Genomic DNA, 61,758 nt, shown 5'->3' with positions numbered 1-61,758 from the left:
TAATGAAAATTTTCCTTGATTCATCTCATAAGAAATTGCAGTACTTTTTGAATGTGTTCATACACACATGAAAGCCACATGTTTGTCCTGTTAGAATCAAATTAATATGATATGATAAGTGCTAAATGTAATGTGTTTTAACCTCATTCTTAATGCGTTTTTGGATGATTATCCGATGTTAATTATGAATTTTATACTCATAATCTTTTAAATTCATATTTTAATGCTTAATAGAGCACTTGTGAGCAAAATGGGCAAAAAATGAGTAAAACTTGGAGCGTCAGAGCATGCTGCGAGAGCCACATGATCTAAATCATTCCAGACAGCCATACCACATGGCCATATGACCCACATGGGCGTGTGGTAGGCCATGTTGATTTCATGAAATTACGTACTGAATTGCAAAAAAATCATGATTTTTAGGTTTTTCGGACATTCTAATATGTATATATATAAAATAAGAAGATAGGAGTGAGTCGTCAGAGAATATTCAAGAAAACAACTTAAAAAGCACCATTGAAGCCAACTTTGAAGTAGATTTCCGTCAAGATTGAAGATTCCCAGTTGATTTCTTAGGAAGTTATTATGAGTTACTTTGTTTCTTTCGGTCATATTGTATTTTGGATGTTTTTATTTTCAAGCATGAACTAATTTTCTGAATACCTAGGAAGATGAACCCTATGATGGATTCTATCATTTGATTTTTATTTTACACAATAAATACTTAGCTTATTATTCTCAATTGTGTGTGCTTAATTCTTGGTTTAATATTTCTAGAGTATTGATTTATGTTTGATGTGCTTAATTCGGTGGTTGAATAGACCTTGTTTAAGATTAGATCTTGCGTGATTGAGTGGAGTTGCATGCAATCTTAGAAATAGGACAACATAAATCTGCTGGATTAGAGTCAAATCTAATAGGGGAATTCAAAGCACGAGTTAATGCGATAATAAGGATTTTAAATATAAATAAATTTCAATTAATCAACCTAGAGTCATTTTCTCTTATGCTCAAAAGAGATTTTTGCATAATTTAGATATTTCTATAGGTTAAGTTACTAAGTAAAGAATTTGCGTAATTTAGATTGACAACGGCAGATGAAATCTAGTTGAATTCTTTCCTGGGTATTGTTTCGCTCTTTGGTTGTTAATCAATTATTTTCATGTTTTGTTCATTGTCGTGTTCGTTAGTTAATTAATTTAGTTAAATTTAATTTTTAATCAATCACTCAAATTATTTGATTAAATAATAGAAAGATGGTAATTACTAGTTCTTTTAGTCTTCGTGGGAACAATATCTTTGCTTATCATAGTTTTACTATTAATTAATAGGTACACTTACCTTAGTAAACTTTTTAGTTAATTCAGTGGACATCATGATAAAACGATTTCAAATTTATTATCTTTATGCATGTTAGACACCTCTTATTTAGTATTGTCCAAGAAATAAAAGATAATGTTGCCTCAATTGCTTTGCTTGTGTTGTTTTGCATGCCTGTATGTGCAAACAAATTGTGTTTTACTTTCCCTAATGGTATTATCCACAACCAACATGTAAAACAAAATCCCATTACACAAAACCTACATGATTGCTAATCAAACAATGCCAATTTTATAATATTGGGATAGTGGTGTATCAGCACAAATAAAAATTTGCAGGTATACATGTTAGGGACCAGTTTCATGTTTTATCACCCACCAATTTAATACACTTCATTTTAATACTATACCCAACACATCCACTAGCTTCAACTCGACCTCAGCCAAAAAAACCTCAATCTCGGCCGTCTTGAATGAGCTCAATTCTCAATCTGTATCACACAAACATACCTATAATAATGCGCAAATGATTGAGTAGCAGTTAGCTTTTCAAGTGGTCCATCTTGAACTTCTACAGTGGTAGAAACATAACTTTGGAACTAAAGTTGCAGTGATATTATAGGTTTGTTCTAATTCGTAAAAGTTTTGACATAGTAAATTTGTAGTATAATTATCCCTTCTTTACTGTCCATAAGTGTTAGTTTTATAGCTTAACTGCAATTGTCACTTGCACAATAAATTTTGAACTTTGCATTCAACTTTAGATATGGATTATATTAGTGATCTTGTAGTGCAAATGTGGGATGAAATTTATTGGTGTCGTACTAATAGCAGCAGTGGGAATTATATGGAATTGATTGTGTTAATAATTGCATTAAAGAGTTAAAATGATTGATGCAAGTGGATTTCTACAATTGAAGAGACCAACTACAGTTGACGATTTGTTTGTATTCTTGCATGTTTGTTTGGATATTTTGTGTTGAGCCCCCATATTGTCTCAGTAGTTGTAACACCCCTTACCCGAGACCATGGTCGGAGTCGAGCATGAGGCGTTACTTGACTTAACTTAAAAGTTCGGGGCATAAAAATTTACTTTCAAATTTAATTTCATCATTCATAATAAAGCTGTCCTCCTGTACAGCAGTCACTAAAATAATTATAATTCAAGCTACAAAACTCGAAATTTAGATCCGTAAATTTTCCATAAAACTAGACTCATATATCTATTCATCATAAATTTTTCATAATTTTTTATTTAGCCAATTAGTACAGTTTATTAGTTGAAGTCTCCCCTGTTTCACTAATCGACTATCCTAACCACTCATCACTAAAATTTAATTATCTCTTATTAAAGGCTTCATATGGTGATTAAACTTATTTCTACTGAAAATAGACTCATTAAGGAGTCTATACATATAAATTATAACTCAAAATTCCTTCTGTACAATTTTTAATGAATTTCTAAAGTCAGAACAGGGGACTTCAAAAACATTCTTGCCCTGTTTCACTAAAATTCAAATATATAAAAGTATATAATTCTTTTGCTTACTCCACTTCTTTTATATGAAAGTAGACTCTTTCAGCTTTAATTTCATATCTCACTCAACTTCTAATTATATTTCCACTATTTTTGGTGATTTTTAAAAGTTACATCAATGCTGCTGTCCAAGAACTGCTCCATTGCAATTTTTAAAAAAAAATTCAATATAACCCCTTTATAATTGTCTAACCTTCCCTGCAAATTTCAAATCACAACCAATTCCAGTATTTCATCTACTTCATTTAAATACTAATGAAGTTCAACCAATCAACCATTTCAAACTAAAAACATGTATATATTTCGATATCTAACGCAACCATAACATTCAAATTTACTTTTCACTTCAATTCCCTATACATGCCATATAAATCCAAAAAGTTGCTTAACATAAACTACCGGAGTATATCTGGATAGTGTGATTCTTGATGTAGATCCGATCCTCCGAATGTATAAATACGTTAATCTACAAAAACAATAAACACACACATGTAAGCTTATAGAAAAGCTTAGTAAGTTCATAGGCATAAAACATAAATCTTACCAAACACTTGTACACTTATACAATATACACCATTACTAAATTTACCTGTCAACCACAATCTTTGGTGAGTTCCTTGGTATAAACTCACTACTACTTATTCTTTTACCATAATTCCTTTGGGCCCATTTGTCACTTACCATCCTTGATCAAAATTAAGGAACGGTTACGGAAAATTGAGTACTTCACTTTCACTTTGACATATGACCTCTTATCACTTGTCCTTGATCAGATAAGTGTAGCTAGGCTACCACTTATCACTTTGCCACTTGATCAGATAAGTGTAGCTGAAGCTACCACTTATCACTTTATCACTTGATCAGATAAGTGTAGCCACTTATCACTTTGTCTCTTGATCAGATAAGTGTAACCACTTATCACTTTGTTTCTTGATCAGATAAGTGTAACCACTTATCACTTTGTTTCTTGATCAGATAAGTGTAGCCACTTATCACTTTGTTTCTTGATCAGAAGTACTCAAATCCGGTGTTCCACTTAATTTGATCATTTATTCGATTTTCACATTTTTATTTTATTCTCATTTCAACAATAAATACATTTCATCATACATTGTATAATTCATGAAATTAACATTTAATCATTAAATTTCAGCCATATGAACTTACCTGGATCGATTTGCAGAATTTGTAAAAGTTCAGGGACTAATCGGCTACTTTTTCTTTTCCTCGACTTGTTTCAGGTTCTCGATCTAAAATGCAAATTTATTCATTCATCAGCATTTAATTCAATTCTAATTCATTTCACAATTTATGCCCTTTAATTTTCGAAGTTACACTTTTACCCCAAACTTTACAGTTTTTACAATTTGATCCCTACTCAATTAACCCCTCAATTGATCTAATTTTTCTCAATTAACACCTTTTTCCAACTATTTTAGACTACTACATAGCCTTTCATACTCAAAACCGCAACACCAAACCTTAATTCCCAACTTTTTCACAATTAGGTCCCTAAAATCAATTTCTATCAAAATTACTTAATAAAATCATCATATAACAAAATTAAAGCTTCAATTTCATGTTTATTCATCATAAAAATCCAACACTAATCAATGGTAACTTTCAAAATCAGCCATGGAATCAAAAACTAATGAAATAATTAGTTGGACCTAATTGTAAAAGTATCAAAATCACAAAAATTAGAAGAAATAATCAAGAATTAAACTTACATGATTCAAAAATATGAAAAACCAGCTTATTCCAGACCTCCTATGGCGTTTTTGCTGATAAATTGTGAAGAGATCTCTAGATTTTTCACTTTTGTCTTTGTTTTAAATGTTTAATTTGTTAAGTTTCCAATTTTGCCCCTGTTTCTCCTTACATTCTGCTGATTTTTCTTACCCAACCGTCCAGCCCATATAATTTGGGTCTAATAGCCTTTTAAATCCCTCCACTTTAGTCACTTAAGCTATTTAATCACAATTTAACAAATTTTACACTATTCCCAATTTAGTCCTTTTTAGTTAATTAACTATCCAAACGTTAAAATTTTCTAACGAAACTTTAATACCAACTCAATGACACTCTATAAATATTTCTAAAAATATTTATGGCTCGGTTTAAAATCTTCGAGGTCTCGATACCTCGTTTTTTTTATTTTAATTATTTTAATATTTATTCCTAGTACACTATTCACTATTTCAAAAATTTTCCTAACTTCACATTTAACTTATACTTACTAAATTTATAATATTTTCTACTCGTTTGTCAGATTTAGTGATCTCGAATCACCATTCCGACACCACTAAAAATTCAGGCTATTACAACTCTCCCCCCCATTTTAGGAAATTTCGTCCCCGAAATTTCGTACCTGGAAATAAATTCGGATACTGAAATCTCATCAATTCCTCCGTTTCCCAGGTTGCCTCCTCAGATCCATGTCGATTCCATAACACCTTAACTAGTGGTACACGTTTATTCCTCAACTCTTTAACCTCCCGAGCTAAAATTTTCACCGGTTCCTCTGAATAAGTCATGTCAGGTTGGAGCTCTATTTCCGTATGAGGAATTACATGTGATGGATCTGATCTATACCGTCTCAACATAGACACATGAAACACATTATGAATATTTTCAAGTTCCCGGGGCAAAGCCAATCTATAAGCTACCGGACCGATTCTTTCAATGATTTCATACGGCCCGATAAATCGTGGGCTGAGTTTTCCCTTTCTGCCGAACCGCAAAACTTTCTTCCACGGTGACACTTTCAAAAATACACGATCACCCACACTAAACTCTATATCCCTTCTCTTCAAATCTGCATATGATTTTTGCTGATCGGAGGCAGCTTTTAAACAATCTCGAATAATACGAACTTTTTCTTCAGTTTCCCGAATCAAGTCCACTCCCACCAGTTTCGATTCACTTAATTCAGTCCAATATAATGGAGTTCTACACTTTTTTCCATACAGAGCTTCAAACGGTGCCATTTTAATACTAGTTTGATAACTATTATTATAAGCAAATTCGGCTAAAGGTAAATACCTTTCCCAGCTGCCGCCGAACTCAAGTATACAACACCTTAACATATCTTCTAAAATCTGAATCACTCGCTCTGACTGCCCATCTGTCTGGGGATGAAAAGCTGTGCTGAAATTTAATTTGGTGCCCAGAGCCTCCTGTAATTTACTCCAAAATCTCGAGGTAAATCTCGGATCTCGATCCGAAATAATAGATATCGGTACCCCATGTAACCTCACTATCTCAGACACATATAACTCCGCTAACTTTTCAAGCTGATAATCTGTTCTGACTGGAATAAAATGTGCCGACTTAGTTAACCGATCAACAATCACCCATATCGAATCTTTCTTCTTCGGAGTTACTGGTAATCCAGATACAAAATCCATCGTGACATGTTCCCATTTCCACTCTGGAATCATAATGGGCTGTAACAACCCTGTCGGCACTTGATGCTCAGCTTTCACCTGTTGACAAATCAAACATCTTGCTACATATTCACAGATTTCTCGTTTCATTCCAGGCCACCAATACATTTTCTTCAAATCACAATACATTTTTGTACTCCCCGGGTGAATAGAACACATACTACTGTGAGCCTCTGATAAAATATCATTTTTCAAGTCTAAATTATTTGGAACACATATTCTATTACGATAATATAACATACCATTTTCATCAATGGAGTATTCTAAGCTTAACTCATTTTGAACCATCTGTCGTTTTAGCATCAATTTTGGGTCTTCATCTTGTAATTCCCGAATCCGTTGAAAGAACACAGGTTTAGCTTTTAATTCCGCTAGTACAGAACCATCCTCATTAATAGATAAATGAGCACTCAATGCCTGTAATGCAAATAATGATGATTTCCGACTAAGTGCATCTGCTACGACATTTGCTTTCCCTGGGTGATAGTCAATGACAAGATCATAATCTTTCAGCAACTCTAACCATCGTCTCTGTCTCAAATTTAACTCTTTCTGAGTCATTAAATACTTCAAGCTTTTATGATCAGTATACACATAACATTTCTCACCATATAAGTAGTGTCTCCATATCTTCAAAGCAAACACGATCGCTGCCAATTCCAAATCATGTGTAGGATAATTCTTCTCGTGCGGTTTCAGTTGTCGGGAAGCATATGCCACCACTTTTCCTGACTGCATAAGTACACAACCCAAACCACTCAGAGACGCATCACTATATACTACAAACGGTACGCCCGATTCTGGTTGAGTCAACACTGGAGCCTCTGTCAACATCTTTTTCAACTGATCGAAACTCTGCTGACATTCGTCTGACCATATAAATTCAACATTCTTTTGTAGTAATCGAGTCAACGGTAAGGTAATCATTGAGAAATCTTTGACAAATCGGCGATAATAACCTGCCAATCCTAGAAAGCTCCGTACTTCAGTAACATTCTTTGGAACTTTCCAATTTACCACTGCCGCTATCTTACTTGGATCCACTCTTATTCCATCAGCTGATACAATATGACCCAAAAACGCAACTTCCTGAAGCCAAAATTCACATTTGCTGAATTTCGCATATAACTGTTTCTCCCGCAAAGTCTGTAATACAATCCTTAGATGTTGTGCATGTTCGGACTCTGTCTTTGAATAAATCAATATATCGTCAATGAACACAACCACAAATCTATCCAAATATGACTGAAAAATTCTATTCATCAAATCCATAAAAGCAGCAGGAGCATTGGTTAAACCAAATGGCATCACCAAAAATTCATAATGACCATATCGAGTTCGGAAGGCAGTTTTCGGCACATCACACTCTTTAACTTTCAACTGATAATACCCAGATCGAAGGTCTATCTTGGAAAATACTGCAGCACCTTTCAACTGATCAAACAGATCATCAATACGAGGCAAAGGATATTTATTCTTTACCGTTACCTTATTCAACTGCCTGTAATCTATACACAGTCTTAAAGAACCGTCCTTCTTTTTCACAAACAAGACAGGTGCACCCCAGGGCGACATACTCGGTCTGATGAACCCTTTATCTAATAACTCCTGCAACTGCGCCTTCAACTCTTTTAATTCCGCTGGAGCCATTCTGTACGGTGTCATTGATATAGGAGTTGTTCCGGGGATTACATCAATTACAAATTCAACTTCTCTATCAGGTGGTAGACCGGGTAACTCTTCAGGGAACACATCAGGAAATTCATTCACCACTGGCACTTGTTCGAGCTTTAAATCAGAACCCCGAGTATCAAGGATATAAGCCAAGAATGCTTCATTGCCTTTGCGTAATAATCTCTGAGCAGAGAGAGCTGAAATAATTCTGACTGTATCGCCCATGTTTTCTGACCCAACTGAGATTACATCTCCTGTTTGACATTTCAAACTGATTTGCTTATCACGACAATTCACCACCGCATCATGTCTCATTAACCAGTCCATCCCCAGAATAATGTCAAATTCCCGAAAGGGTAACAACATCAAATCAGCGGGGAATTCATAGCCTTTCACTTTCAGTGGACAATTACGACATATCAAATTAACCATCACACTATGACCTAATGGATTTGTAACTTGTATATCAAATTCAGTGGACTCAACAAATAAATTCTTTTCAGATGCTAACATAGTGCAAATATATGAATGAGTAGATCCAGGGTCTATCAATGCATAAACAATAACATCATAAAGATAGAAAGTACCAGCAATTACATCAGGAGCCGTAGCTTCTTCCCTTGCTCGAATGGCGTAGGTACGTGCTGGTGCTCTATTCTCTGATCGACCAACTGATTCCCTCGTACCCGAACGGGTAGTCCCTGTAGCACTGCTCTGGCCCGAACGTCTACTTCTTTGAGGAATGGTTCTCTGTATCTCTTTCTGTTCCACTTCATCTTTTTGCAGCCGGGGACAATCTCGAATAAGATGATCAGTAGCCCCACATTTATAACAAGCCCCCATCTTAGTCCTGCATTCTCCGAAATGATATCTTCCACAATATTGACACTTAGGTCGTGAAGCATTCTGAACACTGCTCACACTTGCTACAGGTCTATCGAATACCCTGAAATCAGATTGTCTTGGTCTATCTCTGCCCGATCTCCCCGACACTGATGTAGTTCGATTAATTTCTTCTCTAGATTTCTTCACTGGAAAATCTGAAAATGACTTAGAAGCACCTCTTTTGAATGGCTCTTTACTTTTTCGATCCCGCTGCATTTTTCTATTGTATACTTCTTCAAGCTTTTGAGCACGGTCTGACAGAACAACGAACTCTCGTATTTCATTACCCCCAATCATCATTCTAATTTCATCATTTAACCCTTCTTCAAACCGGATACACATTTCTTCTTCAGTAGATACAATGTCTCGGGCATATTTGCTGAGGTAGACAAATTCTCTTTCATATTCAACTACTGATTTATTTCCCTGTCGTAGGTCGAGGAATTCCCTTTTCTTTTTATCCAAATATCGTCTGCCCACATATTTCTTCTTAAATTCATTTTGGAAAAATTCCCAAGAAATTTTCTCTGCCGGAACCACAGCCTCGATCGTCTCCCACCAACTATAAGCTTCTTCTTTCAACAGAGACACAGCACATCTCAAATAGTCATCTGGTGAGCAAGCCATTTCTTTAAAAATTCTTATCAAACTCTGTAACCAATATTCAGCTTTGACGGGATCATCATCAGTCCTTCCCCGAAATTCTTCGGCTCCAAGTTTTCTAAGCCTTTCCAATGGAGAACGCTTACTAGATTCAGTCGTTGTAAAAGGTGGAGGAGCAACCGGGGGTACCATCGATGGAGCAGTAGGGGGAGGAGGTGGTTCAGCCTGATTTCTTTCTTGCCTCATTTCAGTATACCACTGATTCATAATCCCATAAATCATATTCTTTAATTCATGCTCTCGCATTTGGGAAATCGGAACATCACTGCTTGCTCTTTGTTCAGAATTCTGTGCTCTACTGTTAACTTCTTCTTGATCAGTACGTTCAGGTAAATTTGACATCTTTATAATCGGAGAGTATCTATAAAAATAACAAAGATTAGATCGGATCATACACATCACACTATCACAGATTTATATGGCATGTATTTCTAAACACTTTACACTTCACACATATTCCGAGGACCGGCTAAACCGGGCTCTGATACCACTAAAATGTAACACCCCTTACCCGAGACCATGGTCGGAGTCGAGCATGAGGCGTTACTTGACTTAACTTAAAAGTTCGGGGCATAAAAATTTACTTTCAAATTTAATTTCATCATTCATAATAAAGCTGTCCTCCTGTACAGCAGTCACTAAAATAATTATAATTCAAGCTACAAAACTCGAAATTTAGATCCGTAAATTTTCCATAAAACTAGACTCATATATCTATTCATCATAAATTTTTCAGAATTTTTTTATTTAGCCAATTAGTACAGTTTATTAGTTGAAGTCTCCCCTGTTTCACTAATCGACTATCCTAACCACTCATCACTAAAATTTAATTATCTCTTATTAAAGGCTTCATATGGTGATTAAACTTATTTCTACTGAAAATAGACTCATTAAGGAGTCTATACATATAAATTATAACTCAAAATTCCTTCTGTACAATTTTTAATGAATTTCTAAAGTCAGAACAGGGGACTTCAAAAACATTCTTGCCCTGTTTCACTAAAATTCAAATATATAAAAGTATATAATTCTTTTTCTTACTCCACTTCTTTTATATGAAAGTAGACTCTTTCAGCTTTAATTTCATATCTCACTCAACTTCTAATTATATTTCCACTATTTTTGGTGATTTTTAAAAGTTACATCAATGCTGCTGTCCAAGAACTGCTCCATTGCAATTTTTAAAAAAAATTCAATATAACCCCTTTATAATTGTCTAACCTTCCCTGCAAATTTCAAATCACAACCAATTCCAGTATTTCATCTACTTCATTTAAATACTAATGAAGTTCAACCAATCAACCATTTCAAACTAAAAACATGTATATATTTCGATATCTAACGCAACCATAACATTCAAATTTACTTTTCACTTCAATTCCCTATACATGCCATATAAATCCAAAAAGTTGCTTAACATAAACTACCGGAGTATATCTGGATAGTGTGATTCTTGATGTAGATCCGATCCTCCGAATGTATAAATATGTTAATCTACAAAAACAATAAACACACACATGTAAGCTTATAGAAAAGCTTAGTAAGTTCATAGGCATAAAACATAAATCTTACCAAACACTTGTACACTTATACAATATACACCATTACTAAATTTACCTGTCAACCACAATCTTTGGTGAGTTCCTTGGTATAAACTCACTACTACTTATTCTTTTACCATAATTCCTTTGGGCCCATTTGTCACTTACCATCCTTGATCAAAATTAAGGAACGGTTACGGAAAATTGAGTACTTCACTTTCACTTTGACATATGACCTCTTATCACTTGTCCTTGATCAGATAAGTGTAGCTAGGCTACCACTTATCACTTTGCCACTTGATCAGATAAGTGTAGCTGAAGCTACCACTTATCACTTTATCACTTGATCAGATAAGTGTAGCCACTTATCACTTTGTCTCTTGATCAGATAAGTGTAACCACTTATCACTTTGTTTCTTGATCAGATAAGTGTAACCACTTATCACTTTGTTTCTTGATCAGATAAGTGTAGCCACTTATCACTTTGTTTCTTGATCAGAAGTACTCAAATCCGGTGTTCCACTTAATTTGATCATTTATTCGATTTTCACATTTTTATTTTATTCTCATTTCAACAATAAATACATTTCATCATACATTGTATAATTCATGAAATTAACATTTAATCATTAAATTTCAGCCATATGAACTTACCTGGATCGATTTGCAGAATTTGTAAAAGTTCAGGGACTAATCGGCTACTTTTTCTTTTCCTCGACTTGTTTCAGGTTCTCGATCTAAAATGCAAATTTATTCATTCATCAGCATTTAATTCAATTCTAATTCATTTCACAATTTATGCCCTTTAATTTTCGAAGTTACACTTTTACCCCAAACTTTACAGTTTTTACAATTTGATCCCTACTCAATTAACCCCTCAATTGATCTAATTTTTCTCAATTAACACCTTTTTCCAACTATTTTAGACTACTACATAGCCTTTCATACTCAAAACCGCAACACCAAACCTTAATTCCCAACTTTTTCACAATTAGGTCCCTAAAATCAATTTCTATCAAAATTACTTAATAAAATCATCATATAACAAAATTAAAGCTTCAATTTCATGTTTATTCATCATAAAAATCCAACACTAATCAATGGTAACTTTCAAAATCAGCCATGGAATCAAAAACTAATGAAATAATTAGTTGGACCTAATTGTAAAAGTATCAAAATCACAAAAATTAGAAGAAATAATCAAGAATTAAACTTACATGATTCAAAAATATGAAAAACCAGCTTATTCCAGACCTCCTATGGCGTTTTTGCTGATAAATTGTGAAGAGATCTCTAGATTTTTCACTTTTGTCTTTGTTTTAAATGTTTAATTTGTTAAGTTTCCAATTTTGCCCCTGTTTCTCCTTACATTCTGCTGATTTTTCTTACCCAACCGTCCAGCCCATATAATTTGGGTCTAATAGCCTTTTAAATCCCTCCACTTTAGTCACTTAAGCTATTTAATCACAATTTAACAAATTTTACACTATTCCCAATTTAGTCCTTTTTAGTTAATTAACTATCCAAACGTTAAAATTTTCTAACGAAACTTTAATACCAACTCAATGACACTCTATAAATATTTCTAAAAATATTTATGGCTCGGTTTAAAATCTTCGAGGTCTCGATACCTCGTTTTTTTATTTTAATTATTTTAATATTTATTCCTAGTACACTATTCACTATTTCAAAAATTTTCCTAACTTCACATTTAACTTATACTTACTAAATTTATAATATTTTCTACTCGTTTGTCAGATTTAGTGATCTCGAATCACCATTCCGACACCACTAAAAATTCAGGCTATTACAGTAGTCCTTGCAAGTGGCTTTGTCATCTCCTGCTTGTTTAATGAGATTACATAAAACATAAGTTGCATTTTAGATAGAAAATATGATAGTTTTACATTTTAACATTTGGTTGTCCATTATGTTTTGACATTTCCCACTCGATCAACCTACTCCTCGCTTGCCATGCTCAAACTTATACCCGTTGTGGTTTTGTTGATGAATGGTTGAAGAGGAATAAGTTGGTTAAGCTTGGTAATCCTTGGTTTTAGTTTCATCCTGTTTGTCTGTAATTCTGTTGATGTGAGTGTCTTTATCTTTCTTATACACCCCCTACTATCGAATTTGAATAGCATGTATTAGCTTAAGTTTCTCTTTATTGTTGTATAAAGTTTCTCGTATTATGTGTTGAATCAAAATAATTAATTGGTAATATACACATATATATAGCGCTGAGAGAGTTAATTCTCATTGGTATAGCATTTACAGGGATATGCATTTTCCTATTTTCTCCCAAAAACTGTTGGGATTGCTAAACATGTTTTACCAAAGGATGTGTATTTTTTTCATACAGAAGTTTCGGCTTGATTCTCCATTTATTTATGATGTGTATATCATCATTCATCAGTTTGGATCCAAGACTTGTGTTAATTCTTGTTCTACATTTGACTATTTGTTTGTATTCTTGCATGCTTGTTTGGATTTTATCTGTTGATAATTTTGATATCTGGTCTGTTTCCTATCATCTAATTAAGAACTTCACCTCTACTGATCTTCCTCGGCCATTTTTTCAAAAATTTCTACATTAAATTACTTTTTGGTAATAGAAAATTATTTGATGGTAAATAACTTGAAAAGCTATTGTAACACCCTATAATCAACCTGATCGTCAGGCCTGAGAACATGATGTTACACCATTGTCTCCCTTTGTATTCATCATAAACCATCACATTATTACACATATACATCTTTTTTTCTTTTAATATAATAGCATTCACATGAAACGTAAGTCACACACACTCCAAGGAAGTTGAATCATGCTAAATAATCATTGAATAATCATAAAACAAGCACTAAACAAGCACTAGGACCATTTAGCAAAATTTCCCAAAACTGTTATGTAGGTATCGATACTGGTAGAGTTGTATCTATAAATCTTTCAAGTGGTATCAATACCGCTTGGAAAATCGATACCAAATTAGCTTACTGATTCTCATCTCAAAAACCCAACTTTCGAAAAATAATGGTACCACTGAAAAAGTATCGATAATTTTACCTCGAGGATCAATACTCGTGGAAAAATATCGATACCAACTAGCGAAACTAACTTCTTGCACTTTAAAAATTACAAAGGTATCATTTTTTTAAACCTGAATATCGATACCTCTATTCCAAACCTTAAAAACATAGCTTATATCATCACTTAGATCATTCCAAGTAGGTTCTAAACATCATGCATCAATTATCTCATAAAATAAACACTGAAATATCTCAAATAACAGTCCCAAACATCATATTTAAAGTCCATAAAGTTCATAAGCACAATAGGCATGTAAACAACTAAAAATCATAGCAAAACCAACATAACATCTACCACATTACCTTTTATTCCCAATACACAAAAAAAATAAAAGAACACCTACTAATAGCAACTAAAGTTTCTGGCTTGGATCACCCCTCGAGACCACACCACTCACACCGGCACTACTTATTTGCAATGGTTAAAAAGGAGTGAGTGAGTTTAACAAACTCAATGAATGCTCAGAATAACCACTGCACAAACAAGCCATTATGCATTGACTAAGCAGGCATGTCACATATTCATACTTTTCAACTCTAATATCATATTTCACATGTTTATTCATCTTCCATTTATATTATTATGCATTTATCACATTAACCACATGATTTTTTAAGCATATATCATAGTCATATAAACCATATTTAATCACATTTAGTCACATTATAAGATAGTTTGGCTCTTGAGGTTGTGAAACATAATGTGGAATCTATCACCATACATCGGATACACAGGTCTCCAACATACCAAAATGACTCATAGAGTCAATCATGTCCCATAAGTGAAGCATATAACTAACACTCTCCAACACACCACACACACATATCTCGGTGAATGGAGCTTATCTGACATTCCTTTATCTCTCTGAAAACTGTCATTGGGCCTAAATGCCCTAAAACCACATCATAAAGGTGAGTACTGACAATCCTATGGCATGCCAACTATATCCAACGGTCTCATAAAATCACAAAGCCAAAATATCCACATTATTATCACATATTTACTTACCGATTTTTCACACATATTCACTGCATATTCACATCGTTAGCATATTATCATCACTGTCAATGGTATGAAAATGTACCCACATATTTACTATCACATGGCATGAATAACATACCCACATATTCTCTTTCACAACAATCATCACAAGCTTATGGCACATGTCATAGCATCTCATATATGTTCATATTTTCACAATTGCACAATCACACATATATCACATTTAATCATAGGCATGAGAACACTTACACTCGAAATTTAGAGTAGGGCTTTAGGCTACCTCTAAATTCCCAATTACACAATTAATCATCTACGAGCAGCAATTCCAAAATACTCACTAGAAATATGCTTTCATCGAAAAGCCAAAAGCTCAAACAAACTTTTCTTTGCATTTGTCTCTATTCGTTGTAGGTCTTATTGACTCCGAAACTTCAACAAGAGAAACCACACAAATTTACAATCAACAATCAATTATTAACTCACCTTAATTAGCCAAAAACAATAGTCTAGGCTACGTTCTCTTTTAACTGAAATGTTCGGCATAGAAAACTTTAAATTCAAATATCTCAGCCTACACTTAATCCTTGCACGAAACAAATTCTGTTCATCTACATATTCATCTACGACTATTTTTCAACCTTTAAACTACACAAAACTACACGTTTCAAGGTATCAACATTTTTCAACAAGTTTTGGCCATTATGACAAAAATTCTTTAAAACTCGAGAAACCTTTAACGAAAATTCAATGTAGCTTTAGAAACCTTCTAATTACAACAAAACTAATTGAAAAGCACTTTAAAACCACATTTTTACTCAAAAACCCAAAATTCACCATTAACAACCCCATTTTTAGTTTTTATTGAAAATTCACGATTTAATGGCTAAAAACTCATTTTTTAAGGATCCAATAACATTAAAAACTAATAGTGAAATGAATGGTCACCTTCGATGGAAAAAATAGAGGTTTTGACAAAAACTCATAAAACCCACAACTTGATAATGGCGAAGACTATGGTGATGTTTAGTGTCTTTCTTGAACTCTATGGAGGTTTAAGGCTTGGGTGTTGATAGAAATCATGGTAATATAGTTTGGGAATCAAAAATCAAATGGAATGTGTTTGGAGAAACAAGAGACGGCACAAACCAAGTAAAGGAGGAAAACTAACGTGAAAACAGTTGACGGGGTGCTTTTAGGTTCAATTTTTAAAATTTGGTCTAACTGCAATATAAACACTTTCAACTTTGACCTTATTACCAATCAGTCCTTTTTCCAAAATTAAAGGTATTTAAAACCTATTTTCAGAAATTGACTTAATTTCCTAATATTCATTGTCGAAAACATTATTGATTACCAACCTTACGAAATTTCGAGTACATATAAGCTAAAATTTTTAAAATACCCTCGAAACTTCTAGAACCTATTTTGAGGTGTTATAGTTATATTCTTTTTGTATCCTATTTACAAAGATAAAACTTGAGCTTCAATTTTGATTTTTCTTGATTCGACTTCTTTAATATTTTTAGAAGCATAATTTCATATTTCCAATTCTTTAAATTTTATTTCTCATTTCTTGGTTCTTTTAAATTTTTTCTTTCATTGGTCAAGAAATCCTCCATAAAAATAGCTCATTTTATAAGACATGTAATTGAATCCTTTTTAAGCTTTAGAACTTTTGTTAGTTTATTTAAATGTGATTACTTTCATGATTTTTACGCCATTGGTTGGTGCCTTAATTGCTACTTTGATAGTTAAATTTATAGTGATGAAATATTCTAATTAATTGTTAGTTAATATTTTTAAATTGGAATATTTCATAAATCAATTCTTTAATAAGCACTTCATAGATGATTATACTTTGCTTTCAACTGGGTTTGTCTATTCCTGTTAGTGGTCCATAGTTATCTATCATTTTATTATTTAATTCTAGCCTATGATGGAGGTTTATAAACATATCAACAAATGTTATCTTAACGCAAAAATTCATTTGCTTGGCCAGATCTCTCTTTTGAAACCAAAAGTATGTGGACCTTTCTTAACTATGTAAGGCTTTATTGTTATTGTCGTCTATTAGACCTAGTCCTTGTATTGATTTTGATTACTGGAACTCTTAAGTATGATGTTCTACACCTGGGTTATCTTGCTTTTGCTCTTTTTTTTTTCAGATAAGGCTTGAAACTCTCAAGAAAAAGAATAAAATATTCAAGTTCTTATGTATCTACAACTTTACGATGATCGTTCTTTACCTTGCCTATTAATTACTTTTCATGAGGAAGTTTAGTTCTGGAAAGTGCCAGACTATGAGTTACATCTATAAAATCATTGGATTTTACAAGTATGACTATGAGTTTCGAATTACCCTTTGATTTCTGCAGTACACCTCTTTAGTGATGGTGTTTCCCAGATAACAGTTTATTAGAAATTAGACAGTTAAAAACCTTGTAAATTTCTTAAACATTACACCAGAAGATTTTGATATGAATTTAAATCGTTCATCTTCTCTGTAATCTAATAAAATTTCTGATGCTATGAATTTGCAGCTGAGGTAGATCTTTCGGCATATATAATCCCAGATGTGATCTCATATTGATGTTCTGTGCTACTGCTTGCTTGGTCTCGTCTTCCTATGGAACTTTAGTTTACTATCTATGGTATATTTTGCTACTCTTTTCTTGTATGCTCTATAAGTGAGTATAGGTCCAACTTATATCTTCTGGGTTGTTATGCTGATTTACGATCACGACCTTCTACTTTCGAAATTTTACGAATTTCTTGGTCTGCTGATTTACAATCACGACCTTCTATTTTTAAGATTTTACGAATCTCACAGTCTGCTGATTTATGATCAGACCTTCTATTTTCGAGATTTTACAAATCTCACGGTTCGTCGATTTATGATCACGACCTTTTACTTTCGAGATTTTACAAATCTCACGGTCTACTGATTTACAATCACGACCTTTTATTTTTGAGATTTTGTGAATCTCACGGTCTGTTAAGTTACGATCACGACCTTCTACTTTCAAGATTTTACGAATCTCATGGTCCACTGATTTACGATCACGACCTTCTACATACAAGATTTTTAGAATCTTAAGGACTACAGTTCGCAGCATTTATGTAAATACAGTTCACAATATTCTATGATACAGTTCGCGATATTTCTGTAAATACTGTTCGTGGTATTCTGCAATACAATTCGCAATAATTCTAGAATACAATTTGTGACATTTCTGTAAATACAGTTTGCTACATTTCTGCAAATACAATTTTTGACTCCTATACCACATTGTCGGACAACAATATTTGCTCAGTAAAGTTTCAAGTTAAAACTTACATAGTAAGCCCCCAATGTTACGCTTCACACCTGTAAGTTTGTCTCAGAATAGTCACTTTATAACTCTTCTTCGACAATGTGGGGGACAAATTGTTATAGAATATATCTTATTTCGACCCAAAATTCGACCTGGAAAAGCCCTTTTATATACTTCTAAAGACTCTTAAAAGCGGGCTACTTTCTGAAAAGCTCTATTTTTCCATCTTCTTCACAAGAGAATCCCTCCCTTCTGCATACTCTAACCGATGAATTGATTAACAGAGCTACCAACTAAATTATGTATCAATAACTTTCATAAAATATCAACTTATAGTCCTTAGTTACTTATGCAAATCATACTTCTTGTCACCCCTTCTTTACTAGAGGCATAGGGATTCATAAATTTTGCTCACCAATTAAATCAGTTATCAAGAAATTATTTAACTTGTTTAGCTTATCTTACATTTCAATTATGCCACTTATAGTTGAATCTTAGTATCTTATTACATTACTTTATCCCATATTAACTAATTCACTTTCTTTCAACTTATAAAATTTTAAATCTTGATCTATGTCACTTTGGCCCATATACTAATTCATATTCAAGTGTGAATTTCATCATTAGAATTTTAAATTTGTTTCACCCTTAATAAACTCTAGTTAAACATAATTTGGGTACTCGGGATTCATCCCACACAACCAAGAAACACATAAGTGCTAGATCTTATATCACATTCCTGCATCACAACCAAATTGTACACAAGTGCATCTATCTCGCACAACCAAATTGCACATAAGTACATCCATTCCATACAACTAGAGATCAATGAAGTGCTAAGTCCAAAGGCATCAAAATTTGCACGTGAATGTAAGGCTTCAAAATCAGATTTTCTCACATTAAGACACTAAATCGTAATGGGAAGAGCTATTTATGATCGAAAAGAATCGAAATTTGGAACTTGGTGATAAACCTAAAGGCAGAAAGGTAATTAGGGTAAAATGTGTGTTTAAAACCAAGCTAAATGTTGATGATTCAATCAAAATGCATAAATCAAGGCTTGTAGTTAAAAGGGTATGAATAAATTTTGGCTGTACATATTTGCTCCAGTTGCTAAGCTTGACACAATTGGGCTACTTATTGTTACAGTTGCATAAATCAACATTTTTAAATGAAATTTTTGAAGAAGTTTATGTTGAACAACTGAAATACTTCTTTTGGAAGGCAAAGAAGAAAAAGTTTACAGGCCACTTAAAGCACTTTATGGTTGGTATAGACGAATAGATAATTATTTACTTGGCCTAGGCTTTGGAAAAAGTCTTTCAAAGTCCACACTTTATGTTAAGCACAATGAAAATGAGACTCTTGTTGTTTCTCTTTATGTGGATGATATTCTGATTACAGGGAGCAGTCAAAAACTTATTGATGAGTTCAAGCTAGATATGATGCAAGCTTTTGAAATAACAGATCTTGATCTAATTGTTAAGCTATATAGTGAAAGAAGAATTCATTGAAAAAGATTAAGGATTATAGAGGCTACTCATGCTTTTATATATAGCAAGACATGCTATCTAGAGAATCCAAGTCAACAGACTTAACTAACATCAACAGACTTAACTAACATTAATTAACATTAACTAACGACTAACTAATAGCTAACTAGCTAACTAATTAACTGACTTATTAGTTACTCTAACATTCTCCGAGTTTCTTTGAATTTTAAACTTTAAGATCACTATCACTAGAAAGAACTTGCAGAGCTCGTCGAAATGAAGCAAACTATTTTGGTGTGATAGGCTTTGTGAGTACATCAGTAACTTGTTTTGTGGATGGAACAAAATTGACCTGCAGTGTACCATCAAGAACTTTTTCACAAAGTGGTTATCGATCTCTACATGTTTCATTTGGGCATGATGAGTGAGGTTTGCAGCCATTGAGACTGTAGAAGTGTTGTCACATTGGCATACCAATTTCATCTAACAATTGCTTAACCCATAGCAACTCAGATACACAATTAGCTAAGTTGTGGTATTCTGTTTCAAACGAAGACCTAGACACTACTTCTTGCTTTTTGGAACACCATACAATCGGGCTAGGTCCTAGATAAACAACATATCCTATGGTAGAACGTCGATCTTCAACAGAGGAAGTCCAGTCAGCATCAGAGTAACAGACTAATTCAAACTAACCGTTTGAGAGGAACAAACCATGATCCATAGTCCCGATGAGATATCTCAACACATGCTTAACAGTTTTCCAATGAGTGTCACTTGGCGAATTCATGTATTGACTAAGTTTGTTAACATAGAATGATAAATCAGGGCGTGTAATGCACATATACTGAAGCATTCCAACTACACTTCGATACAAATAGCCATCAAAAAATGGTTGACTACCATCTGAAGCTTCCAATTTAAGAGTGCTCACCTTGGGTGTAGGTGTGGTTGCTGCTCCTATCATTCCTGTTTTATGAAGTATCTCCGAGACATATTTCTTGTGATTAAGCAACAACCCCTGAGGTGTGTGTTACACTTCAATACCTAAGAAAAAAAATTAAGTCTCCCCATGCCTTTAAGAGCAAACTTATAGTGAAGCTGATGTATCACATTGTCTATATCTTCACTTGAGCTGCCTGTTACAACTATGTCATCCACATAAGCCATAAGCAACAAGAACTTTCTTGAAGAGGCTCAAATGAAAAATGAGGGATCAGCTTTCGATGCATGAAATCCAAGTTGATCAACTAGATACTGTTTTAGAGTTTGAAACCACGCACGAGGAGCTTGCCGCAGACCATACAAAGCTTTGGTCAATTTGCAAACAAGTTTTTGGCTATTGTCACATGCCACTTCAAAACTAGGTGGCTGATCCATGTATATCTCCTATGTCAAGTCCTTATTGAGAAAAGCATTATTGACATCAACTTTCCGTAACGACCATCCCTTCATGACAGCAATAGTAAGAACAATTTGTATAGTTGTTGCTTTAACCACTAGACTGAAGGTGTCTCGAAAATCAAGTCTAGTATGTTGAGAAAATCCTTTAGCCATCAATCGTGCTTTATATCTTTCCACAATCCCATCAGCCTTCTTTTTCACCTTAAACAACCATTTGCAGCAAATGGCCTTTCGATTAATAGGGAGAGAGCAAAGACTCCATGTCTTATTTTGAAGAAGAGCCTGTAACTCATTATGCACTGCTGCTTGCCAACACTCATCGCACATTGTTTCATGGATGTTAGCAGGAGTATTATTGGATAAACAAGTTACTTTGCTCAGGTATATTTTGGGTTTAAAAATGCCAGTCTTGCCATGTGTAATCATAGCATGAGAATTAATTGGAAGAGAAGGTTGTGGAGATGACAGGTGTGGTATATCAGGACTAGACATTCTAGAGCTGGAGTTGGCACAAGGAGACTGTATTGGGCTAGGTGAGCTGGACACAGGGACATTATTCAAGGGGTTGACACAAGTAGGGGTCGGAACAGTAGCTGCTGAAGGAGCTTGTGGTGTATGACCTTGGGACATGACAAGTATCTTAAAACTAGACTGTGGAGAAGGAATGGAAGACATAGGTTTGGGGCTGATGGCTTTGAATGGAAATTCAGTTTCATGGAATGTAACATGGCGAGAAATATACACCCTACCATCAGTAGCCTGACAACGATACCCTTTGTGTAACGGAGAATACCCCAAAAATGTGCATGGAGTTGACTGAAATTGTAGTTTGAAGGTGTTGTATGGTCTAAGGTTGGGAAAACACAAGCAGCCAAAAACTTGAAGGGATGAATAAATTGGTTAAACCTGAAAAAGTTTTTCATAGGGTAAAATATTACCTAAGGAAAAAGTAGGCAACCTGTTTATCAAATATACTGCACTGCTAAAGGCATCATTCTAGTAGGTTATAGGCATAGATGCATGAGCCAGCATGGAGAAACCAGCTTCAACGATCTGTCTGTGTTTGCGTTCAACTGGTCCATTTTGCTCAGAAGCATATGGACATGTAACACGCTGTATGGTTCCTTGTTGAGACAAATACAACTTCAACACCTGAAATTCGCCTCCCCCATCTGTTTGTAAGGCTTTAAGTTTGTATCCAAGAGCTTTTTTAGCTTGTCTATGAAAATTTGGAAAAATAGTAAGCATATCTGACTTATTCTACAGAAAATAAACCCAAGTGCATCTTGAATATGCATCTGTGAAAGCAACATAATACTAAAAACCATTAGAAGCAACTAGAGCTGGCCCCCAAACATCAGTAACCCCTAGTTGCAATGGCATAGTATATTCAGATAGCAACTTATGAAATGGCATCTTATGTTCCTTTCCTAAGTGACAAGCAACACAGTTAACAAAATCTTTATTTGCACCAAATGGTATATTACACTGACGTAGAGCCTTTGTAAGTGTAACATTACAAGGATGTCCTAACCTAGATTGCCAAATACTTAAAGGAACTATTGCATTAGCAGTAAAACACTGAGCTGAGCCAGAAGACAACACTGTCGAGGAAGAGCCATTTAAGTGCGGTTTGTACAACCCATCATGCACCGAGCCTTGAAGAAGAATTTCATTGGTTTTCAGGTCACGAACCTGACACTGTGTAGGAAGAGACTCAAATATCACCTGATTATCCTTTGTAAACTTGGACAAATATAAGAGATTTTTGGGTATACTAGGTACAAAAAATAGTGATTTCATGAATAAAAGTCATGATTGAGTAATCAAAGACTATTGACTAGTAGACATGACAGGAAGTGCAATACCATTACCAACATACACTTTACCTGGACCATTGTAAAACATACTTTCACCTAGTGAAGTAGCTGAATTTTTCTGGTGATGTGTTGCACCTGAGTCAAGGTACCAAGCATTGTCAGCCATTGTTTCAGGAGTTGCAAGATAAGCCTGAGATTGTGGAGTTGCTGAAGGAGGTGCATTACCATGCTGTGGAGAAGTAAGAGCAAATGGATTAGTCCAGTTGGTAATTGGGGCAGGTGGAGAAAACCAACCTGATTGTGGACTTGAACTAGTAGGAGATGCAATGGGCATAGATGATGGCATCCAGGGTACAATGGGAGATCTAGTTCCAAACATGTAGAAATTTGTCTGCGGAGGGGGAGGAGGTCTGTAGCCTATACACTGGTGCAGGCACGCTGTCAACAGCAGGATCTGTAGATTGATGTGACACCAGATTAGCTGAACTAGGAGTCTCAAATATTGTAACATGTTGTCGTGCTTCAGCGTCAAGAAGTATAGTAGTAACACCGTGAACATTGTAAGGCACCTGACTGGCAGTGATAATCGTAATGACCGATTCATACTCAGGTGACAGCCCATTAAGAATGGCAGTAACATGTTCATGCTTACTAATAACTTCTCCACAACTAGCAAGATTATCACAATAACCCTTGATTTTCATTAAGAAATCTTTTATGAAAAGATCACCCTTGCGCTGAGAGTGTAGAGCCCTTCTGTAAAACATCAATCAAGATGTGGTTTTACTGCCATACAAGGTAATAAGAGCATTCCAGATTTGAGCACTAGTATCCATCCCAATGATATGTGGGAGAACAGCTGGACTCACCGATGACAGGAGCCATGATGCCAGAGCACTGTCTTGTTTTTCAAATCAAGCAAACTTAAGATTCTCTTACGGTACCCCATTATCATCCGTAATCTGTTGAGGAGGAGGTATAGTTTGAGAGTCAAGAAAATGTTGAAGCTTATATGTCTTGATCGCCAAAAGAACATGTTGACGCCACAACAAGTGATTATTATCATCAAGAAGAACATTGATTTTCTTGGTAGAAAAGAACCGACTGTCAACGACTCCATCAGTAAGATTGGAAGCCATCACTGGTGCAGTAGACTAAACGGCAGACGGACTAGAAGGCGGAGCCATGAAGAACACAGGAATTCAAGGAACTGTCGCCAGGAAGAAATGAACATTTGATACCATGTTAAGCTATTTTGTGAAAGAAGAATTCATTGAAAAAGATTGAGGATTACAGAGGCTGCTCATGCTTTTATATATAGCAAGGCATGCTATTTACAGAATCCAAATCAACAGACTTAACTAACATCAACAGACTTAACTAACATTAACTAACGGCTAACTAATAGCTAACTAGCTAACTAATTAACTGACTTATTAGTTACTCTAACACTAATAACATATTTCCTTGGAATAGAGATAAAGCAAGGAAAAGACAAGGTTTTCATTTGTTAGACCAAGTATGCAAAGGAGATTTTCAAGAAGTCCAAGATGGAAGATTGTAGAGAGATGAATACTCCAAGAACAAAAAAGCGAACTAAGAAAAGATGATGAAGCTGAAAAAGTGGAAGAAACAAACTTTAGAAGTCTCATTGGGTTTTTAGTGTATTACAGACCTGATATATTGTATGTTGTAAGTGTTTTTGTCAAGGTTCATGCATTGTGCTAGTGAGGTGCACCTAAAGGCGGTAAAAAGAGTTGTGCTGTACATCAAACAAGCCATCAACTATGGAGCTAAGTGTCAGAAGAGTCAAAGTATGAAGCTAGTTGGGTATTCTCATAGTGATCGGGGCTGTTCCTTAGATGAAGAGTACGTCAGGGTACTGTTTTAGTCTCGGCTCTAGAATTTTCTCATGGTGTTCAAAAAAAGCAGAATATTGTGCCTCAATCTACTACAGAAGCAAAGTTCGTGGCAGCAACAGCAGCAGTAAATCAAACATTGCGGCTGAGGAAAAATTTGGTTGATTTACATCTGGAACAGACCACAGGTCCTAAAGTGTTCGTGGACAACAAGCTGCAATAGCAATCTCTCACAATCCTGTTATTCAGGGGAAAACTAAGCACTTCAATACTAAGCTTTTCTTCCTGAGAGAGGAGCAAAAAGATGAAAATATAACTATGTTTATTGCAAGAAGGAAGAACCACTGGCTGATATTTTTACCAAACCTTTACTAGTTAGAAAATTTGAGCTTCTCAGACAAAAAAATTTGAGTTTGCAGCTCATTAAGTGAGGAGTGTTGGAAAATTGTCTTTTTGAATTGCATGTTTTTTTTTTTTAATTTGAATAAATTCTTAGCCAATTGTTGTTAGTTGTTCTTATTCTTTAGGAATTAGTTGGTTTATTGCTGATTTCCAGTGAATCAGATTTGGTAGCTAAGATTACATTTTTTATTGATTTTTCTGTCATTCCAAGTACTATAAATATAGAGCTTGTGAAAGCAATAAACTGCAGATTTCTTCTATTAATATTTTCCTCTACTCTTCCATTGCTTTTTCATTGTTTCTTTCTTCTAAAAACAATCAGAATAGAAAGTTCCATTGCATTAATGGCAACTATAGCATAGCTTTTTGCAAACACTTTTCTAGAAACTTACCAAGACAAAAAATTGATTGGTATAAAAAGTACGTTTGGAATAAGAGAAAATTGGCAGTTGTGAGGAATAAAAAAAGAAGCATTAAGAATTGGACAATTCTTTATTATCACTTGGAAAACCAAGAAGGAACAGTCACTGGATTTGTGGAAGCTCACAATTTAAATACTACATTTTGAGTCAAAAAAGCTAGCTGCTGCTTCATTCGATCACAATTTACTCTGCTCATCAGCTTACTTTCATCTCTTTCTTGTCCTCCACCAGTTATACTTCATCAATGGCTCGTTGCTAAAGCAGTCACCAGTAAACCAAGAACCAGAAATGGTTGTGCACTTGCCTGAAACACAACAACAAACTTAGATGGTCAATATGAAACAAGAGATGAGATAATTAAATTGCAACTCCTTTATCATGTTAACTCATTTAAGGTAACGTATTCTTGATACTGACACTATGAGATGGTAGAAGTATTGAGACATAAAGATTAGTGTGTGTGAGAGACGGTAAGAATTACAAATACTGATGAGCAGAAGTTGGTTTGTGTTTCTCCTTACCTACAGTCGTAACTATGGTAGAAATCCTTAATCTGTTCTAGTCAGTGAGCAATGTAGTTGAGTAAAATTTACCTGATACTTTACATCATACTTGACAGGATCCTTTAGAAAGTACTGGAACTGCAGTGGATAGATATTGGGTTATATGAGCATTAATCTCTATGAAGGTAAGAAAGGGACTGTAGTTTCTACAATGTACCGAGAAATAGTTCTACCTGAAATACAACTTGTGGAACTATTAAACCAACTAGGGCGAGTGCATAATACGGCTTACCAGCCCCTAGAAGATACCCTGCAATCACCACGTGTAGTGAGCTGTTAATAAAGAAAGATGCATTGAATTTCCAAGTCTTTCAGTTACTCGTATAAATTCCAGGTACATACCAGCTATAGATAATTGAGTTATGTCAATAGCACCAACACAAATCCATTTAGCTGTTTCAGCACCAAAGGCTACAGGAAGTGACTGCTCAACCATAACAAGCATACAAATATTAACTCCGTTCTTCAAAGGATCAAAGAAAGTAAGGGGTCTGCAGAACTCATCAGTGTCCCAAATATTTACTTAATAATAATAATGATAATAAAAGAATACCTGCAATCCTAGAGCTTTGTCTCCTTCGATACTTTTAAAGTCATTAACAATGGCGATACCCAACTGCAAAGTGATACAGCAAAAACAAATTGTCATAGGTCGAATCCCGGACCTCAAACAAAAACAAGAATGAGACAATGTAAAAAATTTACCCCAGCTATGCTGTACAAGAGTGTGAGAACAACTATGTCTGGTGTAAGTGTCCCAAACAATGCTTGACCGGCCCACCTATTAGCAAAGATTAAAGCTTGTCAGACAGCAAAGTGACAGTCCAGAACATATATCAAATACTTCAGGACATTTTTAAGCCTTATATTAGTAAACATTTGATATATTCTACATAGGAATCATGATAGATGAATAAATGGTAGCCTAATTTGTGATAGGGTGCTCTGTGCGTGTAGGAATTAGCAAAGAGTTCAAATCATATGGTGGAAAAAGCAGCAAAATAGATGACATCACACCAGGGCAAACTGATATAGCTTGCTCCAAGAGCAAAATTTCCTATCCAGCCATTTTGTTTCAACTGCAACATATTTGAAATTTAGTTAGATCTAAGCTTATTTTCTTCCATAAGAAGAAAGTGGGTTGGTCATAACAACCGTATGCAAGTGAACTACCTTTAAAGGAGGAGCAGAGTATATGTATGATAGCAAGGATCCTCCCAAAGCAAGGTAGAATACAATAGGGAAGTCATGCCCTGCCTATAACGACAGATTAAAACTGCTTCATTTTGTACATCTTTTAGGGAAAAAATAAGCAAATTATTTGAAATTACCTACCCACACGTCTAGTAAACCAGCTATGCCAAGGCCCCCTAAGAGTAGCAACCAGATTTGGCTAATAACCTGCACAAAATTTTAATGAATATCAAATCTATCATGTGCATAGCACAAACTAGTTATGATTACACACCTCATTCTCAGATATTGCTCCTGAAGGGATCGGGCGATAAGGCTCATTAATTGCATCAATCTCTCTATCATACCAATCATTGAGAGTCTGAAAAAGTCAAATTAGCCAGACAATTTCGTATTATTCAGGTTGAAGCTCCTTTTTTTCATTAAAAATCAAGACACACCTTCACTGATAAGGGTTTATACCTGAGTATAGCCTGTTAGACATGGACCCGACATTATCATGCAAAGAATTGACTTGGCAACATCCTCCAAATTCCAGTGGAAGTTTCCTGCAATTTATAAAATTGTTTCAGGTGGTCCTCTAGTTACCTCACAAACTCTTCCATGCAACTTGTAATTGAGTTCATGGACAAATTTACATTCACAAAAGAAAGTGATTTGAATTAACAAATAACAGTTGAGCAAGATAGAAAAATGCAAGCACTAGATATCATGAAACTTTCACACAATTTCTCGTGGAGTTTAATTCTTATATTCTCAAATAAAAGGATACTCCTAACAGTAGATGTGAACGAATTTTCTTAGAGTACCTGAAGCAGCAGCTCCACAAACTACTCCCCATACCAATGGGGGCCAAGTAACTGGCTTTGTAAGTTGAAGACGAATCTTCCATTTATCCTGCATCATGTATAAAAAAACCAAATCATACAATAGCTCTTATATAAGTAAGACAGCTTCAAACGTTCCTTCATAAGTAAGGCTAATAGGTTATTCATTTGAGTAGTGAATGAAACAAGCAGGAGCAAAAGTTTTCCCAATAAACATTTGCATTTCCTATGGCCCTGTCTCGATTGGTAGCTGGGATGGGTGACACGTTAGAGATAAATAGCGCACCAAATTATGGAATAATTTTATCCTCAAAATATGAAGGCGGATGCTCTGCAACTAAAGTTCCCATTTTTCTTTCAGTTGACATCTAAGTGGAATTGCACTTATAGATTATTATTGAAGCAGAAATGATTAAAAAAATTACTAATTTTTGTTAGTGCCATCAAGGAAAAAGGTAAAAAAAAAAAATCTGTATATAGAGGAATTACAGTTTCTTGAGCAGCTCCTTTGATACCAAGAAGTTGGTTGAAGCTAGAACCACCGCCGGCGGGTGCCTTATCCGGTGCCTTGGATTTTACTGCCAAATGAACACAAATATCCACCACAAAAAAAATGAAAAACAAATTTATATAATTACTTTTTTAAAGCCATAAAAAATGGTTTTTTAAAAAAACCTTCATTAGTATCAGTGTCCGCCGCTCTGATAGTCAATCTCCGTCCTGAAAAAAAATTATTTACAGCATTGGAAGCCAAAAATAGAGGTGAAACTTTAAATTAACTAAGCTCAGAAAAAAAATTAGAGGAAGATAGAAAAAAGGATAAGAGCTAAAAAATAAGTCTTGTTTAAAGATAATAAATATTTTCAATTCAGCTCCAAGTTTCCTTCGAGGTCCAGCTTCTGGAGGAGCCAAATAGAGCAGGAACGAGTTAACTCACTGGTGAAGGAGACAGAAGGAGGAGTTAAAACGGAGTGAATTGGGAGTCGCAGGTGATTGTTGTTGTTGCTATTGTAAACTCTGGATAGCCTCAAGGATGATACAGTGTTGAGTACGGACGACATTGAAGCGATTCAAATTTTCTCTGCTTTCAAAAACCAAAAAAGAAAGAATGAAAAAGAAAATCCCTGCAGTTTCCCCTTTGAAGCTCCAAGGAGAGGGAAGAAGCCAGCAAATTGACTCTCAAGTGTTTCTGGTGTAGTTGATAACCCAGCCCACCGGGGCCTATGGCTATGCATCTAAATTTAAAGTACAGATACAAGATTTACCCCTTTTTATTTGTTTTTTTTAATTGTTTTGTTTATTTTTATTTATTTACTACTCATTAAGATTTCGTCAAAATATTTTATTTATTGTTTTAGATTTTATTTTTTTTGAGAATTATTGCTTTAGGTTTTTAAATTTAATATACTAATATTTAGTTAATATATATGTCAATTACATTTTTATACAAACATAATGTTAATTTATATCACCATCACTAATTAATATTACTAAATATTATAATTAAGTTTTAATTTTATTGGCACTGTTATTACGGTAACATCTAAAAGAATTTAGATTTACTCGTTCTTAATGCATTTTTATTTCAATTTAAGAATTAAAGAGAAGTTATGGGTACAATATATATTATACTTTAACTTTAATTAAATCCAAAATCAAGTTATACTTTTAAATCGAGGATAGAGCTTTTCTAACATGGTTTTCTCTATTTAAAAAAAAACTCTTCAAATGTTTAAATTGAAAGATAAAACATGTTAAAGTGAGCTCAACTGTCTCAAGCCGTGCAAGGTAGCCTGCAACCAAGGCACACTTGAATGGTCCATCTTGTTCGCGATGGGTCATTTGGCCTAATAGGATTAACATGTTGTTTGGAGAGATTGAAGGCCTATCTATATAACCTAGCAAATATGGGAAGTAATCTTGGAAGATTTGCTATCTTAAAATATTTGATTTTGTAATCTTAGGAGATTTGATTTGTAGCTTGCCTTTAATCTCGACCATTGATGTATTTTAATATGTACCTTTGGCTTTGAAGAAGCTTAACTATAAATAGAGGCATTCATCCCTCATTTGCATTCACTTCATACTTGAGTAATAGAATACTTTGAAAGCATTTACTTAAACAACTTGTGAATGTTGCATTTTTGTGGTTTTTTTGTTCTTTCATTGCTTGTTTGTCTTTGAGTTGTTTCCATTTTAGTTCTGATGCCTTAGAGAATTTATATCAAGAATTTTCACTTTGTGAGAGTTAGAATGACTTAGGTGGATTTGAACCTAAGAAATCGCCTAAGGTTACATGGATTGCGAGACTAAAGTTCTAGCCTTGTGACAGTTAATATCTGGGCTAAGGTTTCAAAAGCGTCGGTCGAGATGACGAAAGGAGTAGAAGATCATATTGAGCATCTGAAAACTTGTAGGGCATGAAAGCTGGTCAATCGAGGGATATCTTGCCGGCTTTGGAAAGTTGAGTGGTTGATCTGGATGAATCAATTGGTGATGTGAAGGAATCACTCAAGGTGGTCGAGGGACGCACCGATGAGCTGGAATTTTTGAAAAAGTAGCTTGGGAATATGTGGTAGAGACTCTCAAATCCAATTTGGATGCGATGAAATGGCCCTTAACACCACTATAGATGACTAGATAGAGAGGAATGATGCTCTCAAAACCATGGTAACGACTTTGAAGGAACGAATTGTGGTGCTCAATGGGGCTCACTATCTATAAAGCTACCTTGGGTAGTGGGATGTTGGCTTTGGGACCGAAGCAACAAAAAATGGATATTCCCAAACTAGAGAAGTTTAAGGGTGCAAGGTCAACGAGAGATGTGGACAACTTCTTGTAGGAAATGGAACAATACTTCCGAGTGATCGGCATTGACGATGATGCCACTAAGGTAAACACTACTTCAATTTACTTTTGGTGTCCATCTCTTATGGTGGTGTTGCAAGTCCACAAATGAGAAACGAGGTTGGACCGTAATTGAAACTTTAAAGGAGTTCTAAAATGAGGTGAAAAAGTAGTTTTACCCATAATATGTCGAGAATGAGGCTCAGACCAAGTTGCACTGGTTTACGCAACAAAGAACTATTCGAGAGTATGTCAAAGACTTCAATAAATTGATGCTTCAAATCTTTGACTTGAATGAGAAAGAAACATTCTACGAGTTTGAAGATGGACTGGGCAAAATAAAAGTTGCGCTAACAAGGTATCACTAAACTTACCGTAGCCATGGTCGAGGCCAATATATTTTGTAAGTTTTGGGATAAAAAGCCTGATAATCACAAGTCCTTTAATTCCAAATTCAAACCCATGGGCAATGTTGGGGGAGACAATGACAAGCCAACCAAGAATGGCAATGGTAAGACCTAAACTTTTCAAAAAGTCAAACCCAATAAGCCGTGGGAAAAAAAGAAGAAAAGACCAGTAAACTGCTTCTTTTGTGATGGTCCACATATGGTAAGAGACTATCTAAAAAAGTATGCACTTTATGCCACCAAAAGGATGATAAGCCAAACAAAGCAATGAAAAAGCTTGGTTCGATCTTGAGTTCTATCGAAACCAAGAAGGGTCATAAGAGAAAGGGGTTAATGTTTGTAGATATAACTCTAGCAAGCAGAAGATCGAATGCCCTTGTCAACATAGGTGCTTCAGATTTGTTCATGTCCGAAAAAATTGCTCAAAAGTTAGGTTTCAAAGTTGAGAAAGAGCTAGGATGGATTAAGACCATGAATTCCAAGAGAGTTTTAACAATAAGTGTTTCAAAAAGAGTTGAACTTCAACTTGGTAGTTGGACTGGTAAGGAAACCATTGAGGTAATACCCCTTGATGATTACAACTTTGTAGTTGGTTTAAAATTCCTCAATTAGGCTAATGCTCTTCTTGTCCCTTTTGTTGATTGAATGTGCATTTTGGATTCGCACCACCAATGCATGGTACCAATTAAACGTAAAGCGGGTGTGGAAGCCAATGTATTGTTTGCAATACAATTTGCTAAGGAGGTGCGCTAAGAGAAAGTTTCCTACTTAGCAAATTTGAAGGTTAATGAGTCTCATGAGCCCATTGGCGAGATCCCAGAAGTAGTAATTCAATTGTTACAGTCTTTTTGAGATATGATGTCTGTCGAGTTGCCCAAGAAGTTACCACCTAAGAGGGAGGTGGATCACAGGATTGAGTTGGTGTCAAATACTGAGCCGTTGGCTAGGGCCTCATATTGAATGCCTTTACCAGAGTTAAAAGTATTGCGAAAATAATTAAATGAGCTTTTAGATGTTGGGTTCATTAGACTATCTAAAACTCCATTTGGTATATCATTTTGTTCAAAAAAAAGCACGATGGGTCACTAAGATTATGTATCAATTATCGGGCATTAAACAAGATCACTGTGAAGAATATGTAAAACCCGTTTTTAGTGAAATCGGAACAGTGGTTTCTAAACCACAAATCTGAGTCAGAAAGAAAATTTTATTTTAATATTATTGCATGGTCTGCATTATGATAGGAATGACGTATGAAAATTTCAATAAGAAAATTTTATCGATTTCATGTTTAATTATAGAAAGGACCAAATTGCATAAAATGTAAAAGTTGAATTCTAGTAACTAGAATGATTAAACAGCTATGGAATTCAAAATTTGATGTCCTTATACGAAAAATAGACCATTAAGAGAAGTGAGTAGATATTTATGATGATTCATCCACGGAAATTTAAGAAAAGAAAATGACTAAATTGGAAAGTGGAAAAAATAAAAGATGGTAATTAAATTAAATAACAAAATATCATCGTTTTCATCATCTTTACCCAAATTATTTTTATGGAAACCCTAGCTAAGAGAAAACAATTCAAGTAAGCTAAATTGGCTTAATTGGGTAAGCATTCTTGTCCCATTTTTAGTAATTTTTATATTTCCGAGATCGTAGTAACCTAATCTACCTATTTTGGGGATTAATTTGTAAAGTTATCACAGTATTAAAAGTTTTCCATGGATGAGTATGCTGAAATTTTAAAATTTATGGTAGAAAATGAAAGGTTGTTGATAGATAAACAACTTTTGTAAAGTGATTTTTGATGAAATTGTGATTTAGGGACTAAAGTGTAAAGATGTAAAATTCATGAAAAATTTATGAATTTTATGAATTACATGGGCTGTAAATGTTATTTGAAAAATCCAGTTAGACTTGAAATAAGCATTAAACTACATGAATTTCATTTTTCGAGCCTAGGGACGAAATCGTCATTTATTAAAAGTATAGGGGCAAAATGGTAAATTTACCTAGGATGTGAATTGGATGAAATTGAATGTGAATTTTATTAAAATGAGTTAAATTTAATCATATAGATCCGGACAGAAATAGTTCAAAATTGGATCGAGAAAAACAAAAAGTATATGATTAGTAGCCTACTAACACGAACAATTATCGAGATAAGTTCGTGTAACTAAATTATGTATATTAATATTTTTGAATTGAATGTTGTATATGTGTGAATTGTATAAATGTCTTATGTATGAAAATCAGTCACATATCCGATAATATCCGATAAACGTTAAGTCTCGTTTGAATAAATAAAATTCGATGGATACAGGATTTCCCGTAATGGTTGTGGTCCTGCATATGTTGCAAACACACCATAGCTCTTATGAGCATCCTATTATAACCCCCCTCGAGCTTCCCGTTACATGGTTCCTGTGAGGATCTCAATCGGTATTGACCTTACATGTGTTGCGATCATACTACAGCTCTTTGTGAGCATCCTGTTATATGATTGGTATGAATCTTGCATATAATGTGGACATACTGCAGCTCTTTGTGAGCGTCTTGTTATATGATTGGTATGGATCTTGCATATAATGTGGACATACCATAGCTCTTTATGAGCGTCCCGATATAGGCTCTTAATAAGCTTCCTGATATGGCTCGCTTAAACTTCCTGTTATATGGCTATCCGGAGCTTCCTAATAATAGCTCTTCGAAGTTATCTGTTAAGCTCAATGAGCTTCCAGTTTTAAACTCTTATGAGTTTCCTGTTTTAGCCTGGATAAGCTTCCTGTTACATGGCTCACATGAGCTTCCTGTTATATGACTCGAAAGAGCGCTTCCTGATTATGTGCCCCAATAGATAAACCTGAATATGAGTTGACAGATTACAGTTATGTACACTTCGAGTGTACTACATGTGTATCCATCGATATTTCAAATAAATTCAACATGCAAAGTTCTGACATGGTTAAACTGAGCTTAAAATGATTTGTCATGGAAATGCACATGTTAAATGGAAATATGATATGAAAAGCATATGTATATGAAAGTTATTACATGATGAGCTCATCCTTGATTCTTGATGTTTACATGTAATACATAACTAATAAGTTCCTTGATATTATATGTGTTTAGGCAAATTGCCAAATTTCTTTGGATGAATTTTATATGCTAATCTTAAATGTAAATGAGTGGTAAGTTAATTTTCTGTTATACGAACTTACTAAGCATAATATGCTTACTCTGTTTTACTTTTTTTGTTTTATAGTACTCGGAAGCTCGTGAAGGTTGGAACTTGGTCAGAGACACATCACACTATCCCTTGGATTTCTTGGTATATAAAGCAAACTAACTTTTGGTATAATGGCATGTATAAGCTAAGTTAAGCATAAAGAAGAAATATTTTGGTTGAAACTAGCCATTGGAATGGCTTGTAATAGTTATATTGTGAAGTAAAAGTATATATATTTGTGTATAGCTTTATCATGCTTGGTATGTGTTTGAAGTAGTTAAGTGATGCAAAGCATATCGTTATATTGATAGTTAAATTGAGTTAGCACATTAGGTCCAATATGCACACAGGTGATATTATATCATACTTAATACCTGAATTTGGCTTGATTTGAATGGTTTGAATTAGTTGGTGAACATGTTTAAGTGTTTTGTAAGTGGAAGGTAATTTGGGTGAGAAATAAGGTTTGGAAATGACCTTATTTTGTCCACACGGGTAAAGATACAGGCGTGTGTCTAACCGTGTGTGACACACGACCATACTCATAGGCGTGTGGTTTGGCCGTGTGTCCTCTGCATCTTAAAATTTGAGAAACAGAATGCTTCGAATTGCTCACACAGGCAGAGACACAGGCGTGTGTCTCAGCCGTGTGTGTCACATGGCCTAACACATGAGCGTGTGACTTGGCCATGTGACCTCTGCACCTAATTTTCAAAAATTAAATTGTCCACACGGCCTGGCACATGGGTGTGTGGCTGGCCGTGTAACCCAAGTCAGAGAGTTACACGGGCATGGACATGGGCTAGGACACGATTGTGTGCCTCACATTGAATGCCCACAGGGCCTGGGACACGGGCGTGTCACTTGCTCACACGACCTAGCCACATGGGCATGTATCCCCTACACTTAAGAAAAATTTTGAGATTTTATGAAAAATTCTCTAAGTTCTCGATTTAATCCCGACTTGTTTCTAAAGCATAAATTGGGTCTCGATGGCTCATTCAAGGGACATTATGATTGAATATGTTTGATTTCGATTATCAATAGTAAATGATATGTGTAAACTATTTTTTTAAATTTGTAAACTTCGATAATGTGTTATAACCCTATTCTTATGACAGATATGGGTTAGGGGTGTTACAGAATAAGTATCAAATTTCACTAATTACAGATTATTTAATCAACTTGGTAGTGCAACGTGGTTTACCAAGTTGGATTTGCGATTGGGGTACCATCAAGTCAAATTAGGCGAAGGGGATGAGCCAAATACCTCTTGTGTGACGCGTTATGGCTCATTTGAGTTATTGTTATGTCCTTTGGACTAACTAATGCTCTAGCGACCTTCTACACCCTAATGAATAAGGTACTTCAACCCTTTTTAGATCGTTTTATGGTTGGTTATCTTGACGACATTGTGGTCTACAATAAGTCACTTGAGGAGCATGTAGAACATTTGAAAGAAATGTTCCAAACCTTGTGAAAGAATGAGTTTTTTTGTCAAGGAGGAGAAATGCTCATTTTCTTAGCGCGAGGTGTCATTCTTAGACCACATTATGAGAGGTGGAAAAATTCAAATAGATGGGGCCAAAATCCGAGTTGTTGTTGATCGGGGGCCACCAACCAAGGTAACAGAATTACAGTCTTTCCTTAGATTGGTGAATTATTTCTTATGCTTTATTGAAGGTTACTCCAAAATCACCGCACCCTTGACAGATCTATTGAAGAAGGGAAATCTGTGGGATTGGGATCTTCGGTGCCAAAAAGCCTTTAATCAAGTGAAACAAGTAATGACTAAAGAGTTTGTACTTTCTTTACGAGATTACTCGAAAATATATAAGGTGCGTATTGATGCATAAGACTATGTAATTGGGGGAGTACTAATGCTGGATGGGCATTCAATTTCTCTCAAGAGTTAGAAGCTTAATAAGACTGAGTGACGGTATATGGTCCAAGAAAAAGAGATAATTGCAGTGGTTCATTATTTGCACACTTGGAAACACTATTTGTTGGGTTACATCTTTGTGGTATTTACGAATAATGTTGCAAATAGTTATTTTTTAACTCAAAAAAATATGTTTCCCAAGTAGGCTCGGTGGTAGGTTCTCCTAGAAGAATTTGTTGGAAAAATTCGATTCGAAAACAGTTTTCTTGCACAGAAGAAAAAAATTGAAAACTGAGTCGATTTGTGATATTTATAGCAACAAACTCTTCTCAAAACATACTTGTGCCTTGAGTGAGACGAATCCTTGTCAATCTTGGCTTTCAACCAAATGACCTTTTTCACTATTCTTGGACCCAATTTCCAATCTCAGGTCCAATTACCCATTGGACCAATTGTTTGACTTGAAAATTAATTTCTAAAAATATCATATGAATTTTAATTAATTTGATTAATTTAATTTTTCTTGATCAAAATTAATTTTCTAAAAAATAACTAAGATTTTCCAAAATTAATTTTTCAAAAAAAAATTTTAATCAAATTCTCTAGTTGAACAATTCTCATGACTACCCAATTTAATTCAACATCAAATAAATCGACTCAATTAAATTATTTCCAAAGTCGTAGAATTTTTTTCTAATTCAAATGTAGTCCGATTGAGCTTTTGTTGAACTAGTGGAAGGACCAATTAGACATATACAATTAGGCTCGAGTAATTGCAATTATGTCTAGAAGTACCGTTCTGATAATTTGCAATTTACTTAACCATAGAGCCAGTCCACAAGAAGTAACATTGATTGAAAACTCCTAATTGTATACTCTTTACAAAAGCAATTCATTCAACTACTTTGTCCAATGACATTGTCATGTGTGTATTACCATCATATGATATCCTTGAATCATTTGAGTTAAATATGCTCACTCAAAACAATCCTATTTTATTTCATTGTCACCATTGTGTCTTCTTAATGATTAATATGACCAATGTCAAAAAATGATTGTGATAAATTGCTTGCTCGAGAACAAGCAACCTGTGGTCATGTTCCATATTTATTAATCCACATAATGCCAATGAGAGGATATCATTAACTTTCTAATCGAGTTATGAATTCCATTGTTTCTAGTAAAGCCATGTCATACACAAGTCATGTACCAAACATACCGGCTACAGGCTTGATCATCTTTAGAGCATAAGCCTCCACTTATATCAAAGCACATGAGTTACATATGCATGGTCAGTGACTAACTCAAGATTTAGGTAAATCACACCATGAATGTCATAAGTGAATTAATTCACAAACGGATTCTGAATTAATTCATCTTGGGTCCAGTCCAATGTATCATTCTTCCAATGAATACATCTATGTCTCTACCCGTAGAGTCAACTGCTCTGATAGCCAAGACTAGTCATCTCCCTAATTGGAATTTAGATGACATAATAATCCTTCTAAGTATTTAAATCAAATGTTCACTTTGATTCTTTTATGGGATTACAGGCTCGTTTAGATTATCTACTGAAGTAAGTTGTCTTTCTCGCAGTGTAAACATTCTTACAGTGCCACTTATCATTAGTTTTAACTTAGATAATCAATGAGTTGATATTTGCTTGTCACAATTTCGCTATGCATACAAAACATGAAAGATAGAAACACAAAAGACATAATAGTGAAATGTGAAATTAACTTTATTTATTTATCTATCGTTCAAATACATAGAAAATAATTACATGTTTACTACAATATGGCACATTTCCCAACATACATACTATTACGAAAGCTACTCGATTCATACTCGTTTGATGACCTTGTCATAAGTGTGTTACCCTCATAGGATATCCTTAATCTCTTTGGGATAATATTCGATATGTTGTCAGTCCAGTCAGTCACATCTATGTCTCTATCTTCTGAGAGTCATCCGCTCTGATTCCCAAGATAAAGCATCTCCCCAATTGGACATGATAGACTAATGACATGTTTAGTCTTGCTCATTTCTAATTAGACTAATGACATGTTTAGTTTTGTATACTAATATAACTTGTCTTTCTGTATTACGATCTGACCACGTAATACAACTTATTATTAGTTAAACATTAGATAACCAATGAGCTAATATTTGCTTTTATTTTACTTTACATGTAAAAACCACGTGAGGGCAATATACAAAGTCTCCTACATTTATAATACCTTATAGCTGACCTGATCGCTAGGTTTGGGTACTGAATGTCACAATCAACCCGAATATCTTAACAAAATTTCTAATTTGATTTAATTACGTACTTAGACAATCTCAAATTTCAAAATTTAACTTCTACTAAAACTCATATCATACGAGTGATAAATTTTTACAACTTTGATACATTATTAAACCTAATAGTTATTTACAAATTTAAATTAAGATTTTGATACAGATATATCCATCTTAAACCCCGAGGCGTGGCCTCTAAAGGTGCCTTTCTATATACATGAAACAAATATCGCACCCATTACTAAAATCTGGCAGCGTCTGGCTTGGTCCCTCCACTCGATCACCGAGTCTTCATCCACCTTGTATACAAGCAGAAAATTTTATAAGTTTGGCAAAACTTAGTGAGATCATGTACATAAGTATTCATAGAAGACTTCTTTAAAATAAGAAAAATGAAATTGTATGTACAGATGTAAACTACCTAAATTTCGTAAGAGAATTTGTAAATTTCACTGGCATAGCCAATGCCTTGTTTTCTCTTAGCTAACTATCAATAGGGATAGTCACTAACCATAACTATGTTCTATCAAACATTACATTTTTATGTATCTTAACTCTGTTTATCATTATTCCAAACTTTCTTTATACCCTTCGGGATATGTCACATTATTGATGGTCGTATCTGCCAACACAGATTGACGATATCCATTAGTATTTTAACTGAGGCTTTATCGAAACTACAGATCCCTTTCTTGATCCCTTTAATCCACATTGAACCCTGGCGGACTCGTACTCGTGATGTAACCCCAAATTACTTATTCACCTTAGTCTAATCTTTTATGATACTCCAATTAATAGATAGCTCCCAATAGACTATCTCCGACTCAGGTATCCTTTGGCGGTCTCCACCTTCGGTAGTCCCACATGGTCTTCCCGTGCTATATAGTCTTGATGGACTTCTTTTTTCTTCACTATTTTACGACGGACTTTACAACCAAGGTAGTCCTCAATGGACTTCCACATTTGATGGTCCCCACGAATTTTTCTGTGCTACATAGGCCTATATTAACATCTCTATTTTTTGTAGATCTTTGGCGGACTTTACCAATCAGACCATTTGACTTAGAATCTGCTTCATCGACTCACTTTATCACACCAAATGCTAGTTTACTCTCCAACCACTAGTGGACTCATAATGGTGGATACTTCATACCTCGAAGAAGGTGTCCATTCTATTACTTTTACCTTGTTAAGACCGTATATACCAATTCCTCTTTCCATCGTAATTTGGTGAATCCCCCCATTCACAGGCTCACTCACATTCTCAAAAACTTCTACCAGCTTCTCTTATCTTCGTAGTTTGGAATTTCTCTTATCATCTCGTTTTATTATATTCTCATACACGCCAAGATAGTTCTGTCTTATTACTCGCCACGCTAGTCATATCGCAACTTCTCTTTTTATGCCCTAGCAAGCCTCTTGGTTCTCTATCTTAGCAGACTTCATATGCTGCCATAGCCCATCTATGGTATTATACAATATGATCCCATGTTTACTGTCCTGGCGGACTTCATATGCTGTCATAGCCTAACTATGGTCTCACACAATATGATCTCATGTTTACTGTCTTGACGGACTTCCAATTCTAAGGAATCAATAAACCTCTTTCGAGGTGTCACGTTGAAATACCTATAAACCGTTTACGCAATGTTGCCCTGAAGGACCAGTTGATAAACGACATCGCAGTGTCACTCTAAAAAGTCGATAAACTACTATGTCACTCTAGCAAGCTAGTAGATACCATTCCGCGATGCCGCCCAAACTCCCTTGAATCCCCATTTCAGTCCACCCATTCCTCCATTACGCTAATTATTCCTATCATCATCTACCTTATCAAGATAAATTCATCCATACTCTGCATACAATAATCACTCATATCATTCAAGTCATTAAACTTATTACTTATTACTATATCATACATTTCACCATTGATTACCTAGTCAATTTATATACATTTAACATCTATTGTACACATTTACATGGTATCGTTCATACTTAACATGCTTATTTACCATTTCCAAAAACAACAATAGTTGCAAACAACTCAGAAAAACTCAAACAAAGACCTTTTAAACAATGTATTGTCAATGATTATCTAGGAGCAGAGCATTGAAACTCACATGGACTCGTTCATCCTCGTCAGCTTAGCTTTTCCAAATGCCAAACCCTCCTTCATCCTGGAAGCTAAGCATGACAACCATATATTGGTTAAATCGAAGGTATTCAAGCCTTAAAACCCAGAACCCAGTTTACAAAAAATTATTAGAAACCCTTACTCTCACGCTTCCTAAAATCCATAGGTACAAAGAGATAAAAAAGCTTACAAGTTTATCAGATTCTTTACTTCCAGGCCTCAAATCTCACGACTACTGATCTATGCAGAGCTCTCTTAAGTTCTCCTCTTCTTCGAAACAACCAAAGAAGACGATGCAGAGGAGAAGAAAATTATAAGCTGATTAAGAAGAATTCATTTCTCCCCCTACACATACATACATATATATATCCTAATTTAGCACAGTTTCCATTATCCACCTTAGCTATCCATCGCTAATTATTCTATCCCCCACTTAGGAACCAGTTGGTTCGAATGTAATCGAACCAAAATTGAAATTCAATTATTTATAATCCAGCCATTTAAATTTTTTATTTTTCGGTAGAGCTCACCAACTTAATATTTTACTTAGTTTGCTCTCGATTCTCCTATAAATTCAGGACCTCTAAGAAATCCGGGTGTGACAACATTCCAGTGGTCACACGATTGTGTCACCAACCTGTGTGTAACACACAACCGTGTGCCAGCCTGTGTGGTGCATAAATGTACCATTAAGTATCAAATTTCATGCCAAAAATCAAAACATTCTTAAATGGTGACCTTAGACACCTCAAACTTGCTATTCAAACCTCAATTTCAAGCACAAAACATATTTCACATTAAAAAAACATTAACATATCATATGCATCATAATCCACATTACATTCATTATAACATTATTACTTAATTAAAAATATACATTTATTTACAAGCATCAATTATTTATCTCATATCCTACTTAATTATCAAGGCATACACCATATCATGCTATACTTTATGTTCACTTCTAGACTTCTAGCATATCTTTCATACATTAACACCTTACTAACCTATTTGGTCATGCCAAGACTATTATAATCCTATCTTAATACATTACTCAACCATTTTACTATCAAAATCATCCAAGGTACTTATCTACTTAGCATATTATTTCACTCTCATTTCACATGCCAAGTATAATACAACACATTTGTATACAAATAAATCATACCATTTTCAACTAACTTTAACATATAGATATATACCATACCAAAATACCAATCCATCCATCAACTTAACATTATATCACATAAGACTCCATTAGGTACATGCCATTAAGTTAACAAAAACTTCACTAACACGCTAAGTCCGGGATTATGGCTGGATGCTGATTTCTACAGATCATCATGATCAAAACCTATCATGCGCATAGAAAATAAAATCGTACGCTAAGTATAATACAGTGGTATTTCTATATTCGAACATTGTAACAAAATATAAATTATATAGTGCATTTTAATATGTCAATCTACAAGTCTTAATACATCACCTAATTATTCAATCTATTTTGCATATCTTAAACCGAGCTATCATAGTTGCAGCATATACATTTTTCCTTATCTCAATCTAATCGATTAAATCGTACAATGTCAAATTCACAATTCCAAGGTTATAGTCTGATATCCACTATCCACCTTAATTTCAATTTCATTTATACTTAATTTCTCAATTTCATTTATACTTAATTTCTCAATTCTACAATGTGACAGCTTGCTTCATCATGAAACTGATTCAATTGCATCTTTACAACAATATATAATATTTTCAAAACTATTCGATTTAGTGTTTATCGCTAACAATCAATTCAATTATGCCCATTTTATCATTTCTAACTTACCTAATGATCTTGCCATGCAACACATTTCATAAACACAACAATTGAAAAGGTTCAAATTATAGAAATACAATGCATAAACTTCGATCTATTCGCCAACGACTTTATCCTTTCCCTTCCTTTTAGAGGAATTCGGGTTGACGTTAGATACGGATTAACATAAACACATAACACTATAAAAATACAATCAATTTTAGAATCAATCTTCAATTTATACAAATTTTGTATTTTATTCAATTTAGTCCCTAAAATCGGGACTAGCATAACTTTTAATTTAGAACTCAAAATTTTAACTTGATTTCACTATAGTCCATTTAAGACCTCTTATTTCTCATTTATACCACAAACTTTACAATTCATACATTTTAGTCCCTATTGAACAAAATTATAAATTACCTTCACAATTTAGTCATTTTTCTCTTCTAAGCTTAAAATCTATCAATTTAACACCTAAATTTAAATAATACATCAATGGCATGTTTCTAAAACTTTAGTAGTTTCAAAAATTAACACACAGGTTAGCTAAATTAAGCTCTCGGGATTTCGAAAACATAAAAATTACAAGAAAATGACTAAATTACACTAACCAATTTATTGCCAAAACTTTAAGCCCTAAAGGTCATTCTCCCTTCTTCTAAACTATGGAGTTTCGGCTCGTTGATGAAGATGGAAAGAAAAATGTTTCACTTTTTCTCCACTTACCCTGTTTAATTTATGTTATGTTATATTTTATTTATTTATCATTATATAACATATACATATATTATGGCGATTTATTGTCCACTAATATTCCAAAATGGTATAATTACCACATTGGTCCTTAATCTAAGTTTCCAATTAAAAATCTATAGTAATTTAAAATTTACAACTTTTATGATATAGTCATTGTACCTTAATTAATCATCCAAATGACAAAACTAGTGGACCAAATTTTAATCAACCTTTATACTCTTCTCGTAAATATTTAATAATAATATTTACGGACTTGGTTTATGAAAATGGAGTCCCAAAATTGCATTTTTCCTATGCCATTAACTTTAGAATCATATTACACTTGTACCTTAATTAATCATCAATTAAACAAAATTACTAAGCCAAATTTTAATTTATTTCTATACTAGCCCCGTAAATACTAAATATCACTATTTACGAACATGGTTTATGGAAAAGACATTTTAGAACCATAATTTTCGACACTATTGACTTTCAGGTTGTTACACACAATTTATTGTCACTGATCAAGATGGCGATTTACGAGTCGGTTCTGGATAGACTTGTTCAAGTTGATGGGATCAAACTTGAACTTTTCTGCTAGCATCATCCACAAACTGATTAGCAAATCGAGAGAGTAAATGCTTTGTTGTAAACGTGTCTTCGACACTATGTGAGTGCCACATAGTGGAACAGGCCAAAGTTGTTGGATGTGGCATAATTTTTTTATAACTTGTAATGAAGTAGAGCCATGAATCAAAGTTCGTTCGAGATAGTGACGGGGCAACAACCACTCATATCCAATGCTGTTGCAACCCGTTATGCAGGACCAAATCTAGCAGCTAGTCAATTTGTGAAAGATTGGCAATAGCAGAATGACTTAGCCAGAGCTTGCCTACACAAGGCAAGATTAGAATCACAGGGATGTGCAATTTCAAGTTGGTGACTCAGTCCTACGAAATTACCCTTAATTTTGTGCTACAATAGATTGCACAAGGGGCATGTGTGACAGTATAAGGAACATTTCTGAGTTTTAAAGAGAGTAGGCAAGGTACCCTACAAACTTGAGTTGCAAGCAAAACTTAAGGTTTATCCGGTGTTCCATTTCAATATGCTTAAGCCTTTCCATGAGGAGTATAAGGATCCAAATTGACCCAAGTCTGAACGAACATTAATAGGGGTAAAAGTCTTTTATAATGGTGAATTTCAATGCATCATAGCAGGTCGAATGATTCGACGGAAGTACTATAGGTCGAGGCATGAATACTTTATTCGATGGAAGGGACTTCTTGACAGTGAAGCTAGTTGAGGACCGACTGAAGCCTTATGGTTGTTCCAAGACAAGATAGACTAGTTCCATTCTAAGGATGCAACGAAGGCATCTCAACAACAAGTGGAGAAGAATGTCACGAGTTGCATGAGGGGGCCCGCAACCAAGGCATACTTGGATGATCCATCTTATATGTGATAGGTCATGTGGCCCAATAGGACTGACCCATTGCTTGGAGAGATTAAAGGCCTATTTACATAGCTTGACAAATCTGGGAAGTAATATGGAATACTTGCAATCTTGGAAGATTTGTAATTTTAGAAGATTTGATTTTGTAATCTTAAGAGATTTGATTTATATATTGGCTTTAATCTCGGCTATTATGTATTTTAATCTGTACCGTTAGATCTAGGGGAGCTCAACTATAAATAGAGGTCTCCCCCCTCATTTATATTCGCTTCATACTTGAGTAATAGAATACTTTGAGAGCATTTACTCAAGCACCTTGTGAGCGATGCTTTCTTGTGGCTTTTTTGTTTTTATTGCTCTTTTGTCTTTGAGTTGCTTCTGCTTTATTTTCGGTGCCTTAGAGAATTTCTATCGAGATTTCTCACTTTTCGAGAGTTGGGCTAACTTAGGTAGATTTGAATCCAAGAAATCGCCTAAGATCACACGGATTGCGAAACTAAAGTTCTACCCCCGTGACACAAAGATATAGACATGTTAAAATACACTCAAACTTGTCTTTTTTTCTTTTTTTTTTGGACTGTATTTTAATTATTATAATAATAACGATGTCAACTGAGCTAAAATTATATTACTTAGAATCTTATTCTTAGGGTGCATTTGTTTTACAGAAAATGACTTATAAAAATGTTTTCTGTAATTTTTTTTGTAGCTTCATAGAAAATAGCTTAATCAACAGAAAAAGACTTACAAGTCAACAGAAAATAAGTTCTTTTTCCTATAAATTGATTTATCCTTTTGAAAAGCGTAAATTATTTTCCGAAAAAGAATTCATTTATAAATAAATTTGTTTTTATAATTATTAAAATATTTAAATATTAAAATCAAGTATTATAATGTTGAATGTTATTAAACATACATATTTAGATATTTATATTTAATACTATAACATATTATTAATATAACTAATATTCTTAATATATTATTGAAAATATTTGTTTTAATATTTTAATAACAAATATGTATTACAATTTATAAATATTTGATGGTATAAAATATGAATATTTTAATTATATAATTATGAGTATTTGTTTAAATTATGTTTAGCTTCATTTATTTCTTCCAATTGTAATATTTCATTATCCTCTCTCATATATGTAATATGTGTAATTTAAATTAAGTTTTAATTAGGCATAGTTTATTATTAAATTTATATATATAATATCAACTATTATAAAATAAATTTAGATTATTAAAAGGAAATATTACCATAATATTTTATAGAAAACATATTTAGAAACTAATTTCAATAAAATTTATCAAATAATAAAAAATATTTTACTCAAAAAAATTTCAAACATAAAAAAATATTAAACTTTCTAAAAGTAATAAATTTATGACATTAAATTGGACAAAGATTGGTACCACTGAAGTTGGTTAGAATCAATAAATACCCAAAAGCTGACACCATATAATGTAAGCCTCTTTATTAAAAACAAGTAAACAATGCACATAAAGAAAAAAAAGGTAATGAGTGGAATTAGAAAAAGTTAAAACATAGGCCAATTCTCGTGAAACCAAATATAATAGTAATATTAAGTTTTGTAAGTGGACACTTTGTTTTTGGCAATAGATTATTTAATTAATGTATAGTGCATCGAGCTTGTGTTGCTGATCAAGTATGCATCTTTGTTCATGAATGGCGCTAAAGTAAAATAAAAGGGATTAAAAATATCATACCAACCTTAGAAAGCAAAGTCTAATAAATAAGTAAATAGAGAGTGAAGGATAAAAATAGTCACTTAATTATATTTTTAGTTTCAGAAGATTCTATTTCGACGTTAGATGATCTCTGCTCGCAATTTTACATTGATGAAATCAATGAGCATCTCTTTCCTTTATTCTATTCTTTATATCTCTTTCTTTAACATTGTTAATTGAATGTCTGTGTAAAGATTACAATTATATATTTTGCATGTTTCAACTGTATTAATCTAATTAATTGATTGATAGGTATATTTTAATTCGGATTGGTTGGATCTGGTTGGGTGCAATTAAACATAGGATTGATGACCCTAGGAAGTCATTTAGGTAGGAATTAACTCGAAATTGGAATTGCCTACCAAGCATCACTTAGCAGATCAATGGTTAGGAAGGAAGAACTTAAACCCTAGAATTGACAATCTTAGGAAGGCATGTAGGAAGGAATTAACCCGAAATCGATATTGCTTATCCGTGAAAACCTTACCCTACTCTGATCTGAGCTACATCATTGAGAGGTGAGTAGCTCTTGCTAACTAGTTAGGTTAGTAGAAGGTTGAGAAGCCCTGCTAGGTTAATTAGTAACCAACTATTTAAAACCTTACATCAATAATTAATCAGGTGACAATTGGATCTAGGCTAAAGAAACTCGCATAGTCAAAACAAGGGATATGAGAAGCCGATACATGAACTTAGGAATAGATTTAGGTTTAATTCAATTTATCTTATTGTTATTATTATCATCTTGCTTCTAGATTAACACTACTAATTAGTGACTCGAGTAGATTAGTAGTTATTTTTGGTAAATAGCTTAATAATAGTTTTCCCTAGGGTACGATGCTCGAAATACTTACTAAGTACTTCATTGTAAACAAACTATATTATAACATGAATCGTATACTTGCAGACACTGCATTAATTCATATATTTAGTTGCAGTATTCACACACTCGACATTAGTACGTCAAGAGACGGTCAGCAGTAGCCCAAATGGTTAAGCATCACTCTTTCCCCCTTTCTTGCCCAAGTTGAAGTCACGCCTTTCCCCTCCATAATCTTTTAATTTTGGCAGAAAAGGGGAAGTTACCATGCAGTCCCCTAGGATTTCCAAACTCCAAGTATTTACTCCAATCTTTCCTAATTAGACATGGATTTTAATTTCTTTCCGACCCTAAATAGGATTTTTCCTCTCTTCCCTTTATATTATTCTTTTTCTTTTATTTTCCCTTTTCTTTTATCATACTTTACATCTTTTTGTTGAGAATTATTTTGCTATCCCGACTCAAAATTGATTTTCGTTAACTCATTTTCTTCACTGGTTTCGTAATTTTCGATAATCACATCCTGTATTTTCATCAAAAGTTAGGTAAGTACTATCATTTCGATTTGTAAGAACTCGTAAATTCTGAAATAGCGTCAGATCTCACTAATCTTTCAATTTGATTACGATCCATTGTGAATTTTCTCGAAAATCTTGATTTTGATTGAACTATTCAAGTAATATCTAAATGCATGACATGGTTGGAATTAGGGATGTAATTGAACTAAATAGGTTGTTTTATATTACAAAGTAGTTATGAATGGTTATTGTGTTCCATTAGAAGATGTTAACAATGTGGTGTTTTTTTTTTTTGAAATAGAATGGTTGGGGTTTTATTCAAATAGAAGCCTATAAAGATAGGCCCAACAAAACAAAACAAAAATTACAACCCAAAATAAATAAGACCAACCCAATGAACATACTAAACATAAGGGAAATTAGTTCTGATAGAAGAAAATAAGACCAACAAAGCATTAAAAGAAGACATAAATGATCCCAACCACCCAGGCAGGTTGTTCAATTCCAAAGCATCTGAAAAGCAAAACCTTTCAGCAGCCTATTATCCCAACAATCTGCTTCAATAATATACTGAAAGGTGTTCTTTCAAAAACCATTACACCTCTTCAGAATCTTGGCACTCCATCTAAAAAGACCCAAAAATTCCTCTTCCAACTATTTTCTTCCTCTTTTCCAGAACAGGGAATCGATATTAGATGTGGCTTGTACGATGTGATGTTGTTTTTTTTCCTTGTAAAGAACTCAATCTATTTGCCTTTTTTATCTTATTGTGAGAGTTTTCTTTCAAAGTTTCATATTTGAATCATATTATTGAGCTTTTTTTAAAAAAATCTAACTAAAGCTTGACTAATGTACTTATCTTTTGCTTTGGTATTATTAACTATGTAACAAAAGAAGGTTTCTCTTTTGAGGATGTTGACGATGTTTGAAAGGGGGCTTCAATTGGTCCTTCAATTGACTTGGCCATTCATATCCACCCAAAGTATCTCTGTACAATCTCATGATTTTGTTTGGAATAACATTAATATGTGCTGTTGTATTTTATTGTTGTTTCCTATTTGTATTAATGTTTATTGGGCAACTTCCATATAAATTTTATCACATACATCTGTATGTGAAATGTGTACGTATATATATTCTTTTGATATAGCTCCATTATAAATTTGCATGTAAGGATTTTTAGGTTTTGTTTATTTGGTCACTTTTGTTCCTTATAATCCTTACACATACGACGCCCTTTGAGAAGCTATTGCTACACATTTCATGTCTTAGAAACCCTAACTCATTTTGTTCCTCTATTCTTTCATGTTGTTGCCCTCTTTTTTCATTATTCTATTTTTTCTTTATTTTCTCTTTCTTCTTCTTTTTTGGCTTAATGATGTAAGAAGGCTTTAAGCTTTTTTAAAAAAAAGCAATTAAGCTCCTTCTCTTTTTTTTTTGCACTCAGTTAAGCACTTCAACTTTTAAAATGCATCAAAAAGACTCTAAATCTTCTTCAAAAAAAGCAATTAAACCCCTAATTTTTTCACTCAATTGGCTACTTTGAACTTTCAAAATGTTAATACTCTCAAAATTTTTCAAAAAAGGTAATGGCTTACTTACTTTCTTTTTATACATTTTGAAAATTTAAAAATTCAAATAAATGTAAAAAAGAAAATAAGAGCTTAATTATTTTTTTTTAATTTGAGTGCTTTTTGATATCCTTAAGCCTTTTCTTTTATTATTCTCCCTTCCTTTTCTTTGTTTTGTTCCTCAAAAGTTACTGTTTTTTTTAAATAATTTCCCTTTAAGCTGAACTGGTTACTTAGTACGTGTATCTGTATGCAATCCTTGGTGCTGTGGATCCAGAAAATATAGGAAATATTCATGGCATCACGGCTGCAAATCGAGGGTGATGCCTCAGTGCTGCTTCGAGTCGCTCACTCCAACCTCAAAAGCTTCGCCACTGACATTCGCTTCTCTCTTCAGGTTCCATTTTTATTAAACAATTTCTTGAACTTCAAATTAATTACTCCTGACGTTTTATTTTTAAAAAAATCGATTTGTTTAAAGATGAGCGTGGAAGCAGTGAAAGATAAGGTATGGAAGAAATGTGGGACTTCGGTAAATTCAATGCGGTTAGAGCTATATGATGATTGTAAAAATAAACTTCGTGATTTAAGTGATGATTCAAGACCTCTCGGTTTCTATTCTCCACTAGATGGGTTAGCCTTTCGCCTTTTCTCCTTTGATTTTTATTGTCATTGTTAACTCTAATTTTATAGATTTTCATTTTAAAAACGTATCAGTTATTTCCTTGTGACTCCTTTTTGCTGTAACAGGTTCCGAATACACATTATAGATCTTGATCCTTCATCCGTAACTTCGGAAGGGTGGCTTGAAGATACGTCATTAGTCGAGAAGTACTCGATTTCTGAAGATGAATACAATAAACGTTCCGGTAAGTTAGTTACCTGCAGAAGCTGATTCTGCAATGTTATTGACTTAAATTTGTTATCCTCCACATTTGTTTCCTTTTAATTTACCTTTTATTTGTTTGCAATGGTTTGAAATTTTTTGTTGTTTCAGGTACATTTAGGAAATTTAAGAAACAAATGGCATCTCAAAATCCATCAGCATTCAGGAACAAAGTAAGTATATCTTATTTCATATATACATATATATGTATATATATATATATATATATGGGGTAGCTTTAAGCTGTTAATAATATTATATTTAAGTACGCACAAGATTCCTAATGCTTATTACCAAGTGAAATCATGTATATATTGCTGCTATTTCTGTCTTGGTCATGCTTGATGGTTTCATTTACAGATGTCAGATGACTACATGGAAGACCTCTGCACAAATATCAAGGTTGGTTGTGTATTTGTTTTTGACTTTGTCATATGTACGTAGCATCTTTTGCAGCATATTAAACTACTGTTTTGGTCTCTCACTCTTTTTAAAGGAAGTAAAATAGTCCAATTCCATGTGTGTGTGTTTTGAAGAAAATGTCATTTATTATTTATTACCTTTGGACATTGGTAGTTCAACAAGAAATTATTTAATATTTGCCCACCATCTTGACAATGGTTTTGTACTGATGAAAGAACTTAATAAAATTCAGTAGTGGCTAAGTTATTTCTAGTTTTATCATCTTTAGAGATCAGAGATTAGTTAGTTTTTCATTTGTGATTTTCCCTTTTTGAAGTGCCAAATGAATGATCTTTAAAACCTATATTTTTTGTTGCTAGATGCTTAAGGAAAGCTCATGAAGATCATAGACTGATTGATATGGTACTTAAATATAGTGGCAAATAAATTCAATTAATTCAGTACTTCATGCTTGATAATGCTCACCCTCTACCAAATGTAGTTTTTTGTGTATATCACTTCTAGGATATGTTTTGTATATTTTCCTAGAGTGAAGAACCTTGCTATTTTCCCTCTATTTCTCAACATCACATTTATCTTCTGTTGTTTTGCCTGCATGCTTCAACTTAAGTGCTGTATTTATTTTCACATTGTTTCAAATCAGGTAGGAGATAGATGTGAAGTTGATTCAGGGGAGAAAAGAGGTGTTGTCAAATATGTGGGTCGAGCAGAAGCATTAGGGCCAGGCTTTTGGATTGGAGTTCAATATGATGAACCGTTGGGAAAACATGATGGAATGTATGTAAACTCTATATTCTTATTTTCTTAATGTTCTCTTCATTTTTTAAGTAATGTTCTTGTTGTATGGTACTTCTATTTTTTTTTTGTGTGTGTGTGTGTGTGTGTGTGTGTGTGTGTGTGTGATAGAAACTCTTAAAAGGATTGATTTTTTTGGTCTATTATATGCCTTTCTTAAAAAAATTGGTATTTAATTTATTCACGTTGAAGGTGATTTGAAATTTTCTCTTGACACAGATGCGTTAAATTGGTTATCCTATTTGGATGTTTATTAGATAATCTATCTTATTTGGACGCACTATTTTCATTTGTTAAATTATCTATTGGTCATACTGCAGAGTGAAAGGAACTCGGTATTTTCAATGCCCTCCACTTTGCGGTGCAATGGTTAGGCCTGACAAAGTAAAGGTTATTCTGTGGCCTTCACAAGTTCAAATATTTTAGGTAGATAGTCCTATTATGAAGCATTCTGCTCCAACAAATTGAATAAATTCCTGGAGCTTACCTTTAAGTTTAACCCTTGGCAAAGTTTCTTGCCCACTGGCATCTTTCTTTTTCTTTTTTCTATCTATGGACCTTTATTGCAATAGCTCGGAATGCACATATATCCATGATGGCATTGCAGGCTTTAAGAAAGCAAGTTTACTGCATTGCAATTCATTGTCCATAACTACTTAATAGTATTATTTGTTTATTTTGTGTTTCCTTCTAATTATTATAGCATAATTAAAAATGGAAAAGTAGCATTAACATTGATTGCTAATTGATTTATAGTTGTGGATGGGACACGGAAAAGTGATAGGAAGAATAACAGATGGAAGAAATGTTGTACATGTTAGTGAGATTATATATTAGGGAATCTGATTCATACTTTTTTGCTTCGAAAGATTTTGATCTAAGTGACTAACCGTAAGGGAAATCAGTGAGTTCTCTTTGTTTTTGTTCATAAGATCTCTGTGAGAGTTCTTTGTTGAGTATCTAACAAGTCTATCCAAACAGCTGATGGACTCTATTTTTGTCTAGTGTTTCTTCTTTCATGAGAAAATACATTACATATATGTTTAACAGGCAGCTTAATCGTTTTTCATATCCGAAGTCCAAGAGGTGTATTCTGACAGTAAAATATTTGGTGTCTCCTACCTGTTTTACCGCTTTTATTTATTTGTAACTTGGGATGGAACTTGTTATTTGCAGGTTGGTGGCTATCCTGAACGAGATCCCTTTGAAGAGGATGAGATATGATGTGATCGCGAAAGGGTACTGCTGCATCATTTGTTTCCATGCAGTATCAATAACCTTACAGAGATTGGCAATGATATTTGATTTTATTTTTGGTATTATTGCAACATATTTGGCGTGGGACTGATGTGTGAGATACAAAACTCTTAGAGAGATGATACCTGAGCAATACTTTCCTATAATCTACTATTAATATATGATTCTTGTGTCTAAATCGTAGATCTTCGAGTTCTTTTTAAAACGGTTTTTGAATCACTTGATTTTGTGGCTTGTAGCCCAAGATACAATTGTTTTCGTAAAGTAGTGCAAAACCAATTAGTTTGGATATTTCTGGTTTACTACTTTTAAATCAATCATGGTACCTGTTGAGTAATTAAATTAAGCAAATTCAATATATATACTATAATTTACTGCAGATCTGGAGAGAGGAGATGCAGCTGGTACCTGGGCAAGGCCATTATCCCTGAAGAAGTGGAGAAGTAATGTGCAACCATACTGCACAAAATTCCATTGTTTAACACTACACATCACATATACTGAGGAGGTAGCCATCTGATTCTCTTCTGGTCCTGTTCTCTGTAGATTCCTAGTTCATTAATAAACAATTGGATTTATTTGAATAATAAATATGGAGGATTATGTGGGGCAATGGCATTTATTTATTACAAAAGCAGGAGGCAAAGAAAAGAAGCTGGCCTTTGGACCTGAATCCTGCATAAAAAAAGGGATATGATGATCAACATGGGAAGCTGATGGATGGTCTTTACAAGGCCACTGGTTAGGCAAAGCAAAAGCAAAGCTTAGCTTGTAGGTGGTGGTGGTGGAATTGTGGGAGGGTAACATCTGCAAAGATGACAAATACAGGAGGAAGTAAAATTCTCAAACAAGACCATTTCAGATGACAATCAAAGATGATATCTTCTATTGTTAGGTAGGTTAAAGCTATCACAGAATACCACTACTTACTGTTATATATAGTTACTACAATAATATGTATTTATTTATCAAGGTAGGAAGTCTGCTCTCTTCTCTTCTCTTCTCATGCATTATCAATTTTGACCAGACGTCTAATTTCAATGTTATTCGAAAATAATAATTTATAAAATTAATATAACTTGGAAGCCACTATTTCAATTTTAAGTTATTGTAATAATAATCGTGTTAATTGAACTGAATTAGGATTGAAATGATTGGATATGTTTTATTTACTTCACGATTTACATCCACATTATTAAATTAATATTGTCTTAATAAAAATGTAGCAGTTGACATAAATTTTAAACTTTAACCTCAGTAGTTTAAAATTTTAATTTATTAAATTTGATAAGAAAACATATATATATATATATATATTTGTCGAAAAAGGAATTAAGCTTTATTAAAAGATAAAATATTGTTCGAAGCATAGTGCGTCCTTGCATGTCACATAGAAGTTGGAGATTTAGGCAACAGAAGAAGCTTCGCCATGAAACATCATTCTTCGGGGGAGGAATAGGATGTAAATAGCTCTTTAGTCTGGCTGAAGCATCAACATATTTGTTGCCTTCTCGGAACACATGCTTCAAGGATTTAAAAGTCATACTGCGAAGGAATATCCTACATTCATCAATCAAAGATGGCAATATAATATTAGAATCTCTATTAAAAGACAATCGGCATAGTCATTGCCTTTTCGAAATACATGCTTCAAGGACCTAAAAGTCATATTGCGAATGAGTATCTTGCATTCATCAATCAAAGGTGAAAATATAATATTAGAAACTTTTATCATAAGACAAATTGAATGATGACAATGGCATCTACTTCTATCATAAGATTAACTACATTAAGATCTCTCAGAGTCTAGAATTTTGCTTCAACATTAGTGGCTTTAGGAATATGATTTGGCAACTCTTAATAGGTATTGTATCTCTTCTTGATCATTGGAGCTATGAGCCTTTTTCATCTCTACTAATATTAAGTCCTTTATTAAGTTTAGTGTCACTAGTTAAGTGGCATTAACTCAGTTGGTTATATTATTAATTAGCTGGTATAGCATGTTTTCTGTCTGCTGGTATAACACACCTTTCATCTTTGTCTAGGGTTTCGATTTTGTACTAGTGGTTTTTGAATCTTAGGGGGCTCCTCCAGGGGGAAATGGAAGAGGATTTAGCAAAATCTAAATGTTTTTGAGGAAGAAGAAGAGCTTTTTCAAGGCCAAGGGAATATAGATGTGATTGAAGAGGATTATAGGCTTTTCCTGGTGGGGCGAGTTTTAACGAATAGTTAGTGCACTTCCCATTGATGAGAAATACTCTTGTAGATTTATGACATCCGTTGGGTGGAGTCTCTATATCGAATATTGGGGAAAATAGGTATTTGTTTCATTTTTACTATGATATATATCTAAGGAGGTGAATGAAGGTATGTCGTGGACTTTTAATAAACATCTAATCATATTTTACAAGTTGGAATCGAGCGAAGACCCATTACAAGTGCCTCTTTTTTTTCTCCAAAATTTTGGGTTTAGATCTACAATCTACCAATGGAATTTATGTTAAAGGGAATGACATGCCAATTTGGGAATTTCATTGGTAAATTCATGAAGTATGACACTTCTTTGATCTCAAGAGGGTCAGTCGGTTCATTAGAATACGAGTAAAGATGGATGTTCAAGTCTCTTTGAAAAGAAAGAAGCGAATTTTTTGGACCAGAATCATTTAGTTTATGCCTATTTCTAGTATGAAAAACTCACGTTATTCTATTTTTATGTGGGAAGCTTGGTCACTGGTAGGGCTTTTGTCTAATTTGGGTTACGCTAGGGACACGAAATGTAGAATTTGGGTGGGATATTTCGCTTAAAGCGGCATCAAGGAGGGGGCTGGCGGCTGTAAGTAGGTGGTTACGATAAGAAAATCTAAGGAGGAACACTTTAGGAGGGGCTTTGGATAGAAAGGGCGGTGGGAGAAATTTTAGGGATTTGCAATCTCCTCATCCTTATCTAGGAATAGAGGAAATAATTGGATGACTAATGTATCTAATGTTAGTCATCAGGTATATATAAAGAATGCAGTTGGTGGGTCAAGTTTGGAAGGGCAGATAGATATAGGTTTTGATATGGAGGATAACCCTCTAAAATTGGTTGACGGTAAGAAGAGGTAGCATACCCATGCCAGGAATTTGAATATTTTGTTAATATGGATTTGACAGATTCAGGAATCTATGCTGAAATATCGCATCCGCTATTAAGCAGGCCAGTTAGGAGCAATGAAAATTATAAGTTGGAATTTTTAAGGATTGAGGCATCTATGAGCTATCAAACATCTCAAAAATAAGTTGAGACAGATTAAGCCCCAACTGCTGTTTCTAATTGAAACAAAGTTAAGTGTAACAAGAATTGAGCGGATCAGAGAAAGGTCTAGATTTCTTAGTGGTATATAAATGTTGGTGTGCATGGTACTAAAGGTAGGCTATCAATGGGATGAAATAATGATTGTACTGTTTAGCTAAGAAATTTCTCCTCTTTGCACATTGATGTGGAGATTATGGAAGGGGATGGGTTGACTAATTAGAGGTTTACGGGTTTTCATAGGTCACCAGAAGAAAGACAAAGAGAAGACTCATGAAATCTGTTAAAGTTTTTGGGTAGGGATATTTTGTTACCGTGGTTGGTGATGGGAGACTTTAATGAAATTATGTATTCGTTTGAAAAATGAGGGGGACGACTTCGAGATGAATGAAAGATGAGGATGTTTCGAGAAGCTCTTGAAGAGTGTGATCTTAATGATCTGGGATTTTCGGGTCAGTGGTTTACTTGGGAAAGAGGTAGGCTATCGGATAATAATATGCGTGAACATCTGAATTGGGGTGGCTAATTTGGCTTGGTGGGAGCTCTTCCTTGGTTATACTATTAAGCATCTTACTCGTGCTTTTTTTGATCATTATCCGATATTGGCTAATACTACAAGCAATGAAAGAAATCAGATGGTAAAAAACTGCTTCCAATTTCGTTTTAATGCAAATTGGGTACTTGAAGAAACATGTGAGATGCAAATTAAGAATTTTTGGGAGTCGTCCGGATGGATGTGCCGACAAAGTTAAAAGAATTAGGGATGGAGTTAAGTAGGTGAGTGAGAGAGAATCAAAGGTTGAGGAAGCATGAAGTCTTTGAGTTAAATGTTCGGTTGGAAGAGTTGAATTTTGCTGACCCTGATAAGGACAGTCTAACTAAACTAATGAAAGTTAAGCTTGCCTTAAACATGGAAGAAGACAAAGAAGAGCTGTTCTAAGAACAACAGGCAAGAGCAAATTGGCTTAAATTTAGAGATCAAAATATGACTTATTTTTATAAGTTTGTATCTTATCGTAAGAAAAATAATGTCATCAGGGGACTGATAGATAATGATGGAGTATGGGTAACAAAGGAAATGGAAATGGTTGTGATTGCGACAAATTATTTCAAAGAATTATTCACTACTTCTACAGTAAGAAGCTGTGAACATGTGTTGTCAGGAATACAACCTTGTGTCTCAAAGAGCATGAACGACGAGTTGTCAGCTGCATTTAGAGAAGATGAAGTGTGGGAAGTAGTTAAAAGTATGGCGCCACTAAAAGCATCAGTTGTGGATGGATTCCCAACTTTATTTTTCCAGAAACATTGGCATGCTATTGGCAATGATATATCTCAATGTTGCATTGATTTTTTAAATGGAACGAGTGAGCTTGATATTATTAATTGTACAAATCTAGTGCTTATCCCTGAAGTAAGCAACACGAATGCAATGTCATAGTTCAGACCTATCAGTCTTTGCAATGTTATTTACAAGATTATAGCCAAGACAATAGTTAATAGATTCAGGAAGGTTCTGGGTGTTTGTATTGATGAGGCTCAAGAGGCGTTTGTTCCTGGGAAGCAGACTTTAGATAACATTCTCATTACTTATGAAATATTGTACGCCTTTAAAAAGAGGCATTATGGCTCTCATGGTTCGTTTGTGTTAAAGTTGGATATGAGTAAGGCCTATGATAGGATGGAATGAGTTTTTCTGATAAGGATGATAGAGCGAATGGGGTCTTATAGGGAATGGATTGATTTAGTGATGAAATATGTAACAATGGTGTTACACTCAGTCATTTTTAATGGTAACCAATGAGATGTGTTACGTCCTTCCCGAAGTTTGCGACAAAGGGGTCCTTTAAGCCCTTATTTATTTTTAATTTGTGTAAAAGGTTCATCTAGTTTGCTCAATTTGGCGAAACAAGATAGGATAATTTAAGGAGAAGGAGTGGGGAGGCGTGGTTTGACAGTAACACATTTGTTATTTGCAGATGACAATATTCTTTTTGGCGGCATAAGTGAGGAGAAAGCGAATACAATGAAAACAATTGTATTAGAATATGGAGTTTTAGGCCAATTGGTAAATTTTGATAAATTTTTTGTTTATTTTAGCACAAAAGTTGATAGCATGATAAAGGAACGAACCATAGATGTTTTGGGTGTACGAATCTTGAGTAACTCGGAAAAGTACCCCAGTTGTCAACAATTATTGGGTGAAAGAAGAAGGAAGTACCTCTTAGTTTCAAAGAAAAGTTTATAAAATGAATACAGAGTTGGAGTGTTCGTCATTTATCAGCAGAGGGAAAAGAGGTATTTATTAAGTCCATCTTGCAAGTAATCCCAATTTATGCTATGCAATGTTTTTTATTACCGGTTATGTTGTGTTGCGAGTTAGAAAACATTATTAGTAGATTTTGATGGCGTAATAATATAACAAAAGAAGGGTATACATTGGTGCCAATGGTGGTTATTGTGTAGACCAAAATCCAAAGATAGACTAAGCTTTCGAGATTTAGCCAGATTTAATGTGGCATTGTTAGTGAAACAAACTTGGAGATTATTAACAAAGTCAGATTTAATGTGGCCTGATGTCAATGAAGCAGAGGGAAGGCGAGTCCCTTTAGGATTATGTAAAAAGATTTCATGCAACGACCCTAAACATAAAAAATTTGAAGGACCAGTGGGACACAGATGACTTCATCATGGGAGTGCAAAACGATCATGTACAATGTTCCTTTATGGATAACAAACCATAGAGTCTAGCTGTTTTGTATGAGCGAGCTCATAAACTCGCAGAAGTAGAAGAAATCAACAGAGCATCATGTGTTACGTATCAGAGGGAAGACAGGTAGTTTTGAAACAAAGAAGGAACCCACATCCTACAGGGTCCTCATGGCCAATCATTACGAGTAAGAAACGACAGGTCGCAAAAGAGTCAGGCTTAGAGTGATACCCTTAATGCTCCCTAGACACCCTAGCAAGAACACGCCAGGAGATACACCCTCAAGAAAGGTTTGAGGTTTACACCCCCCTGAATGCTACATGCACTTACATCATTGACTAGGTTAAGAGCCTCAATATCTTGTCCAAGTCACCCCCGATAAGGAGTATTGGGAGAAGGGTGAACTCGAGGGGCCGATGTGATTTCCACGATGATATGAGACACAAGACAACTGATTGCTTCATACTAAAAATGCCATAGAAAAAGTAATACGAAATGGAGAGCTCTTAGAATACGTAAATCAAAGCGGTTAGCAATAAGGTCAGAGCTCACGCAGTGACCCCAATGGCAAACAAAAATTTTAAGGCATCATCCATGTGATTGTAGGTATGCATGACAACAGGGCAAGTTCTAACACAAAAAGAAGGGCACAAATGATAAATGTGATGTTAGTTAGTGCCCTCAAGAAGCTGCACTGATAGGAAAAATAGAATCTTGAATTTGGCGGAGATAACGAAGAACTAATCTGCAATGAGGAGGGAACCGACCCGATGGTGGTTTCGATAGTAACCGTTGGTTTTGGGGTCAAAAGGATACTTGTTGATAGCGAAAATGAAGTAAAGGTACTATCTTGGGAAGCGTATCAGAAGATGGGATTAAAAGAACAAGTATTGTCCAAAGCTAGTCCGTTATATGACTTTGTGAACCACCCAGTCGAGGTGAAAGGCTCAATCAGCTTGCCAAACGCCTTAGGGGATGGCGAGCACAGTACCACAGAATACGTTCAATTCTATATGGTGGATCATCAAATGGCATACAACACCATCTTCGGGAGATCGATAATGAAGATGGCGAGGATGGTGGTTGTAACGTTTTGTATGAAAATTAAATTTCCAACAAAAAATAGGGTTGAATTCCTATGATCTGATCAATCCACTGTGAGGCAGTGTCCAATTTTGTCTGTCAAGCAAGAGAGCTCGTAGCTAAAGGGTAAAGTTCATAAGAGGCCTAGTCAGCAATTCAGATTCTGGATTTGGATGTTTGGACATAAACGACGAGCACGAGAATAGAAAACCCGAAGCTGCAGATCATAATGAATCATGTTGGTAAGTGTTTTTTCCTGGTCTGCAACGGACATGCCAGGTGTAGACCCCCCAAGTGATTGTGTACAAGCTGGACATACTCCCAGAGGCGAAGCTAGTAAAGCAGAAGAGAATAAAGTTCGTGCCTCAGGTGATAGAAACAGTGTTATAAGAGGTTGCTAAGCTATTATCGGCAGGATTTATATAGGAGGTGGAATATCTAGATTGGGCCTCGAACGTGGTAATGATAAAGAAAACGAACAGTAAATTGAGTATGTGTATCGACTTTACCAACCTCAACAAGGCATGCCCAAAGGATAGCTTTCCCCTACCCTAATCGATTGATTGGTCGATGCTTTTACGGGCCACAAGTTCGTGAGCTTTATGGATGCTTTATCAGGTTACAATAAGATCCTATTGGACCAAGGTGACCAGGAGAAAATAACTTTCATCACCGAATGACTTTTTTGCTACTGGGTTATGCCGTTTGGTCTCAAGAACACAGGAGCGACCTATCAGAGGTTAGTAAATAGGACATTCAAGAACTAGATAGGCCGAAGCCTCGAGGTCTATGTGGATGAGATGTTTGTGAAAAGCGAGTCCCAGGGAAGCATGTACGAAGCCTATCGAAGACATTTGCAGTCCTAAAAGCTCAGAGCATAAAACTAAACCCAAAGAAGTGTGCTTTTGAGGTGCGAGATAGCAGGTTCCTAGGCTTTATGACTTTGGAGAGAGAAATAGAGGTAAACCTCAAAAAAATCTTGGCAGATTCTTAGGCTTTATGACTTTGGAGAGAGAAATAGAGGTAAACGTTGAAAAAATCCAAGCAATTATGGAAATATCTCCTCTGTGAACCATAAAGGATATACAACGTCTCATAGGAAGAGTGGTAGCATTGAGCAAATTTATCTTGAGGATGACCAACAAGTGCCTTCCTTTCTTCAAAGCTTTAAGAACCTCCTTCTCGATGATAGAAGAGTGTCGGGCAACCTTCGAAGAACTAAAACTATACTTCACCTCCCCTTCAATGTTAAAATTACCTCGGGTAGGAGAAACACTCTATCTATCCGTGGCTACCACAGAAGAGATAGTCGTGACAGTACTAGTTAAATCAGAGGGTGTCCACCAGTTCTTAATATATTACATCAGAAAGGTAGTCCAAAATG

General features: G+C 34.4%; 3 protein-coding genes and 1 long non-coding RNA gene across 22 annotated transcripts; 2 read left to right on the top strand and 2 right to left on the bottom strand.

The window, feature by feature from the left end:
- The first annotated feature begins 17,058 nt into the window (after positions 1-17,058).
- On the top strand, positions 17,059-18,376 carry LOC107898460 (uncharacterized). Its single transcript, XR_001684412.2, has 2 exons — positions 17,059-17,201; positions 17,699-18,376. It is a non-coding gene; the product is annotated as an uncharacterized lncRNA (long non-coding RNA).
- A 4,443-nt stretch (positions 18,377-22,819) lies between these two features.
- LOC107898459 (uncharacterized) lies at positions 22,820-24,463 on the bottom strand. Its single transcript, XM_016823927.2, has 2 exons — positions 23,259-24,463; positions 22,820-23,070 (listed from the first exon to the last, which is right to left on the bottom strand). The coding sequence occupies exons 1-2, from the start codon at positions 23,833-23,835 to the stop codon at positions 23,057-23,059; spliced, it is 591 nt and encodes a 196-aa protein (XP_016679416.1). The 5' UTR covers positions 23,836-24,463; the 3' UTR covers positions 22,820-23,056.
- Positions 24,464-25,972: 1,509 nt separating this feature from the next.
- On the bottom strand, positions 25,973-29,526 carry LOC107899551 (chlorophyll synthase, chloroplastic-like). The gene is given in 15 exon segments (NM_001326877.1): positions 25,973-26,176; positions 26,466-26,513; positions 26,609-26,685; positions 26,778-26,859; positions 26,989-27,051; positions 27,141-27,216; positions 27,453-27,514; positions 27,609-27,692; positions 27,771-27,836; positions 27,904-27,990; positions 28,092-28,177; positions 28,439-28,526; positions 28,946-29,034; positions 29,132-29,176; positions 29,394-29,526. Coding segments are annotated over 15 exon segments (1,140 nt in total). The 5' UTR covers positions 29,518-29,526; the 3' UTR covers positions 25,973-26,113.
- Positions 29,527-48,849: 19,323 nt separating this feature from the next.
- On the top strand, positions 48,850-54,393 carry LOC107899549 (tubulin-folding cofactor B). 19 transcript variants are annotated; one of them, XR_005911882.1, is made up of 11 exons: positions 48,854-49,089; positions 49,252-49,339; positions 50,206-50,325; positions 50,410-50,561; positions 50,679-50,797; positions 50,926-50,987; positions 51,175-51,216; positions 51,881-52,014; positions 53,209-53,383; positions 53,670-53,797; positions 53,925-53,969. XR_005911882.1 is itself a non-coding variant. In XM_041090752.1 (9 exons), exons 1-8 carry the CDS (start codon positions 50,224-50,226, stop codon positions 53,254-53,256), a joined length of 723 nt encoding a protein of 240 aa, XP_040946686.1. In that variant the 5' UTR covers positions 48,850-50,223; the 3' UTR covers positions 53,257-53,271; positions 53,670-53,797. The 19 variants fall into 19 exon arrangements, 3 of the variants coding, with proteins under 3 accessions (XP_040946686.1, XP_016680793.2, XP_040946687.1); XR_005911881.1 differs by having other exon boundaries at positions 49,252-49,347; XR_005911885.1 differs by having other exon boundaries at positions 48,854-49,126.
- The last annotated feature ends 7,365 nt before the right edge of the window (positions 54,394-61,758 follow it).

Source organism: Gossypium hirsutum, chromosome D04, assembly GCF_007990345.1.
Source record: "Gossypium hirsutum isolate 1008001.06 chromosome D04, Gossypium_hirsutum_v2.1, whole genome shotgun sequence".
NCBI classification, from domain to species: Eukaryota; Viridiplantae; Streptophyta; class Magnoliopsida; order Malvales; family Malvaceae; genus Gossypium; species Gossypium hirsutum.
This window is presented reverse-complemented; position numbering and strand designations above follow the sequence as displayed.

What these genes read in the sequence shown, in the direction of transcription:
- LOC107898459 (XM_016823927.2), bottom strand. Translation starts at nt 23,835, where the DNA reads ATGAACATGTTACTGCCATTCTTAATGGGCTGTCACCTGAGTATGAAT.
- LOC107899549 (XM_016825304.2), top strand. Translation starts at nt 50,224, where the DNA reads ATGGCATCACGGCTGCAAATCGAGGGTGATGCCTCAGTGCTGCTTCGA. An exon ending in ACATTCGCTTCTCTCTTCAG is followed by an intron (nt 50,326 to 50,409) that starts GTTCCATTTTTA and finishes ATTTGTTTAAAG; the next exon opens with ATGAGCGTGGAAGCAGTGAA. An exon ending in ACCTCTGCACAAATATCAAG is followed by an intron (nt 51,217 to 51,880) that starts GTTGGTTGTGTA and finishes GTTTCAAATCAG; the next exon opens with GTAGGAGATAGATGTGAAGT.